The sequence below is a fragment of the Homalodisca vitripennis genome, chromosome 2 (assembly GCF_021130785.1).
Source record: "Homalodisca vitripennis isolate AUS2020 chromosome 2, UT_GWSS_2.1, whole genome shotgun sequence".
In the NCBI taxonomy this organism is placed as follows: domain Eukaryota; kingdom Metazoa; phylum Arthropoda; class Insecta; order Hemiptera; family Cicadellidae; genus Homalodisca; species Homalodisca vitripennis.
The window spans coordinates 195,703,035-195,767,575 of record NC_060208.1 but is presented as its reverse complement, the minus strand read 5'-3'; the positions used below and the strand labels follow the sequence as shown (position 1 = coordinate 195,767,575).

The 64,541-nt window shown below is 33.1% G+C and overlaps 1 protein-coding gene across 1 annotated transcript; it reads left to right on the top strand.

The window, feature by feature from the left end:
• The first annotated feature begins 3,877 nt into the window (after window positions 1-3,877).
• On the top strand, window positions 3,878-45,426 carry LOC124355233 (arrestin domain-containing protein 2-like). Its single transcript, XM_046806272.1, has 7 exons — window positions 3,878-4,147; window positions 10,573-10,686; window positions 14,889-15,112; window positions 22,390-22,572; window positions 23,986-24,162; window positions 29,490-29,646; window positions 39,270-45,426. The coding sequence occupies exons 1-7, from the start codon at window positions 4,030-4,032 to the stop codon at window positions 39,374-39,376; spliced, it is 1,080 nt and encodes a 359-aa protein (XP_046662228.1). The 5' UTR covers window positions 3,878-4,029; the 3' UTR covers window positions 39,377-45,426.
• The last annotated feature ends 19,115 nt before the right edge of the window (window positions 45,427-64,541 follow it).

The following is a 64,541-nucleotide window of genomic DNA, read 5'->3' as shown; positions in this document are numbered from 1 at the left end:
GTAGCCTTCGTTATTCATAACTCTCTGACCGTCAAAATCAAATCAAATCGTTTAATTGAAGTTGACAATATACATTGCATAGCAAACGTCAATTTTCATGTATAATTTTTTTCATTCATCCCACACCAAGGGCACATTTAAACTTACAACATTCAAAAATTCACTCCCCATTCATTCCATGCCAATTACGCCCACTTTCGGCACTGGAGTCAGTTTCCTCATCGCGTGGTCTCCCAGTTGAATGCCAGAAACTCATCAACACTTTAGATTTTGTTAAGCCAGGAGACGTGTAAACAAGTTTTAAATAGTGACAACCAGTTCAAAAGAACCTGAACAAAAATGATTTTTAGGGATTATGCGTGGTTTGAATGATGTGGCTAAAACGAGGCAAACGAAGCTCTTGAAGAAATAGAAATAATTCTGAATATTTAGTATTATACAAAAATATTGTTTTTTTTTAGTTTTGCCTAAGAAAAGGGAATTAGAAGGATAGTCTTGTGTGAATACTGAAATACAAAAGACCAAAGCGCATAAAACACCTGTGTAACAGGTTTCCCAATGGTACGCTTGTAGAGGCCAGCAAACCGAAATACGATTCCATACACGTCGTAGGCAACACTTAAATGATGCAGGAAAGGAATGGCTTGTCAAAATTGTTGTGGAAGCAATGACAGGAAAAAATACGCAGTCACATCATCCACATCCTATACATGCGCAGCCTCCACCACCAGGCACCGAGTCTCCATCGGGAAACTCCAGGTCAGCGCTTCTAGGCCGAAGCCTCTAGGAGAATTTTCTGCTAAACATCTTAGTGTTTTGAATTTAAATATACAGTTGATTAAAAAGTTACATTTAAAGTTAGTTATTAAATTTATTTATAAATTGTAGTGTTTTAACACAATGAGTATTGTCTGTGTGTACAAGAAATTATTTAATTTAATGTTCCTTGTGGGTTTAGTTTAGCTTATGTTTATTGTATGAACATAGTACTTACTATAGCAGGTAGCGATTGAACTTGCAAGTATAAATTCGGACAAATTATATGCCGATCTTAAATTTGAAGTTACAGCAGTAGCTCTCCTAAATATTAAGGCAATTATCGTCATTCTTTATAGAACACCAGTTTCTGTTACAAATATATTGTTAATATTATCAGAGTCTTTCCTCAGTTTTCTCAACAAAAAGTACAATAGTTTTGAATATATAATGTTTGCAGGTTTTAATGTGAATATTAATGTAAATTCAATACAAACTGAGACCTTTTTAAATTTATTTAGATTCTTAAATACTTAATGGCTGGATGAAGAATCCACAAGTGAGGGGGGTGCATATCTAGACAATATAATAACTACTATTTCTTCTAGAGATCAAATAGAGTGTCAAATTGTTAAACCTCACTTGCCGGGCTATGCTGGAGTCTTTGCTAAGTTTGATGGATTATCTTTCTCAGATAACTGCCTAAAGTACAAAACTAGAACTATAAGAGATCTGACACCAGGAGCAATATTTAAGTTTAAAGAATATTTACGTCAATATAGCTTATCACAAGTGTATAACATACTGATGCAGTACTAGCTTTTGACAATTTTATGGTATTAATGTAAAATTCTCTCAATGAGTGCTGTAAATTAAAAGTAATTAAGATAAACCGTTGTAAATCCACTGAACCCGCTTAAAGAATTAATCAGAACTTCCGATGCTTTTGACTCAGGTAAAAGAACTACTCACGTGGCGATTGGATTTCATTAAATAAGTTTAATTTCGAATTTTTACTCACTAATACAATCGGTCATTAAATTCATGCTATAAAATAATACAAGTAATACTTTAGAAACAAACTAAATTTAGAAGATGATTTTAACCAATGCTACATTAATTACAGAGGTAGAGAGGACGCGGACCGAGATGTTAACTACATATAATTTTGAACGCGACTGCCGATCACCGGCTCAGCAGGTCAAGCCGCGGTCATCGCCTCAGCGGCCGTGGCCAATCAAAAAGGACTAGGCCTGTGTGAGAGGCTAGCTAGCCCTCTAGCCCTAGAGTCAGCAATTTGTATCAGCAGTGCACGAGGCTAGCTGCACAATTCCAGCTCCATAACTTTGTTCTATTTCTAGTGCAATAATATTCGATTCCAGTTTCTGGGCTCAAACCTTAAATTACTTAGTTGGTGACGGGTCAAATTACTATTATTATTTAGAAAATGGATTTCTTTTAAAATGGAAAAATTAGGTGACCAATAAATATATACTATATTAATTCTGAAATCATAGTTAACATATATTTTGTCTGTCGGTAACGATTTACCAACGGGGCGTTACACCGTGTTGAAACGCCAAATATTAAATGGTATACAGCAGAATTACGCCCCTGTTAATTCTGCTCTTGCAACGACCACAATCAAGAAAACTGTATTAAACTAGTTATCAATTTTAAATTAATCTTGAAGAATTCTTTGATTACTTTTTAATAAAATACTGTATAAAAAAAATGATTTCGTTTTGTAGATTTAGAGAAACCATTACAGTAACTGTAAAAGTTATCTTTGTCATAGTTGCAAAACTTTTCAAATATTTATTAATTTCGTATGAACTGACGGCTTTTATGACTCTTTTGTAAATCTTATGTTTTATTGTACATTTTAAAAATGATTGTTATATGATGCAATAAAATTTGGATGTAAAAATAAGTTGTCCCTAGAAACAAAGATGCCTTTTGTAATCCAGTTATTTTCATTAGTATTCCGTCTTTCTTTAATAATTTTTAAATAGGCAAAACGAATTGAAATGAAATTTCAAATAGTTATTTAACGCGGAAAACATTTTTAGCTGGACAGTTAAAACTATCCAACAAATTCCTGGGTTCAAATCTCTTTTACTGTTAAAGGAATGCACTTTCAGCCTGAGACTATGACTTCCTGCATATAATGATCAGACACCGCAAAATTCAATACCGAGATGTTGAGAGGTTTGTGACCATGTTATTGATGGAGGTGCTTGAGTGAGCAGTCTCTCATTAGTGAGTTTATGGATCAATTTACTTTGATGGAATTGAGAACGTTGCGTAATCGCTGAGTTTGGGGATTAGTGTTCAATAAATTAATGTTAAAGTCGCCGATGACAATGCATTTTTTGTGATTACGAAATCTAGAAGATTCAATTTTTTAAGGAGTTCATATAGTCTATCGGTGACCCGTATAAACCTATAATTGCAATCCATTGTATAATTCCTAACTTTTTTGTTTTAATTGGTTTTCATTTTAACTATAAGCCTTCAGCTTGAAAATCGAAATCTTTACTGTCAGGAATTTAGAAAAAAACAAAAAATCATTAAGGATTTTACAAATATAACAACAACTCCCAAAGTTTTCATTGATAAGATTGTTCTCAAGTAGAATTTGGAATCTGAAACGGATACATAGTATCCTCTGAGAAACGTGTTCATAGATAACGAGCATGTACAGCTACACGACAACACATATAGGGTTAACTCATCCATTCACTGTCCAACTCGTTTCGACGACAGACTGGTCTAGGTTTGCTTGCAGTAAGGAAGCAGAAATGTCCACTCAGCAATTTCCTACACACTGTCGAATCTGGTCGTCCGTAAGGTTTTTGTAAGTCTCATGACATGATATGTGCACTGATTGCGCGGCTTTTCGGCCTAGTTCTTAAACCAGAAGTTCGGCCGCTTCCATACACTATTAAACCTCAGTCCCCAGTTTAATACTCATAATGATAGTCATAATTTATTAAGGATGAAAAGGTAAACCCAGTATGATAGTCAGGGGGGAGGGTGGTAAAATTAATTTATACGCTATGACTCACAGTCATGTAAGTAATAAAAGAAGAAGTAAAAGCAGTTCCCAGGACCCAGTTCCCGCCCGCACATTAATAAAATTTGTAAGGTTGTTCAGATTGTTGTTATTTTAGGGGTTTGAAGTTAAACAGTATTTCATTGCATTAGCTATAATTTTAATGAAATATTCATTATTTTGCACAAGTAATTTTGTAAACAATAGTATTTATAATGGCAAAACAGTTAAGATTGAACTTTATGTTTACAAGTTTTGGTAAATTGTTCATTTCTGGAAAAAATGCAAGAGGAGTATTAAAAGTGTATGCATTAAATGGTGTAAAAATCAACAGTAAGTTAAGTAGTTCACACTTTATTACTTTATAGCCTATGCCTGAAAACGTGCTGAATTAGGAAAAAATATGGTTATGTTTGGGCCTAATCTATTTCTGAACATAAAAATTTTTGGCAAATAAATTGAATATATTGTATGAAGATAGTACCTAAACAATCATTGTAGGTCTAACTGTAATAAAAAGTGTCAAATTATTTACTTTAGCCACTTTACACTATTTGCCAAAATTTCAATTTAGGCCTAAATAAGAAAATAAATGTGTAGGATACTAGTACAGTAAATTAGATATAAAAGGTAGGAAAGTTTAAATAATGACAGAAATTACAACGAAAACGCCCCTAGCCATCAGTAATATTTTTGAACTTTTATGTTAGAAATTTTAGGTTATATCCCGAATGGTCCAACAATCTAGGGTATCGAGGTTTCTGGGTGGGGTGATAACAAGCTAAATTGAGCTAAGATCACTTGAGTGCCTTTTCCGCCCTTCAAAACGTTCCTTAATAATAATTCGACGCTGGAATAGTTGTCTACCCAGAGGCTAACCAGCCAACACAAGAATTAAAGTAATAACATTTCAAACATAATTAAAATAACAAATTAATGATATAATAAAGAAATGAAATTAATAGCAATATATAAAATGTATTGTGTAAAGGAGGATACTGCTCTCGGCTACAATGGCCACCACATCTATTACACAATGAAAATCCTTTCAAAACTCTTATGTCCCACAAAAAATTGACCTATTTGTGAATTTTTAATTGCATTGCTGTTGAAAAACTTAAGTGAATCCCCATTACACTTCTAGATGACGGGTTCAATTAGAAAATCACTCTAAGGTAATTCCATTGTTTTCAGCGAACCACGAAAAATAAACCACTGGTAAAGATGCTAACACAAAATGGCTAATGACGATGCGAAAACACAAAGCACATTTTTATTTTGGAATGTAGGCCTACTTAATGCAGAAAGTCTTTCCAATAACGAAATAGTTAATATTAACTAATCAATAATGAGATGTGCAACGTATGTGGGTACATTTATACATTTTATCAAGTTTGAAAATTTTTGATTACTTTTTCCAAATTTTGAATCTTCCCTAAATTATATATATATATATATATATATATATATATATATATATCCCTTGCCATTGAGGATCTTATGTAGTAGCACATCAGCAGAAAAATGGCGGTTCACAAAAGGGCAAAGCCATTTCCTTATCCAAAGTCCTTATCTTGAGACAGGTCTTCAAAGAAACTTGCTTGGATACTTTGGGATTATACCGACCACACCAGTATGAAGAACAGAAAAATATAAATTTATAGAAACAAACATGATAGAACGAAAAAAAAACAACTCTTTAATTACAAAATTACATCAATCAACAAGCATTTCCAGGTATTGTGATCAGTATTTTTGTCGCTGTTATCTTATCTTTCTCGAGAATCCCGATTACGGCAGGCCGCGCGGCATCACATGATTATTTAAGTTTTGTGCACAGTACATAATTGCCTTTCCATTACAATTCAATTTATATTTCTGATCAGCCCCTCTAGAATTTGATATTTTACTGATAGGTACTATCTCGAGAGATGTTTTTCTTTCGTTGACATCAGCGCGGGCTTCAGCAGCACCCCTGGTGCGCGCTGATGGCCGGAGGCACTTGCATTTTGGGTGGCGGAGTGTGATCAAGAATAAAAACAAGTTTTGTGTGTTTTTTTTCAATAAATAGTTTTGTTTTTTTTTTGGTAATGTTTGTTTTTGTTGAATTTTTGTGTTTGGAGAAATGTAGGAGACTGCAATCACGTTATCTACTAGACCGTTCGACTTTGACCTCTGTCTGAGGATGGGGAGGGGTTTGTGATAAGACAATTCCTGTTTTATATTGACGAAATATCGTTCTATACGCTAATCTAGTAATCACTAGAAGCAAAATTTCAAATAACGATTCATGTCTGGGTGTGGTCGGTATAATCCCAAAGTACCCTTGCTTGTAGGGAAACCCCTTCCTGACACCTACCTCACGCGGACAAATATTTGAATAGCCTCCAGTTCCTCAATAAGGAATTTCTTATGAGGATTTCACACTGGTGAGCCACATTCAAGTATTTGGCACAGTACAAAACACTTTAATGTCTCTTGAGAAGCAGAGAACGAAACTAAGCATTCTCTTTGCTCTACCGCAAATCTTTAGGGATTCAGGGCTTAATGAGGGTGTCAATATGGCGCCTAGTTCCATTAATTCCTGAACGCGAGCTATGGGTTCACTAAGTAATATATATCCAAATATTACTGGAGAGTGGCAACGGTGATAGGTTATCACTTGACACTTGTTAGTATTGAGGTTCATTCTATTGACCTGACACCAGCGATCAAGTTTATACAGATCCTCCTGAATTCATAGACAGTTGTCTTCTATAGATATGATAGAGAAAATCTTCACGTTGTCAGTGAAAAGATATGAATTCCCCTGTGCCTCTGGGAGATCATTTATTCAAAATTATTCCAAAATTCAAAATTACTAGGGCACTTACTTCCCAAAACATTTGCCACCTGAATAGATGTTTAAAAACTGAGTCTTGGACGTTTTTGAGCGGGTGTGGAAATGTCGACGACATGTATCAGTCATTTAGTGATACCTTCAGTCACTATCTGGATGTTGCATGCCCGCTCAGGAAAACAAAAAACAGTAAAAAGCTGCAAGGTTCATGGATAACTAAAGGAATTCTTGTATCTCGAGAAAGGCTCTAATTCTTCTATAAAACGGCTAGGAAAATAATTAATAACTTTTCTCGAGATGGAAGTTCCAACAAGTGTTCCAAATCTATTGCAATCCAAATTAATAATGAAATTGTTGAAGATAAATTAAAAGTGGCAAATGAGTTTAATAAATACTTTTCAACCGTTGCTTTTACAAATTTGTCATTTAAGAATCCTCAGTCTCACGGAGGAGAGACTGGGGTACCTGTTGCGCCCATGGCTTTGGCTCCTGTGTGTAAGGAGGAGGTAGCTCGTGTCATACAGAGACTAAAATCAAAAAAGACCAGTGACGCCAATGGGATGTCAGTGTGGCTACTCAAACGCTGCTTCAAGCATATTTTGAGTCCTCTAACAAAATTGATCAATTTTTCATGGAAGATTGGAAGTTTTCCATCTCTTTTAAAGACGGCCAAGATCACCCCAATTTTCAAAAAGGACGATCCTTGTCTCACAAGCAATTATCGTCCAATCCCAATTCTTCCAGTTTTCAGCTAAATTTTTGAAAAACTTTTCTACGAAAGGCTTGAAAGCTTTCTGGAAAAATTCGAAATTCTGAATGCAGAGCAATTTATATTTAGAAAAAACAGATCCACAATTGACGCTGTGAACAATCTGTTGGACAATGTTGTCGATGGTCTGGATAGGCGAGAACATGTGCTTAGCATATTTCTCGATCTGTCCAAAGCCTTTGACTCCGTGCACCACGAGACACTATTGCACCAGTTGGAGAAATGTGGCATTCGGGTTCTCTCGCATTTATTGGTCGGTTCTTACCTTAAGGATCGACATCAGTGCGTGGAGGTTTCGAACGTCATTTCAAACAAAATTAAAATAGCCCACGGTGTTTCTCAGGGTTCTATCCTCGGGCCTCTCTTGTTTTTGATTTATGTCGGCGGATTGAATTCAGTTATCCAGCATGGAAAACTGGTTCAATATGCTGATGACACGACTCTTTGTTTTAAAAGTAAATCAATACAAGAATTGGAAAGATCACCTCTTTTATGGAACTGAACACATGGATTCAGTATTTCACTGAAATGAATCTAAAAACAAATCAGTCAAAAAAAATTGTAGAATTGTAGTAAATTTCGGCCTACGTCAGCATGATCGAGTCGTGCGTCCGGCTGTATTTATGGACGACAACCTTCTCGAAGAAAATAATTCCACAAAGTTTTTGGGAATAATTCTGGACGAAGGACTGACCTGGAGCGATCATGTTACCTCAGTTATTTATGCTCTGCGCAATCTAGCAAAATTTTGTTCCTCAGGTGTTTTAAGAATGGCCTACTATGGCCTAATCCATCCTCATTTTGCGTATGGAATAAGACTTTGGGGAAGTTGTGCAAAAAACAAAATGGAGCGCATCTTTAGACTCCAGAAAAAAGCTGTCAGAATCATTGAAAATTTGAATTACAGAGAGTCGTGTAGGGAATCTTTCGGGGAGTTGAGATTGCTGACTTTGCCCTGTCTCTATATTTTTGAGGTGATCATGTACTACAGATCAAGGTGCACCTTGATTCGTGGCAGTGACGTTCATCAATATGAAACTAGAGGCAGGGACAACTTTCGAGCTCATCAACGCAGATTGACATTACCACAACATCTACCGCAAGAAGTTGGTGTCAGATTAATCAACAGGCTCCCTGAAGAAATTGAAATTTCCAATAATCAAAATCAATTTAAAACGCGTCTCAAACTCCTATTGGTATCCAAGGCTTTCTACTCTGTTGATGAATTCATGATAAGCCGCTGGGATATTTGAGAGTGCTGGATCTGAGGTTAATGCGATTGTGTCTTGAATGATCGTATGAATTGTGAGTATGAGGTTGCGTGAATGTGTAGATAATATTGTGTAAATTGACAAACTATTGACGATTGCGATACGATGTAAAAATTGTTAAAAGAATGCAATAAAGAGATTATTATTATTTATGAAAAGTGAGACAAGATATGATCCAAGCAACAGTCTCTGAGGAACTTCCGAGCAAGAAACAAATTCAGAGGAAATAGCTGACACAGATTAGACATATAGTCGCTGGTCTGAGAGGTAACTCGTCAACCACTTAAATTCGATGTTTCCAAAACCTTGGACAAGCATTTTTTTTTTTAAGAAGAGTGTGATCCACTGTGTTAAATGCCTTAGAGAAATCTAGATAAATTGTATCCAACTGACGATCAAAGACAAAATCTTCTTGAATCTGATTGAAAAAGTGCTAAGTTTTATATGGTAGACATTCTGCCAGTGAAACCATGCTGCTGAGAGCAGATTATGCTTGGTTGAGCTTGATGCAGCCAAAGAAGAGGTCTTTGACAACTTTGGACATAACTGACAAAATGATATGTCTTTAATTAACAATTAATAGGTCCTGTTTTATGAACGGGAACAATGTATGCCGACTTGAAACAATGACCAGTGATGTATTAAACAGATCACAAATTGGTCCAGCTAATAAACTTGCACAATAGCCTAATGTTTAGCTGTAGTTGTAACACTAGTAGCTCAGTAAATCCATCTTTGTTTCTAAATATTCAAGTAAATTGTTGAAGAGCTTTATATTAAGTAATAGCATTTCTGCCATAGGCCTAACAATGCACTGGCTCAAAAATGATGGAACAAATCGAGCCTCTCCGGATGGTTACTTGTAGCAGTGTTTTCAGCAGAACTGACCATATTAGGGAGGTTCCCTGATCCTCACTCAAAATAACATGCAAGTTAGAATTTGCTACTTGAGTAATTTTTGTTCCGAAATTGATATGGAAACTGCAGTAGTCTTTATAGAGACAACCTGAGCGTAATTTTGTTTCAGTGTATCATTCACCTTCTGAGAACCCAATTATGTTTCTTGAAAATTTTGATAGATGTTAACTTTTCTTTCTTGTTGGTCTAATTATATTTCTATTATTGGAGGAGATTTCAATAAAAATTTTGACCTCACCCTGAACAACAACCTTTCAAAACAATTTCAAAATATTCTGCGTCTAACACAATTTTCACTTTCTTAATTGCCTTCCCACCCGTGGCAACAATTGTTTGGATAATGTTATGATGCCCCAAAAATACAGAGGTAAGTTGTAAAATTTTAAATTTTCTCTATTCTGATCATAACGGTTTGCTGATAAACTTACTTTTTAAATTTTGAAAGAGGCAATACTGAAGACCTATCTACTATGTACTATTTCAAAATTAATTGGTACTAACTAATATTTCTGAAATCAGCATAATATATGGAACAATATGTATATTTAAGATTGGTTGCTGTGTACACTTAAAATTATTTATTATAAGATTGAATTTAGAAGTTCTTTTTCCTACTTACAAAAGTTAATGATACAAAATTGTAAATAAAACCTTATGACATTTTGATGTTCACATTTTTTGACAACTTGTGAAGAAAATGATGTATAACGTGTTATATTTTGAGAATTAGTTCCGATTCAAATAGTTACTACAAAACTACAGTCACAGTATACCTAACATTATGCACTACTATAGGCAATTACTTATACCAATTCTAGGGTTATAATTTCTCAAATATTTTAAACCTCCCTGTGTTTTAAAATGACTAATATTATAATGTTTGTTCCCTACAATGAAACATCTCAGCACAGTCATCTGTTAAACATAGACTTTAAAACCTACCATGTATTGTGTTTTGCAGGGATTAAAATCGGAATTGTTGGAAAAATTAACATTGAAGCTGATGAGAATGGAAACCCTACTACGTTTGAGCATCCATTTTACTCAAGTGAAGAACAAATTTTTAATTCTTCAGGTAAGCTATTGAAGTAAAAATGATATAGTTTGTCTTAATGTATCAGTCATTGGCCGTTATACACAAAATTGATGGTTACTTTGGTATTATCTGGAGCCACTATTTTGTAATAGCATTGCTTACTGGGAACCTAAAAAAAAACAAAATTTTAGAACATTATTCATTTGACTTACTGTGAAAATTACATGTCATCCTGACTATCAGTTCTTGTTTTGTGCCTCCTAAAAGGAAGCAATATCAGCGAGGAGGCCACTCTGTTCATATGTACTTTTTGATATTAAGCTATGTAAGTGGGTAAAAAAATTGTATGTATTATAAGTATACGTATGGAAAAAGTACCAATTGGAAATGCTCCCTGGCCATCAGTGCGGGTATCGGTGGTGCCTGCATGTCTTGCGGAAAAAGAGAAACATCCTTCTAGATAAGATAGTACCCAATTTCAAGTTCAGATCACTTAAGCGCTCGTAAAAGTTATATTTAACGTTTGTACTACTACAGTGGAACCTGGCTAATTCGAACTTCTATAATTCGAAATCTTCTTTAATTCGAATATTTATATTGGTCCCTAGCATTTTCTATATAAGTAATGCAAAAATATCGTGGTTAATTCGAAGTTTATTTTGGATAATTCGAACTTTTTATTCGAACCCACAAAAAGACGCTGCACTCTTTCTAATCGCAAGGCCATTGGACACAGATCTAGCCACCCTCCCGCCCGGCCGGCCGGCTCGGCCCTATCCTTCCGCGCCTATTGTTTTGTAGATGTGACTTCGGTTGTCCAGCCTATGGACCAGGGGATCATAACAAATCTAAAACAGTTTTTACAGACGTTTATTGGTTGAGTACATACTGAACTAAAGATAGCAACGCCCTAAAAATCAAGTTAGACATTCTTCAAGCCTCTCGCATGTGCAAGAAAGCTTGGGACAAAGTAACGCCCGAAACGATCAAACATTGCTTTAAAAAAGCTGGTTTTGTGTAAAAAAGGAGGACGGCGGCGAAAGAGCCAACGACATTATAGCGGAAGCGGTACCTTCAGTTGACGGCTGGGAGGACGTCATTACTGACCCTGCCATCTCGTTTGAAGATTTTGTCAACGTGGATGAAGATGTTGCAGTATGTGGTGAGATAACAGACGCGGAGATCATCGCTTAAGTGCTCAACAATAAACAAGATGGCGACATGGCATCGGGTGACGAAGACGGCAAGTCATCAGTTGGGGCGGAATAAGTTCCGAGTGCGGCCGAAGCAGCACATCACATCATGGAACTTAGACGTATTTTTGAAAGTAAAAATGACGTAAGTGAGTCTATTTTCAATTCATTGAATATGGCAGAATCTTTTGTCACTTCCGAATGACAACTTTAGAAAACAAGTGAAGATTTCCCGACTTATTTCGAAAGAATTAAATAATATTGTACTGTATAATGTTCCTTATCACCATTCAACTTATTTTCTTTTATCAAAAACAAATAATGCAATTTTGTATTTTTTAGATAATTCATGATTCAATTTTGCATTGTTTTACCATACTTTGCTTTGGTAGGAATGCACAGGAAAACATACATTTACAACTATTCATGTTATTTTCAATAAAGGTTTTCATCAAAGATGTGAAGTGCCATTATTTAATTCTTAACTTTTTTAATTCGAATTTTTGGATAATTCGAATTTTTTTATTGGTCCCTTGAGATTCGAATTATCCAAGTTCCACTGTAGTAACAAATTTTTGATAACCTAAACTTTTACCTACTTATGTAACAAGAATTAGATATGGACAGAGTGGCCTACTTCTCACCGGCATCTCTTCCTTTTAGGAGGCACAGAACAAGAACCGATTGTCATAATGATATATAAGTAAAATAAAGTCTGTTATTTCTAATAATATAGTTTTTTGGCCCCGGTGAGAAAAACTGTTCCAAAAATAGTGGCCTCTGAATAATATTAAAGTAGCAATAGGTGTACTATGTTACCGATTAAAAAAAATGTAATGTAAAATAAGTTAATCTAATATGAAATTGACATTATATCAGTCCAGCTGTATTTTATATTCATTTTGCTAGTCTTAACTTGCCTTTTGACACAGATTTAGCAAAATACAGAACCTCTAAAGAAAGGTTTAATAAGTTATATACAGTACGTAGAACGCTATTAGGTAGTTTATTTTATATTGGGAAATATTTCGATCTGGAAAATCAGCAGATGAATAAGATTGGATATTTTACGAGTAATAAGGAATACAAGATTAATTTTTATTTGAACTTATCTTTTCTTTTTGAGACCGCTGGGTCGCTTGACGTAAGCTGATTCCAGCGTTCCTTAGTTTCGAGCTTGAGTCAAACTAGCAGCATTTTAAGTTTGGGGACAGTCATCCTAAACCAAGTGCTCATTTGTTTGCGTTTAGTTTTTATTTAATTTATCGTTCTTTTTGAGGTTGCTGGGTCAACATGACGTATGTTGGCTCCAGCGTTCCTTAGTTTCGAGCTTGAGTCAAACTAGCAGCATTTTAAGTTTGGGGACAGTCATCCTAAACCAAATGCTGATGCTTTCCCTGTATGTCCTTTTGTTTCCGAGTTGGCAATGATGAATGCCTGTTGATCCCTTATTTGCTTCAGCATTTGTTTCTTACATTAACTCGGGTCTGAGCTGAACTTGATAACCACCTCTCCCCTCTGAACCTTGTATTTAACCCCATTCGACTGTTCTATCCAGTGTCTTAGGTTTATATAGTATTATAAAACTATCCCTACCCAAATAAACTATTATAGCATAAACCAGTAAACTTGACTGTATACAATAGTTTCAAAGCAAGAGCCATTTTGGTTTTTTTAAATGGTTTTTATTATTTTCAGTGAAAAAATTTTTAATCAATTATTTGTGTTAAAAAATATACTGAACAGTAAAACATTAATTGGCCTAAATATTGTGATTTAAACTACAAATGCAATAGTATTAAGCCTATTTGCTGTAAGTACTAAACTTTTGAGTTTTATTATTATAGTTAAAATAGACAACTTTAATCATAAAATGTAATAGTTCTAATAATTATGTATCAATAATACTTTGTATAAGTATAATAATTGTTACAAATTTAAATTACTATCAACACTTAAAAAACACATTAAAATGGAGCAGTTTAAGTTTCATCCATCAGTACCATATACTTCTATAAAGTCAAGTGATAAACCCGCTGTTTCAACACCAAGGACTACTATCAGGTCACTCAGCAATATTAGTGTGAATATTACCTAACCTACATAAAATTGGTGTGTGTAATTCACCTAGATAAAATATGAGAAATTTTGTGTTTGTATCATGAAGGAGGATGTGAGTATAGCAGCTGCCTACATGTAGGAGGTTTTAGACACTTGCTGATGCTCTGGCATAAAAACGTAATGATAAACGAGTTTTTATTTGTAGGGGAAGTAAGAAAATGAGGGTTAACCATGAAATCCACTTGAACATTTATATAAGATGTTAGTGTAATGATGGATTCGTGCGATGTACTGGACCTCAAACCCTACTTAAAAAGTTACATGTACATACATACACTGTGTGTGTAATAACTCTAGCACTTCAAGTGAGATACTTTCTTTTACTGTTTTCCAACTAGATTTTAGGGTCTAGTTCAAAACCTAAAAGTTATTTTGATCTAATAGCTTCAAATAATTGGAAAATGAATATATGGTTTAAACCAATATATGGATTTTGAGGTACTGCTTCAGTTCCTTGAAATCTGAAGGACCACAATCCAAGAGCCATGAAGAAGACCCTTCAGAGTTGGCTACAAGACAAGGCTTTCTACACGCTGGACGAGTTCTTCTCATGGAATGATGAACCTGACTGACTAAAGAATTTTGTTAACGACACTGTAACATATCTTAATGATATTTTTAATAAAGAATATTGTTTATTGTCTTGTCTAAATCAAACATGATTTTGGATATATACTTTAAAATTGTACGAATCACCTCAGATATGCACACACACACACATACACATTTTGTTTTTAATAAATACAGAACAGTGGAGGCAGATTAAGTAGAATATAAGTAAATAAAAGAAAAGCAAAACAAATTTATTATTTTTCTTACATTTTGATTACATGAAAAATTCTTAACATGGTAAGACATTTAAATGGTATGCATAAGGTTTTTACATAATGATTCAGTTTGGAACTGACAGAAAATGTCCTTTTTCAGATCTTTTGGCAAGTGAATCTGACGATGAACAAATAATTGAATTTGCGGTTCCTCTTGCTTCGAATCTGCCAACATCTGTTTCTCTCAAAGAAGGCAGCATCACTTACTACCTATATGCAACCATGGAAGAGCAGTTTCAAGATGGTGTTGTTCAAAATGTAAACATTGAATCAAATATTTCTGTTGTTAGCCTGGTGGACTGCAATACAATTCCCAAGGCTGGGGTAGGTACAGGTTGAAGTAATGTTATAAATTTAAAAGTTTGTGAAAATGTTTGTATGTTTCATACTTAATCACACACAACCTTGTTGACAAATTTAGACATAATTTTGGCATGTTCATTACTAATATATAAGAACATTCTTTAGACAATAAATTTTAGGTAGTGCAATTTAGGTGAAGAGGTATTCTCATTGTTTCATCAGATGCATAATTGAACGCAGTTAGATGTGTTAGACACAATATCTAAGCATGGTTGGGCAACCGACAGGGTGGCCATCCGACTGGGAATTTAACGCACCGGGAAAAAAATTGTTCCATCTCCAAGAACTTATAGAATCCAGAAATAATTTGAATGCTCCTTGAATCAGTACCTGATTAATCTTTCAACATAGTATTTTATGCGTCGAGGTCTTTGAAACTGTGACTGAAGATTGATATATGTTCGTGAGATTTTTTTGGCGACGGTTGATCCAATGTTGTCCCCATTAGAGTAGTGGAGTTCATCCTAGTTAGTTCTACCCCTGTGTTGCGGAAAGTTCCCCTCCTCCCCCAACACGTAACAATGCATTAGACAATTGCAGTTGGCCGACCTATTGTCTCGGGCCTCGGCCATTATACCAGCGGTAAAGCGGCACATCGGTTGTGCCCATGATATAAGCAATGTTTTTGTGTTTAATTTTATACACTCTTGGTCTCCGAACAAAGTTGTTCGACTCGTATTTGTAAATTTAAAAAACCATTATACCATATTCTTATACCATTAAAAAAAGCATGTGTCAGATAGATTGTCTAAGCCTATAAAATGTACAGTGTTCGCCCTATAAACAGAAAAAGAGTTCTGTTTGGATAATATTATCATCTGTTTGACGGTTTGATAAGAGACGCAAACCGGTTTTCTTAGTACACCAGAATGTCAGTTGGATTTATATCAGACCTGATGACACCATTTTGAAAAGAAAATAGTGGGCTTGCTGCAAGTAAAGACGAGAAGGGAGCATTTGGGTCCAATATGATGCATAACAATGACAAAATGAGCTAAGGGCTAAGCAGCAGTGGAAAAATTTAATATCAGGAAATGGCAGCGGATCTGCGGTAATGTGTTGTACCACCCTACCCATGTCTTTTCGTGGCTGTGTCAAGCATTCTTTATATGTTTGATACAAACATTAAAGTTTAAGTCAATGCTTACTGCCCTTCGCTTACCGCTCGTACCATTGCTGAGGCATCGGTTTATTCTATGAATAGTTGTACATTCGATCTCGCATTATAATCAATTGGGAAATCAGAATGGAAGTTTGCTCTTTATGTGATGGGTCCGTTTGCAGAACTCTAAAAAAGTATTGTGTCATGGCCCTTGCTTTACGTGATACCATAAAAATGCTTAGGAATTTTAGATATTCATTAAGATGAATTAACCACCTAGGAAGAAGTAATTTCCTCTTGGGAAAGGCCACCATGTCAAAAGGCGTCAGAGAGTACCTCAATATATAATTATACGAATTTTACTCCAAAAGCTGCAAATTGGCCTGATACTGATATAAAACTCTCACAGATAATAGATACACCTCAGAATCAGGAAGTTAGCCCTAACAATGATAATGAAGATTTAGAAAAAAGCCATACAATGGCACCTGAAAAAGGTTCTTCACTTTTAGGGAAGGTGTTACAACTCCAAAAGGATAATGCAATCCTTCAGCAACATTTAACTAGCTTAACAGCAGTCAATAAAGAGCTTTTTTTGTTCTCTTAGGATAAGAAGCTTATAAATTGCACTTAGTCCTGTAAAAACCTTTGCACTGCTTCCGGAGTGACAGGATATTCAGGCTGGGTAAGGTTAGGGAGTAGGGGGCGCATCCTATCGAGATACATGAGGAAGAATTAGGGCACTACATCTCAAATTCATGTCTCCCCGGAAGAAGGGGAGGCCAGCTCTGAACTAGCCTCTCCAATCAAAGTAGGCAGGGGGTGGAATATCCTTGTGTAGGCTAGCAAGAACCTCTGATACTTAGGGAACTAACCCCACAAACTCCAAAATTATCTCCTGCTGTAGACTAGACCTACTGAATTGCCCATGAATCTCTCTACATTTGGGGTTAGTGATGTGCCGCTCTTGCACATCCATAAGGTTGCCCAGATATAAGTGGCACATCGGTTTTTACTGTGCCCAGTGGTGGGTTGAACTGGACAATGAAGAGCATAGAAATGAAGTAATTTCATTAAAAGAGAGAGATGTACAACTAGTAGAGAAAATTAATTAGTCAAATCATAAGCTAAACATAGAGGTAGCTTTATGAACAAATTTCAAATTTACAAAAACCCTTCGAAGAACATGATGAAAAACAAGAACAGACTCTTACTGAAAAACAAGAAGGAATTCACCAACTTAAGTGTACAATTAATAAGTTAAATGACAAAATAAAATACCGGCTTACAAACAATTACACCAGATGACCAAATCTGTTGGCGTCTTACAACTGCCTGCAGGAAAGAATGCTTTCTGTCAAAACACAGATAACAGCAATTCTTCTCCAACCTCACGAAAATCTCGAGGATTTCTTTAACAACCACATATATTTGAACACTGTAGGGAATTATGGAACAAGAGTAAAAATTACAAGTAAGGAAATCTACACTCTCAGTGGAAATGGAAATACTGGACCTCATTAAGCCGGCAGTCTTACACTATGCAACCAGGAACTCTTTTTTGGAAATGGATCAGAGGAACAAGGTCAAAAAGAAAGTACAAGGAAGCGGAATCTTCATAAACTCATCTTTTAAAGAATACAAATTTTCCACCAGAATGTCGACTGTCTTGCAAATAAGATTGATCGACTTAATCACCATCTGATCCAGTCATATCTTGACATAGTAGTCATAACTGAGCATGATCTTAACCCTTTGATAATACAAAACAGAACTTCAAAATCTCTCTCCCCCCCCCAAAGTTGGTGCGTTTACATTGGCAAGAAGTTGCGCAGGTTTTGTGTCGACCTTAACCCTTTGAAAAACAGAACTTCAAAATCTCTCTCCCCCTCCCCCCCCCAAAGTTGGTGCGTTTACATTGGCAAGAAGTTGCGCAGGTTTTGTGTCTGACAGTAAAGATCTCTAATCTAAATGGGCGCAAGTTCTAGATAGGAGTTGTTCCTCAGATTATTTATTTTAGGCTCAGTTTGTAGTAAATTACTATGTTCAAGGTTTACAAATAAGTACAATTTTGTTTACAATTGAGTTTGAGTGCTTCGTTTAGAGCTTTTTTTTAAAGCTGGTATGATTTTACTTGTGTTCAAATTGTAATTCTTAAAATTAATATACTTACTTTACAGTATCCAATTTGGTTTGTGCCATAAAACATTCATGAAATGTATTTTTGACCATTTATCTACTTAAGTAATGTAAGCTGACTAGTACAATATCATTTTATTTTTTTACTATTTTAAACATAAATTAATAAAACATCATGAATTTATAACTTATAAAACAATGAAGGAAACTGACAAATATTATAAGAAAGAAAAAACAGAGTGGCCACCTGACCGAGAATAAGCCGGGAATTTAACGGACCGGGGGAAAAACCGGGAATAAGCCGAGAATTTTTCTGAGAACTGGGAAAATTACAAAATCAATTATTCCGTCTCCAAGAACATAAAATAGACATAATTTGACATCTCCTTGAATCAAGAATTTTTATTAATCTCGAAACATCGGATTATACGCGACATGGATCGTGAAATTATGAATGAAGATCAACATACAGGTAGGTTCCCGAGCATCATCTGATGGTTGCCTACACAAGTGTAGTGGAGTTTTTCTTGATTAGTCCTACTCCTATGCCAATTTTCAAGAAGGACGACCGACTTCAATCACTAACTACCGGCCTGTCTCAATTTTGCCAGTGGTGAGCAAAATTTTTGAAAAGCTCTTTCTTATAAGAATGCTCAGGTTTTTCGACAAATGCAATCAGCTCTCAAGTGAACAATTTGGATTCAGGAAGGGCAAATCGACAACAGATGCAGTTGTAAGTCTTGTCGATATGATTGTAGAGGGAATTGAATGTCGTAACCACTCAGTGAGTGTGTTCTTAGACCTGACCAAAGCATTCGACTGCGTTGACCACTGTATACTGCTATACAAACTTGAGTATCACGGTATTCGAGGCGTGCCTCCTAATTGGCTTAGCTCGTTTATAACTCACAGATCCCAAGTTGTCCAGATATCCAGTAAGTCGTCCAAACAAATAGAAATAATTTACGGAGTCCCTCAGGGATCCATCCTCAGTCCTGTGCTTTTCCTGCTTTACGTCAACGATCTAAAATCATCGCTTCTGCATGGAAAATTAGTGCAGTTTGCCGAAGATACGACTCTCTTTTTCAATGTAATATCAAGTGAAATTTTGGAACAACAGGCTTTTTTTGATATAAAAAACTGTGTCCAATACTTTTACAGCCTTAATCTTACAACAAACTCTTCAAAAACCAATGTTTTTTATTTTGCCTTGCGCACTACAGGCAATTAGTGTGGGCCTGCTATTTTGTTAGATGACGTCACACTGGAAGAAGTCAGCTCTTCAAAATTCCTAGGAATGCACCTTGATTGAGGGCTGACTTGGAATGAGCATATTGACTATGTTTGCCCCAAAGTCTGCTCTGGAATTTTTGTCCTGAGATCTTTAGTCAAATACTGCTTGAGTCAGATACTGATTACGGCGTATTATGAACTGATTTACCCCCATCTGGCTTACGGTGTGGCCCTTTGGGGAGCTTGCGCAAACACAGAGTTCCAAAGAGTATTCAGACTTCAAAAAAAACAATTTGAATAATCGCCAAAATCAAATTTAGAGATTCGTGCAGGGAAGCTTTCAGGAAATTGCAGCTGTTGACTCTGCCGTGCCTCTACATTTTGGAAACAACCTTGTTTTGTATGAGTAAATGTGCCTTAACTAGAGGCCAAGACACACATGTATGAGACACGTGGGAGAGCTAACTACCGAACTGGGAGACACAGAATGGTGGTTTATGAACGCCTGCCCTCGCAGTCGGGTGTTCATTTCCTCAACAGACTGCCCAATTCAATTAAAGATGCTGCAACGCCTAAGGCGTTAAAGACTCGCCTTAAACACCTCTTGGTGTTACAAGCACTCTATAATGCAGGTGAGTTTTTGGCATTCGACTGGGAGACCGCCCAATTAGAAGATTGACTCCGCTATACTAAGTGGGTAGCATTGGCGATGGCTGAAAGAGGCGTAACTGTAAAAATGTATGTGTGAGTGTGTATTGTTGTATGAATGTTAGAAATTAAAAAAAACCATGATGTTTGCCATACAATGTAAATATTTGTCGTCGCAATAAAAAAAATTTGATTTGATTTACTGGCGTCTATGTACTTATTCTACAGATCGCGAACTACTAACCGCACTTCGATAACTTCCGTAGCAGATAACTTTCTGATGCATTCTTCATGTATTAGCCGTCAGTGGGATATATATTGAGAGCCACGATACTTTCGCAGAACTCTAACCAGGGCTACCGCCAACGATGAGAATCTGGAAAAGCGTGCATGGATATGCGTAAGTTTTTATAGTGTCCCTGGTAGTAGGGATGGATCGTTTCCGATATTGATTTCGGGGATCTTTTCACTCGATTCCGATACCAACAGAAGTGCTTAAATATGCTTGTAAAACTACAATTCACATATATACTGCTCATATGGGGAAGCTGAATCTCGAATCCAAAAAATTCTATTCCCGGATGACTTGTAATCGTCAGTACGCAAATTACTGATTTCTAAAACATTTTTGTACTTTTTGTGTGAAAAAATATAAATAGATAACCCAAGTAACAAACTACTATAGTTTAACAAATAATATTTGAGCCATAATTAGTATTTATTACATTTATTTTGGCGCATCGTTGAGAGTGTACTCAGTCTATTCGTGGACAAAAACGATCGGCAGTAATCAAATTACCAATTGGTGAAACGTGTTTTTTTTAGTTCTCTAAGCATAAAAACTATTGAGAAATATAAATAGTAATAAAAGTACCGTGATTTATTCATAATATTTAAATTGATGTTCATATTTCTATGTCTACATTTGTCAATCCCATCGTGTATCCTGGTTCTATGCGCTGATGTTAGCTATTCAGCGGAAAACAGGCGATTGCTAATTTTTATTTTAAGTATATATTGTTGTACATAAATAGATCCTCTATAAATGTAAATATATCCATACATTTTTACATATATGGAATATATTCAGGAAGCTCATCTTATAATCTACTATTTCTCTAATTTAAAAGGAGAATTTCTGCAAATTAATTTGAAGTATCGTGGTATTCTTAGGCTTGCTTCTCTCCCCCAAAAATGATTAAAAATGAAATAAATTAAGTAAAGTTCAGATGAAAGAATTTGATGAAGTATCAGATGGACCGATCTTTTTCCATGTGAAATAAATGTCTTACCGTAAGTTTGTACACCGCAGACCTCTGACTCGCAGTGCTGGGCTGCAGTCTGCCCCACTGTTGGTATTTATTTGTTATCTTAGTTTATTCTGTATTGGATATATATATATATATATATATATATATATATATATATATATATATATATATATATATACCAATCATCACAGATAGAAAATTTATTAAGTATACACGATGTTTCGTTGACACATCAAAAGACACAGAGATAAAAACTGAGGAGCTTAAAATAGATGATAGCGATAAATCATCACTGAATTTCTTGCAAATACAGCTGGTGACATAAACCGTCACCATTGATCTCGTTGTATGGGTTAAATACAGTGTTACAGTTGTTTATTTGGTTTGAAAAGTGACTAAAGGGGGTTCAGGTGACAGCTGATAGCTTATCAGGCTGGGCTATCCAATTAGTTGGAAATGTCTGAGCTTGCATAGGCTGCTTATGTAAACTTATACATTCTTTGAAATTACCTCACAGATAATATTAAATAAAACTCACATACAAATTCCTGTGTAGTGATGAGCAAAATCCTTGCTAAAAGTTACAAAATTTAAATAAGTTTTAAAAGAACAAAAAAACAGCACTCATTTTTTTTGACGTTGTCCATCACTGTGATGATAGCTCAAGACAGACAAGAAAACAAGAAAAAAGAATGCTCTCATTTTGTTTTGTGTTGACTTTTTAATATGAGCGGTTACACCAGTGTATAATCAGAAGCTTCCGCTTAATCAATCTGGTTAAAAGTGTCTTAATAAAATAGTTTTCAATATAAAAATTAGATGAATTTGATTAACATTGCTTGCAGAAAGAAAAGATTGCCAATACATTGCCAGTAACTGGGTGCAGTTGTCTACAACGCCAGGAACCCAATGACTGTCTCCAGATATCTCCTAGGGCTTACGTTCCGGGAGACTGCATTAAGATCAATGCCGTCATCTTCAACGCTCAGAATTGTCCTTTATGTTTCGTACAAGTGGCTCTTGTTCAGGTACTAGTCTTTTGACTTAGTGTAACAAAAGTATTTAAAAATGGATTTATTACTAATATAGAGAGAGCTAGTAATAATTCATGTGCTCAGCATATATACGAATATTGAGTTGTAATTTTTATTGTTGCCTTACTAAATGTTTAGTAACTATCAGTGGTTGGTAGAGTTCTGGGCTAAGTTTAGCTTTGTCAAAGCTAAATTAAATTGTACTCGAAATAAAATGTACCAATATGTTTATAAGAATAAAATATATTATAAAGATGATAAACAAATAAACTGTGGTTTAGAATAAAAAAATGTTTTTTAATAACATAATGCAACATGAGTCAATTTCCATACTTTGTTATTGTGATGTAAGTCTAGATTAAGTTTTACCCCAGATGAACACAATGGATATAATAAACGATTAGCCACATGTTCTACATATTCATGATTTGCCGGCCATTGGTGGTGGGTCGGAAGTCACCTTTGAGCCGTGGTCCCCAGGTTAAGTGTAATAGAGCTTCTTAGCCCTACCTTCACCTGTTAAAATAAGACATCTTTATTTTACTTTTACTTTTATTCTGCAGTATTAAAGATAACACACTTTTTAAAATAAAGCCATAAATATACTTTACAAATACAATGAACAAACAATAAATTAGTTTTAGTTTTTTAGCTGTATAGATCAGCAAACAAATACATTAGACCAAATCCTTTAACACCAAGAACGTCAATACAAGTCGTGCTAAGATATGGTTCTCGTGATTCAGTGAAGAAACATTTAGAGATCTTAACAATTTAAACATTTTATGGGCAGTATATTTTTTGCACAGTGGTGTTTTGTCTCCATTAACCTTTAATAAGAGCCCAAAAAATCAAATACATCAGTATAATACTAGAGTTACAAATGAAATAAAAACCACTCATCACAGAATAAATTTGTATGCAAAGAAGTCCACTTGCATTAGCATGAAGTTTCTTATATATGTACGAAACCAGATATATTTTCAAAAAAAAATTCTCAACATTTACATTGCCGGGATGGACCTGGTCTTCCACATTTTATCAATATATCTTGTTCTGAGGTCTTTCCTTGCAGTCTACTCAAGACAATACCTGAGTTATCGGAGTAGTTATAAGCACATTGATTGTCATTTATTTTGTACACTATTTTTTATCTTTATTCAGGTTAACTTGGTAAAAATATTTTATGCATGTACTCCACAACTTTAAGTCTGCATGTGTCAAGATGTGGATGACTACTCCCCTTCACCCGAATATGATACTCAATGGTCTCAGAGACAAAGCATGGCAGTGTGATGCCACAAGTCCAGGTGTGGCATGACAAGATGCTGCAGATTCTCTACTTAACTGTGCTTAATATGTTACTAGAGCAAACTATTAGATATATTGTGATTATTTTATCCACAGAAAGTGAAGATAAAGTGTGAGGACCGCACGGTGAAAGTACAACATGTGGTCTCAGAGACAAAGCATGGCAGTGTGATGCCACAACAAGTCCAGGTGTGGCACGACGAGATGCTGAGGATTCCCCCTCTGCCCCCAACTACTTATAACAAACATCTCCATGTCTCTTATAAGTTGAAGGTAATCACAATTTAACGGTGGCATCTACTGTGGCAAAAATCTTTATTTATAAATTTAAAATTTCTATACTGTGTATGGTTGTTACATACAAGCGTGGAAACAAATAAAAATTTGGTAATTTTTTTAACTCCCGTGATGAGTGTGGGGGGGTTGGTTTTCCATATTTTTCAAGGGGTTTTCTAGATCCCGTACCGATAAAAATTTATTTATGATAATTAATTTCTGTTTTTTTCTGTGTTCCTAAAGGTATAATCTGTGATCTGTAGGATGGGTTTCATTGTATCATAGTAAATAATAGTCTTGTATATCTTTAAATGTAAAAGCTTGATTTTCTGTGAAAAAATTATAAATTAATTTTTTAAATATGTTCTGTTTATTTTTTCTTTAAATCCATCCTACAGATCACAGAGGGGAACCAAATAAACAAAAAAAAAAAAGAATCATAACTCTATCTGTTGTAGAAGCTGAGCTGTGTAATTTCTAAGGTAAAAAAATACAACTTTCGGAAATAGAAAAAAACCAAAACAGTGTACTTTAGCAGTGTACCCATCGTTTCTCACTAGCTAACTTAGCCATTGATTTAGCTTTAGTTTTTAATGATTTACTACTTAGTCTTTTCACCTCTCTTTGCTTTACTGGACCCATAGTTCATAACCTAACTAGCTACAAACCAGTAAAAATTATGATAACATAACCTAGACTATGTTGTGTTGTGTTGAAGTCATAGAAACAATAACATAAATCTATGAACTGTTCACTATAAGTCTATTATTGATGATTTCATTTAGCTTTTAGCACAAATAACAACAGCCACTAAACACAATGAATATAACTATGTGATGTAAACAAAGCACTTACACTACAGTCACATGTCACAACAAAGAACAAACTGCAGAGAGAATCAGCTGTGATCAGTTTAGTTTGTAAACAGTTGTCTTGTCCCACTTTTCCAAATACAAAGCCAATAACTATAACAAGCTGGCACAATGGTTTATAGTACTAAATATAATTACAATTACAGTATAGTTTTGATACAATAAAAACATAAATCGTAAAGAAATGCTGACAAAATGTTGTCTACTGCTACTTTCACGTATAAAACAGAAAAATCAATCCTAAACTATGAACTTAAAATATATTATTTTCAAAGTTTAACCCTTTCAGTGCCAGGGTCTTTATTTTTTGCCATGCATAGAGTGCCAGGGTATTTTTTCATATGTGTATGTTAGAAGTGCCGGGCCTAATTATCATATTTTGTAGCGTTTTAGTCAAATAATGATATTTTAGTTATTTCTTGACCAAATCACTCCAAATTTGGTTTATATTGTTGACGATAATATACTGTTTCATAAAATATAATATTAGGCTAGATAAAAAACTAAAAATAATAACTTTTGAAAAAACTCACCTTTAGAAATTTTTTTTTTTTCGAATTTTCCAACTTTGGTCTGAAAAACTCCTCACAAAAAAAATCTCAGAACAGTTGTAAATCACTTTATATCAAAGTCTATCTATTTGTGAACAATTAAAAAAAACACACACTCAATTTGATTCGTAAACATAGAAATTATAATTATTTTTTTAAAAGTCTCCGTTTCATAAGTTTTTTTGGTTTTCACAATCACTGAGCCACTATGTAAACAATTTTTTTTCTGTAGCAACCAAAAATATTTTTTTCAGCTGGTTGTGATATTTATTGTTACTTTAGAGAAGAATAATATCTAATATATATATTTTCAGGTCTATGTACAGTATATACAAAAGTTTCAAAACTGCAAGCTTTAGCAGGAGTGCAACGGGTAGCACAAAGGGTGCACCCCCTTTTTACATTTTTTACAAATAAAAGTACTTTTTTTCCTTTTGCCACCAACTTGCGTACTGGCTTTAATGCATATACAACAGTTTTTTTTCTTTTTTTTGAGGTAGTTTTTCAAAAAAAGACTCTGGGGTCAGTGTGCTTGCGTCACCACCACCACCACCTTGGGCCGTTCTTGGAGTTTCAGGAGGTGTGAAATTTCTCCCTTCCTTCTGTAGAAGCCAATCTTTCGATAACTCTTCAACTAATTTTACAGTAAATAAAATTCTGGTCAATGGTTTATCGGTATTCAACTTGTATAAAATATATGCATTTAAAATAATACGGTTGAAAATACTGAAGGTAACTTTTTTCCAGTACTTTATTGACTTACGGTCATCCATATAGGAACATAACATTTGGTCATTGCCATCTACACCTCCCATGAATGCATTGTAGTTCCTGATTATGTTTGGTTTATTGCTAATAACTAATGTTGTGCCGCGCCTCTTGGTTTTTTGAGTTTGTCCTGCTTTGTCATCTGTAGACAATAGAATCACTTGTTTTTTTTGCGACTGCTTTTCTCTAAACCCAACCATCAGCATATGATCTTTCCTCTTATATTTAGTTTTTCCTACTTCAAATTTTAGCAGTAAATCTTTTGGTATTCCTTTTCGGTTGGAACGAACAGTTCCTGTTAGGGCTGTACATTTTGTATATAAATACTTTGCAAGTTTGAGTGAGGTGAAAAAATTGTCTATAAATATGTGATAGCCCTTGTTCAATAAATTTCCCATTTCCAACAATTTCACCACAACATAATAACCTAAACCTTTCTCCATAATAGTGTCTTTGTCACTTCCTTTCGATCCTCTGTAAACAAAAAAATTGTAGCAATAGTGTGTCATTGCGTCACAAAGCATCCAAAGTTTAATACCCCATCTGTGGTGTTTTTTCGGCATGTATTGTCTAAGTTGTGTGTGAGCCTTAGAAGCAATGATGCTTTCATCAATAGAAATATTTTTATCAGGGGTAAAATAATGTTTGAATAAACGGTTTACATGGTCAACTAAGGGGTCGAATCTAGCACAAGGATTGTAATTTGGTTGGCCAGGTTTAGCGAGATTAGTTGTGTCAACCATATGGAAAAACTGTAAAATTGCCTGAAATCTGTTTCGTTTGAACATCCTTGAAAAATATGGTATGTATTGCGAAGAGCTTGTCCACCAGTAACTATAAATTGTTGGTTGTTTCTTTAGGCCCATATTTATCAAAACAGCAATGAAAGCCTGAATTTCCAATAAGCTAACGGGTTTCCAGTTTTTGGCACGACTGTGGGGTTTTAGGGACTGTTGATGGTAGGCTAAAAAATTTTTTGCATATTGATTTGTGTATTTTACAAAAATATCTAACAATCCTACAGTGAAAAATAATTGCCAGTATGTCATGGGAGAAGAGTTTCTTGGGGGTGCATGTTTGATCCCAGGAACCTCTCCGAAGGCAAATGGCTTTTGGAATCCTTGGTCATTTATTTCATCGACATCTACCCACCCAGAACCATCCTCTGAGTCACTTTCAGAACTGGATTGATCAGTTGGTACATTCCTAGGTCTTTTCCTAGGTCTTCCCCTAGGCCTAGATTGTGGTGGAGTAGGACTAGGCCTAGGATCAGCCTCATCATCGCTAGATGACGACACAGGGGGTCGGGTAAAGCGGCTAAGTGTTAGTCTAGGATTACCTAATACGGTGTGGGAAGGGCCGGGTTGATCAAATGAATCTTCAGGGACATAGTCCGGGTCAACATCAGTGTCATCAGCAAAAATATCACTGCTGTTATCGTCACTCTCAATGTTTTCAACATCAGACACGAAATCATCACTTATATAATCCTCTTCAAGAAGTTGCCTAACTGTCCCTTCACTTACTGGCGATTTCGGTGTTTCTCTGTTCATTTTCAAATGAAAAAATAAACAATTACAAACAAATTAACTAATGAAAACACGTCTAAGTAAAATAAACGCAAACTGACAACAAACATAACCATGAAAACCAACTGAGGTATTAGACGCACCAGTGCTGTCAGCTGTCTGCTTCTCTTCACAGCACAGACGTTCAGATGTAATTACCGATATAACATTCGATATATCGAATAAAATCTATATGTCCTCATTGTAAAACAGATGTTCCGCTTTACAACAAGGAAAAGTATAACCTGATTGGTTGATACACAAGGCAAGAAAAAAACCTAAAACGAGACGTCCGTATATACGGACGTTGGCACTTTATGCACAAACGGCCGGCGTCCGTATATACGGACGTTGGCACTCTATGCACAAATTGCTGATGTCCGTATATACGGACGTTGGCACTTAAAGGGTTAAATAATCGTAGGACCTTATATTTTATATTTTTATGTTCAGAACTGAATATAGAACCAAAATATACAAAAAAGCAAATAAAAAAAAAAATTAATTTTTTACCGATTTGGCGGTGAACTTCCCCCTTAAGTTATATATTTTCTTGTGCAAGACTATAACCTAGCAACTTAATTCAAAGTAATAAAATTTATGTATTTTCATGTTGACAATAAGGCTTAAAACTGATTAAACTATTTTATTTATACTTTACCCTCATATTTACAATAGATTAATAACTAAATCAAAATTTTATTACAACGAAAATAACAATAAAAGTACAAAGAACCTGAGTAACAGTGGCTTGACTAGTTTGTTTATATTCGCTGACAATTCACTCAGCTAGAACTTTTGTCAGTAAACCAGTAAATGTACTGTGAAAAAACGTATACAATGTTGTTTAAAATTGTTCAAACTTTTCCCGAGAGGTATCAGTACAATGCAGAGCCAGTATTTTGAACCCACCGAACAAATCTCATACGCCAGTGAAATGAGACATAGTACAACAGCTATGCAGTGCCTGTAATTCATACGCTAGCAGAACTACTAGCGGAAGAAGTCAGGTAGGAAAACTGACTGAGGAGAGGTGTCATCGTGTTTGTGACTTTGGCTGAAGATAGAATCTATATTCTTTCCCTGTTATTAGTGATATTGTTCCTAATTATGTAGATTTATTTTTTTTGGGATTCCTATGTGATTTGTAGTTGACAGTTAATTTTAACGCTAGAGAGGCAAGGGCTAATAGACTTTCCTTAATCATACTTCCAGTTTCATATAGTACTTAACTTGTTTTACAAATTTATTTACTCTGTTATTTCATTCCCATTCTCAATCATTGTTACTCATAACACCAATTTAAAAATATTGTCAAACACTCAGGTAAATCTTTTATCAAGTGAGATGCACCATCATTGAATTCAGTGTTGCTCATATAGAAGTTAAGCTTCATGCAAAATTTCTAATTTATATTTCAGTTCAGGTTTTTGAGATATCGTGTTGACAGGGTGACAGACAGAAATCGAATGTTAGGTTTCGCTAAATGCTCAGCCAATAATTACTTGCATAATAATTTTACACTATTCATAATATTTCATTGACTGGTATTTTTCTCTGGGCAGCTAATTCCAGTGAAGCAAAATACAGATGTGGTGAATGCTACAGCCATCCTCGAAGTTCCAGTTGTAATCGGAAACTTGCCATTGGAAGCGTCTCTGACATACCTTAACCCTCTGAATCATGATCATGTTATGCTGCCCATTCCATCACCTTATAGAGGTAAGCTTAATGTTTTATGGTTTCTGCAACAGTTTTAACATGTTATATTGCATTACCTTTTACTGTAAACTTCCTTTTTAAGATTCCCTGATATCTGTATCTATTTAAAAAAATATGTAAATAGTTGAAATACAGGGTTCACTTCTGGCTGGTACACCGGGCACAGCAAAAACCGATGTGTCACTTAAATCTGGACAACCCTATGAGATATTGAGGAGCAAGAATAGATCAATAGGTCTAGTTTACTGTAGGGGATGACTTCTGGAGTTGGTGTGGTACTCTAAGTGTTAAATGTGATAAAGATACAAGTGCTGTTTTAAATGCTAGAATTGCACATAGAAGTAAAGAAGCTTGCAATTCTAGTAGTATTTTAAGCTTGTGTAATAATTTAAATGAAAATAATGATTTGAATCAACAAACCAAATGTTATAGGCTAACTCCTCTACAGCCAATGTTGACTCAGGCGGAGTAGCTGTGTTCCATCAACACATAAGGGGCCTTGAATCAACAAACCAAATGTTATAGGCTAACTCCTCTACAACCAATGTTGACTCAGGCGGAGTAGCTGTGTTCCATCAACACATAAGTGGCCTTGAATCAACAAACCAAATGTTATAGGCTAACTCCTCTACAAAAAATGTTGACTCAGGCGGAGTAGCTGTGTTCCATCAACACATAGGGGCCTTGAATCAACAAACCAAATGTTATAGGCTAACTCCTCTACAAAAAATGTTGACTCAGGCGGAGTAGCTGTGTTCCATCAACACATAAGGGGCCTTGAATCAACAAACCAAATGTTATAGGCTAACTCCTCTACAACCAATGTTGACTCAGGCGGAGTAGCTGTGTTCCATCAACACATAAGGGGCCTTGAATTAGTTGAGTCTCTAGAGATCACATTGGATGAGTTGAAACTTGATATAGTAGTACTTACAGAGGTTACAGGCTTCACATGGTGGAGGAATAATTCATTATTTTAACAAAACCATATTTGAAGTTTAATGAAACTATTATAAAGGGGAAAGAAACCCCCAAAAATAAGCCAGAATATTCCTGTAGACCTGATAAAAATCTTAAAGAATTTTGATAGACAAGAAATATACCAATATTGCACTAGAAAAAGTACCTGTTAGATTTAATACTATACCAATATTGCACTAGAAAAAGTACCTGTTACATTTAATACTAGCTAGGTTAGAAAAAAACCAAGAGCAGCCATATTTATGTGAAAATTAAAATTTTCAACAAACTCCCAGAGAAAGACTGGCCTGTACTACAAACGAATTTCGGGTAATAAATAAATCATGTTTATTGTCATTTAACAAAACGCATTGACAAAGTCACATATACCTAAGTGGCATAGTCAAACATTTCTCTAATACATCAATCAATCAAAATTCTTTACTCACATGGACATTGAGTACAGTAATGGCGTCGTTATTAAAGATTTGTACATTTCATATCTTAAAATTGTATATACAATAATAGCTTAGTTGAAATCAATCAAGAAGATATAAATAGGTAACAGTTAGAGTTAAAAAGAGATGACGAAGCTAAGTTTATATGGTACAGAAATGTTACCATAAATAGTCAGGCATTGAAAAACATTAAATAATGAAATAATGAGTTTATTCCTCAACAAAAATAATTTACATTCTAGGAATATACACTGCCACTTCATCCAGCAGTGTGGCAGCACAATAATAGAAAAATAATGTTTATTAGCGAGAGTCCAAACTCTTCTTTATAGACTGCTCACTCCCTGCCGTCTGCTAATCACTTTACTTAATCTTATCAATACAAATTGCCTTATTTGACTAATGTACTTTCGATTGATTAGATATTAAAACTTTGTCTTGTTACTATATTAAGGAAACGAACATTAAACATTTAACAGTAACAAATATAAAAATAAATATAACACACATATACAAATAAATAATATAATAATGAGGTAATAAATAAATACACATACTATCTACAGTATAACAAAATAAATATAACGACGAGAAACCAATAAATAAGCTAACAAACATTAAATAATTGTACAAGAGTATTGTTTAAGAAACTAATATTACTATTTTCAAATAACCATTTTTTCAACTTCATACTAAACAATTTTACTGTGCTACAGTCTTTAAATTCAGAAGGCAGTTGATTATAGTATTTCGGCCCAACATATTTAAAAAAATGTCTAACAACAATTTCTTTACTTTAGGCGTTCGAAAAAAGTTTTGTACTAAGTTTCTCGTTCTATATATTAAATGTATTGTGCCTGTATTACCACTTCTTAAATAGAAGAGCCTTAACAACTTAAACACAAAAAGATGTTGTAAAGGTAATATTCTTTTTTTCTTCTTTTTTTTTTCGATAGGAAAATGCATTATGCACCGTCAGGGACAGATGTTTGCCCTGGTGTGTGGGACTCTCACCCACTAAAAACCTACCGGTCCAGGCATTGGAAACCCTCTCGGGAACGCATCTCTGCAACTACTTCAAGAGGGTGCCATCGTTCGCACAATGGGCATTACTTCATTCTAAAATCCACCGACATGAGCTATTCTGAAGTGCTTTATTTAGCTGCTCTCTTCTTTTTTGCCTTAGCACCCTCTTGCAGAACGCAGCGACAGCGCTCCATGGTTCGGTACTGGACAATATCTCTTCTATAAGGGTCTCCAGCGAAGCACGCCCGATAGCTGCCTCCAGCTCCCTTTTCTCCGTTTCCCACCTTCTACATTTGAAGAAGGTGTGCAGGGCATCGTCCGAATCTGAATCCCCGTACCGGCATTCCGGACTCAGGATCTTCCCCATTCTGTTAAGGTAGAAGCCGAAACAACCGTGCCCAGTGAGAAGCTGGGTAAGGTAGAAGTCTACCTCTCCATGCTCTCTTTCGGTCCATCCCCTCAGATCACTTATGAGCCTAAAAGACCAACGTCCTCGACTCTCCGTCTTTCATCGAGTTTGACACTCATCCATTGTGTGCGAACGGGCAGCAGCATGGCTGACAGTGCCATTCCCATCGTAGACACGCTTCCGCTCAAGAGCAAGAAGATCGATGGGAATTACCCCCGCAATCACAAGGATGGCCGGTATATTCTTAGCTGACAGTATAGGGGAAAAGAACTTTCACGCTTCCGTTTTTGTAAAATTATTCTTAAAAAATGGTTCTGAATAACACTTATTTTTGTTATTTTATATTTAAAAGTTCCTCCCCAGCATTGTATCGCATACTGCAGTCTAAAGTCAACTAGTGCAAAATATAGTGTTCTCAACAGCTTTTCACCACAAATATTAAAAAAAAAAAAAAATGTTTGTAATGATGGTTTTAATATTTTAAATAAACAATTAATATGATTTTCCCAAGTTAGTTTTGTATCTAAAAATACCCCAAAATATTTGAAGCTGTCTACTTTCCCTATACTTAGACAGTTACAATAATTAGTTTCAGCACAGTTTAGGATGTGGTACTTCAACTCAGATTGGAAATAAAAACTTCTAAAATCAAAATTTTTTTCTTTGGTTTTGTTAACATTTATTTCCATTTTATTACTATCGCACCAGATTCTTAAAATTGCCAGGTCTTCTGCTATTTGTCTCCAGAGCGGTAAAATATTTTTTTCAGAATAAAACAGAGCAATATCGTCCGTGAATGCGCTAGGAACGCCATTAAAATTAGACCCTAAAAGGTCATTGGTAAAAATCAAAAACAGTAGCCGACAGGACAGAGCCTTGCGCCACACCTGATTTCACAGAAAGGTGTGAACTAAAACTATTTTTAATTTGTACTTGTTGTTTAAAAACTATTAAACCAATTTAGGGCTATTCCTCTTACTCCCAGTGTATCTAGTTTCAGTAATAGTATTTTGTGATTAACCAAGTCAAATGCTTTTTTGAAATCTATAAACAAACCGGTGGACTTGTTTCCTTCATTAAGGTTTGTGTAAATGCAGTCCGTAACCTCAACAAGAGCATCCTCGGTAGACTTCCCTTTCCTAAAACCGTATTGTCTACTGCTAAAATAATTTTTATTATAAAGATAATTTATGAGCCGATTTTTCACAAGTTTTTTGATTATTTTGGAGAAAACTGACAACAAGCTGATAGGTCTTAGATTATCTAATTTTTTACTAAAGCTTTTTTTGAAAATTTGAAAAACTCCTTCCGAAAAACTTAGATTTATAATGTAAGACAATACCGGAGAAATAATTTCTGCAATGTTTTTTATTAAAAAGGAATTAAAACTGTCAATACCAGAGGGTTTCTTATTTTTAATATGATGTATTACCTATATTTAAAATTTCGTTGGGGGTTGTTGGCATAATATAAAAAGAATCACAACTTTGCTCTAAATTTAAAGCAGGGACTGCACTGTCGTGAAGGTCAACACAGGAATGTACCGAGACAAAGTATTTGTTTACTTCTTCTGCAACTGTTTGTGGGTCTGAAACAGTTAGCCCGTTATCTAATTCTATTTCACTAACACCTACTTTCACATGGTCACCACTTAACTGGTTTATGACCTGTCACTGCCTTGTAATATCGCCATTACAGTTTTCAATTTGTTTAGCGTAATATCGATTTTTAGCGTTATCTATTTCATTAGCTAATTCAATACAAAACTTCTGAAAATAGTTTTTAAACAAACGATCGTAAGGCCTTTTATTGGAAATTTTATAAAGTTTTCTTCTCTTAAATTTATTTAATAGTTTATTATTAATCCAAGGACTTATAGACCTTGCTTTGTCTAACTGAGTTTTTACACTAGCCCTAACTTACAACTACCAACAGTTTCGCTTAAAATACCATGAAACATATTAAAACAAGTGTTTACATCTACCAAACTATAACAACAATTCCAGTCTGTATTTTGCAATTTGCGATTTAACAATACATTATCTATAACAAAGCGCTCTTTAGAGATCTCAGGTGTTTTTAATTTACAATACTGATCCATTTTCAAACCTAGTAAGCAGTGGTCTGTTAAACCTGTGTCCAGAATTGCACTTTGAAATATGTTCAATAGTCTATGCCTTATAAAAATGTGGTTGATGCAAGTTTTAGATATTTCTGTTGTGACAAAATAATGTTGTAACACAGCATTGTAGGCTAAGCAAAACCCTAGAGAGTTTCCTCTAGAACAATTTATTTTTATAAAACACTTTTACTACTTTTCAACACAATTCCCTTAAACATTTATGCACTTGTTCCAAAAGACCACAAGCTTTTTTATACCAGTTGCAAAGAACTCTTTATCTTGGTGTTTGAGCCAATTTCCCATAAACTTTTTGACGTCCTCTTTATCCTGGAACCTCTTTCAACGCAATGCCTCCTTCAGCAGATCAAGCAAGTGGAAACACTTGGTGCTAAATTGGGACTTTAAGGGGATGAGGCAGTACTTCCCAGCACATTTTGTTTCTCGGGTTAGTTGAGCAGTATGAGGATGTGTATTGTCTTGTTGGACAATCACACCTCTCCTCTGAGATCCATGACATTTCTCTTTCATGGCTGGCCTTATTTTGTTCAAAAGCATATCCAAGTAGTATTGGCTGTTAATAATTGTACACTGCTCTTCAAGATAATCACAAAAAACCAGACCTTCAGCATCCTAAAACCCATCAACATGATTTTTCCTGCTGATGCAAGGGTTTGAATTTTTTCGTGACAGCACTGGTGTGCTTCCACTCCGTGCTTTGTCTTTTTGATTCTGACTCATAATCTTGAACCCTTTTAATCACATATTAAAATATTGTTGAGGAAGTGCTCACCTTCTCTTTCTTAACATTCCTGTAGCTCTGTGCACATTCTCAACCTTGGTTCCTTGTGTAGCTGAATCAACTCCTTTGGAACCCTCTTGCACATGTTTTGCGGTACTTCAATTTGTTTTAAAATTTTTTGTAATGAATCTGAAGTAAATTTGTTCAATTTAGATTACCTGGATTATAAATTGAATTACAAATTCAGGCATAATAAAGAGGATGGAGGGTTGATGTTTTTTTTACAATTAAAAAATAACAATACACACAACTAAATTTTGATGCAAACTCTTATGAATCCTTAACACTGCAATTAGAATTTTAAAGAATGCAATCTGCAGATAAATTTTTTAACCACGCTGTTTACAGAGCACCAACTTCCAGTACAGGTATATCTATCATACAACACTAAATGAACTTGAAATAGTATTAACCAAATTACAATCATATAGCAAATTAATATAAAAAGGTGATACCAACATATACATAAATGATAATATGTATGGCACGCTGCAGTTTGAGACCATTTTGTCAACCTTAGGACTACAGAGAAGCATATTCTGTAACAATTGAGAAGAAGTGAGAGCGGGTAATTTAATAGCAACATGTCTGGACCACATATATATGATAAGCAACACAACCTAATTCAAATTGGAATCATCTTATCAAAAATGTCCGATCATTATCCAGTCACATTGAAATTAAAGTGGGAAATATGTGAAGAGAGAGTTGAAAAGTATATTTACAAGTACAGTGAAGCCCTAGTTAAATCAAAATTAAACAAAGTAAACTGGAGTGAGCTGATACAATTTTGAACATAAATCATATCTTTGAAGTATTGACCAACAAATTTAACTCAGTTTATAACGATTGCTTAATTAAAAAGGAGGTCAACCTAAAAAGCATTAGACCTAAAAGAATGAAAACCTGGATGAATAATAACTTAATTAAAATTACACAAGAGAGAGATGGCTATTTAAGTTGTGGAAAGGTGACACAACCTAATCCAAGAAATAGGAATATATAGATATTTTAGAAATAAAGTTAATAACACTATGACTACTACTATAACCAACAATTCAAAAATGTTAAATGGGATACAACAAAATTATGGTCCAATGTGAATCTCGCTTTAAAATTATTTTAATTAGCTTAAGGAAAACCCATTCTTTTGATAATCAAATGACTTTTTCCCTCTGTTAAATTATTAGGAATATTTATTGATGATAATTTAACATGGATTACCCACATTGAATACATTTTCAAAAGATTGTCTGTAATAATATTTTTACTTAGATGCATAATGAACTGTGTACCTGAGAACTATGTAAAATCTGCACACCATGTCTTTTTTCAATCTTTATCAGGTATGGTCTAGTCATATGAGGCAATAGCCCTAAAATTAATGACATCCTCATCCTACAAAAGAAGGCCGTCAGGGTAATAACAGGAGCACAGCCATTGGATCATAGTAAACCACTTTTATTTAACTACAGTTACAAACTTTTATTAATTTATATATTTTTGATTCAACATCATACATCCTGAACAATATTCCATCTCTCTTTTTTAGCAGTAATATACCGGGTGTCCCACGAAGAGCTTTAATCGTTTGATTTTATATTACTTCTCCATTTATGCACCGGAATTGTACTGTCTGAAATGTCATAAGATAGCACCCAATTACAATTGACAGCTTCCCAAACAGTAATTCCTTTTGATTTGAGTAGAGTCTGTCGAAAAATGTGACGATTACCGGTATTGTAATAATTACAAGTGTACGCCTATATACAGCACCATTGTGGTAGAAATGGACTTGGCTGAAAAAACAATTTGAAAACAAAATTTCACTCTCCTGTTCAGATTATCTTCAAGAAGATAATGGACTAGGTGACTTTTGAAAAATTTAATTTTGTTTTTCTTAATCATTCTCTGTACTGAAGACTTTGGAACACCAGTTTCAAGTTCAACTTTCCTTAGTGATTTTGGTTTACCTGGAGAGCAGAGCATTGGTGTGCATACTAGTACTTCTCTTTCCTCATTTGATCCTCTAGAGTACTTTTTTACGACACTTCCAGTTTCGAACAAAAGATTTTTCCACTTAGTTATTGTTGGATTGCTAGGTGGTTCAACTCCTGGGTAGGCAACCTGAAATTGCCTAATTGCTTCTGTAATGTTGCCAAAAGCAATAGCTCACGCACAACACTTTTGTTCAACATTAAAAGCCATTTCTCGAACTTCAATATCAGGAAAACAAATGTAGGAGGTTAGGTTATGTTTTTATAGCACAAGCAATATTCTTGAATCAAACAGCTGTTTTCAACAATGAGCGTTATTAAACAGCTGTTCTTTAAAACTGCAATGCAGTATTCAAATCAGCTAATTCAAGAAATAAATTTTTATAGGAAGCAAAATGGTAACATTTTTAATATGTCACCATTTTGTTCCTACAATTGTTAGGGAGCTTTAGTTTTCACAGAATATTTTTAAAACCTACTTTGTTAATTGTGTAGAGTTTGAAAATGTTCGTAAATGGGCAAGTAATATAAAATCAAACGTTTTAATCTCTTTGTGGGACACTCTGTACATTGCTATAATAATAGAAATATAAATAATATTGCACTAGAGCATTGTAGGCTTAGCAAAACACATCACAGTCATGTGTTAACTTCTCAAAACATATACAACAAATTAAAAAATGTAATTCACAAGTTTCTAACAAAACTTTTTACAGCTAAACTGTTGTTAAAAAATCTATTTTCTGACATTTCAGAGTTTTTCAGTTTTCAAAATATAAATTTCTCTATAAACACTGTTGTTTGGTCTTGTAATTGATATTTATTATTTTTAACTTCTCTTTTACTAAACAGTACTTTTTACATTTGATATTGTGTTTTAACATTTTAATATTACAAAATATTGTATTGTAAAACATTGTTTTGACTCTATATTTCTGATGAAAAGTGGGTAATTTTAACTTATAGACACATTTTAAAATTAATGCACTAATTTAACATTTAAATTGTATTCATTTATTGTTATCTTGTTATTTTTTTTGTTATTTAGTTTTTAGTATGCTATATGCTAAAAATATAAGACTATTTAAATTTTCTGTTAGCTGTATAATATTTATTTTTTTATGTACAATTTTTACACAACTGTTAAAAAAAGCCCATTCAAAATTTTAATATATGTTTTTAGCCCAAACTAGGCTTAGTACTAGTTTTCAGTAAACATTGAACTGTGAATATAACAATACCTTTAGTAGCATTTTTGATGTTGTCGCTGCATGTAATTGACTTAAGACAATAAAGAGATTTGATTTGGTTTGTATCTACTCAAGTCTTCTACATCGAAATGGTATATATTTAAAATAGATCCAATGTTTCTGAAGTCAATCTTGTGGGTCTTAGTAGGACCGTTTGGTTTGGTTTTGGTAACTGATTTAGCTGGGAGATCAACAGCATTGACAATCCAAGCTACCACTTGGTGGAGGATTAGCCTCTGACATGAGATTAACGTTGCCCAGGGTACGTCTGGAAACTGAACTCATAATGTTAATATTTATCATGTCTTTATTTGGCTTTTAGTTCCGTAATCTCCGAGGAGGATCCTTCGTGTATACTAAAATAACTTACATCTTAACAATTTGACAATTTTCTTTTAAATTAATCAATTGATTTTTGTATGAAACAGTTATTTAAAAGAATACACAGACAACTAGGGCATATAACCATTTTCTTTTTTTAAGAACATTATGAACAAACAGTTAGCAGTGGTTTTTAGTTCAGTAGTCTTAGTATTCAATTACTGTTATATATTCAGATAGCATTACTACCTGGTAATGATTATTTATTTTTTGTTCAACAGATTATGCTAGGGGTGAAAACTCCATTCAACGTATAGGATCAAAGTTTGTGCCAACGTACATAACTTACACAACTGAGCGTGCCATGGAGAATGTTGAGCTTCAGTAACTGCTTCTATTCTTGTCTTACTATATTTATTTATAAAATGCTACAAATTTAGTACTTTAACACAGGATTATGAATCTGCACAACTTTTTTATACAAGGTATATTAAGAATTTAATCTGTTATTTTACAAGGTATTGAGTGGCAATGTTACAAATGCTATTTTTGTAATTACCTCTTGACTGTACCGAGAGATATAGCGGAAATGTAGGAGTCAGTTTAAGTTGGTAACTGGTGAAATAACAATAAAATGTTGACTGATTAGCATACAGTTGATTAGATATTAGTCAAATTCTTGTCAAAGCTTTATTATTAAATAGGTATATGTTTCTTTGTTTATGTTGTGTTTTGTGTGTTGTGTTTATTTGATGTTCTATTGTTATGATGATATTATAAGATTAGTTACCTCATTTTCTTATACATTTTAGATTTAATTAAGAATTCAGAATGTTTAAGCTACACCAAATATTTCCTTTTATTAGTCATAATATTAATAAGATTGTACAAATACGTATTTTATAATAGCTGTATTAAAATATCACAATAGTTAACCTTCCAAGTTATTAAAATATTAAGATTTAAAATAACTTATCTTTGAAACTAATAATTGGAAATTCTGAATTCTTGGGCTTTTTTGTATAACCTTGCTTTCAGTGTGTCAAATATAATTTAATTTGTTATTAAAAGGAACTAATTTATTTGGATTAAACTGAAATTAGTCAAATTATTAAACTAAATAAGTGGTGTGGGCTTATTTAGGCTCAGTAAGTGATAATTTGCCTAATTAATTGTTGAAATAATGTAATTGATTCTTGATCTTCAAATATATGTTTTATTTCACTTAACTATAACCAAAGCTTTGTATTACAAATAACTACAAACTTCCACTATTTCGTACCTCATCTGGCTTTAAACTAATGCAAAAACGGATTGTTTTTGTTAACTGGACTCAATGGAGAATAATCATAGAAAGATAAATTAAACATTGGTGAAAAAACATTAGATGAATAGTTTAAACAATATAAGTAACACTGAGAAACTGAACTAAATTATAGTTCTTATGGTAATTTATGCAAAATAACAAACACATATATGTTAATTGAACAATCTAATTTTGTATACTTATAGCTAGAGTATTATTGTTAACTTTTAATCCAGTTTTAGTTTTTTTTTAGACTATTGTTATTTATAAATTTTGGTAAATTCCATTTTATATATTTACTAGACGAAAATGACAAACTGTGTGTTCAACTAACCAAAACTTGTATAATGTAATTTGTAAACTTGTCATAAGGTTCCTTAACTGTTAAACATGTAGGTCTTTTTATCATGACAATAAATTTGAAATGTTTGACACGTTTCATTTATATAAGATTATTTAGTAGATAATGAAATAATCACATGTATTTCAATCAGAAATATTCCATTTTTATCTTTATTTGGTTAATATTCTCGACTGATATTTTCAAGAACCAAATATTACATAATAAAACGCTTAATCTCTTTTCTGAATGCTCCCATGATTTTCTTTATGTCTTCAGTCAGTTCCAGTTTTAAACATAATGTATAGCATAACGGCTTGTCTAGCAGAATCCTGGGCGGTCATCCAACCAAGAAAACCGGAAATTTAATGTATTGGTAAAAAACCTGAAATAAACCTGTGTGAAACAAATCACATTGTTTGCTGTAGGAAATATACAAGGCGTGTTTTTATAAAAAATAACTACTATTTTTATAAAAAAAGGAAAAAAACTATATGTAAAAATGTATTTTTATACAAAAACCCACACTTTTATCTTATTTTGTACACAATTGAAACCAATGTAAAGGCACTTGTCTAAACTAATGCAACTAACTAACTTGTTGTTATAACTTTTGTCTGCTGTTGTCATAGACGTTTGCTACTTGATTTAACATCCACCGAAACAAGGTCTTTAGACACTATTGTGTTGCTGAACTGAAGGACCTTACATCGTAGTCCTTAGGCACTAGGTTGGTCTGTATCAAATTGTGTCTAGCGAAATGTGATCAGCCCTTAAATTTGTTTTGCTGTTTGTGAATAGGCGAGGTCATGAAGCAAAATGATGTTTAAAAATGTAGTGACAATATAGTCTGGAAGAAATCATGAGCGTCTGTTTGTTTCCACTACTTTGTTTATTTTCTGAACCAAATTATTTCCTCGTCATGAAAATTCTTTCGGATATCTTTGAAAACTCTTACCCCATTGACAGTGAATTTCAACTACTTGCATACCTTTAGTACAAACAAAGCACATAGTAGATCGTATTTTGTTGTCAGCGAGAGTTTCCTACTGTCGGTAGGATTTTAAATAAGGGTGCAGCCTTATACAGAACGCATAACATATAGCTTCATCAAAACTGTATTCAAGCTACGATTCACCTCTGGTTAATCTCCCAACGGTGGGTACATGTATGCAGTAATGTTTCTGACCCAACCCTCGCCTTTCACTGCTTCCTCATTGCTATTTATTTGCTTTTCAGCCATGGGTTATTATTAAGTGTCTAAATAGTTGCCTTGGTGACATCATTCTATTCTACGTTTTCATCTGAAGCCAAGTAAAAAATATTTAAGAGTCGATCATTGATTATGTTTTATTTTTTCAAACCATATTTATAGTATACCGCATCAACCTAGCTGAATACGAGGTCTCATGTTACACCCGGTATACACATGTGGACAGACTGAGAGGTTATTCTGTGTTTAGAACTTACATTGCGTGGTTTTAGGCTTATTTGATAAGTATAATTATATTTTATTGATATTATTTTAACATATAATTAAAGTTATAACAAGAACTATCAAAAAGTCAACTAACATAAACAAAGATAAAATGTGGATAAAATATGTAGATGTGTATTTACATTAAAAAAATGTAATTCTACTATAGTTTATTTTTAATTTAATGTTATAATTAAAACTTCTAAAATATTTCTAGTCAGGAGGAATATTTTGAAATTTGAGTTTGTAAGAAATAAGAATAAATTTAATGTGCTGACAATATTGTGCTCGAAATGTTACTTACAATATAACAGAGTCAATATTTGGTTCAAAACTATGGAATCTGAAATTTTCTACTGAAAAAAGTGTTCAATAACCATCCCAAGTTAATATGCAAGAAAATGGAAACCTGTTGCTCATGATGTTTAATACAACTTCTGGGAAAGTCAATTTTATAGACTTGAGTTATTGACTTCAACATCTACAGTAATAGCTTGCTGAACAATAACTCATTCTTGGTTGTAAACCAGGATTGGTTTTATAGGTCAATATTTACATTCAATGGGTTTATGGGTGATTATTTGTAGTTTCATCTGAATTTTCATGAATCTCTGAAATGTAATGACATAATACATAGAAGATCTCAAGTTAAATAGATATTTAGGTATGAATCTTTTAGTATTATTTTATTCTTCGAAGTTATTTGCCTATCTATTAAGTAAGTATTATAAATATAAGTTGTCTTACAAATGTCTTACAAAAGTAGTTTATCTGTTAACTCTTTATGAATTAATTACGTTTATGCTATTAATTAAAAATATTGAGCATCATATTTTATTTTTAGTTGAAAATCTACATAATTTTGATAATGACAAAGGCTGTCCACAAAGTTACTTATGTTTTTATATTGAAAAAACAACATCATAAGGAACCAAATTTTATTATTTACCTTTGATATCTACTCTCTTAAGATGTTTAGTCTTCAAACACATTGATGTTACTTATAAGCAGAGTCACGTAGTGCGGAAACTTAAAATCTCATCTTGAAATTTGCAATTTTGGAATATAGTGCCTATTTGGAACATAATGAACCACTTTCTAATTTTTTCTTCACTACTTATGTTCACAAAAATGCAATTACAGCCCGTACTTTTCAGTCAGCTGAATTTTGATTCATAGCAAATGATTACATTACTTCAAGCATAAACAAGAGAACGAATCTTGTTATACCATGATGGCAGCTGTAGACCCTTCAAGTTGCTTTATGGATGTATCTTTTAACACTAATTTATTTCAGTTTATCCCATAAAAACTAGATTTTCAATTTGCTCTGTCTGGTTAGACTAGTGATATTTTTGTGTGTTGTATGTTAGGAAACAAGTTTTTTTTTATCTTATTCAATTGATTGTTAAGACACACTGAAAATTCACACTTTCTTTTTTATTTTTACTATGAACAACTATGTACGTTCCTCAGTTAATGTTACAGTGGTTGTTAAAAACTCAAGTGAAATCATCACGGTGCTTGTAAGATATAACTACAATAGTTAGATATAGTTGTGTTCGCCCATGGTGCTTATAGTTATAAACTTCTATGTGATAGCATTGTGATCAAATATATATATGTATATATATGCTGTGACTGCGCTTATCAGTCTAAGACACCTTGTGGTTTTCAATTTTGTATTGACATTTTCATTTAATTAATTAGTTCATTTTATTTTATTTAAAATAAGCACATTTTATACATTGTTGCCATTGCTTCTTCTTTGCACAAATACAGCTCATATTTATTTAATTTTGAAATACAATGATTATGTTCACTCTGACAAATGCCTGATCACAGAAAGCACTAAACTATGCATGGTTTAGTGATCTTTTTTGAAAATCTGAAATTACTCTACTTAAGGATAATTGCAGCCATCCTTGCTAACTGTACAAAAGTATTTTAAAATTAAAGTTTTAATTTGGAATATCAAGAGATAATCTCAAACGGTATTCTGATTTAAAACTCATAAAGTCCATTTAGTAATAGGTAAAATTACTTAAAATATAGTGTTGTTTCAGTATGGCTACATACTCCTTACTGTTCAACCTTATTAAATTTGTTTAGTTAGTGTTTCATTTTATTCTAACAAGCAGCATTGTTTAAGTACATAATAACGTTAATAGATTGATCACATGAAATATACGAGGTATGTTCAAAAAGTTACGGAAATTTTAGTTTTTGAAAAAATATTAATTTATTCTTTGTGGAAATAAAAAAAGTCACACAGAGCAGCAGCTGGAAAATATGGAGGCTGGGCATTGTTACAGTATTATTTCGCCCAAAACATTCATGAATATGCAATGATGTGTGAGCAGGTGTGCATTGTCATTGTTTAAAATTCAACAGTTTTAGAACAAATTTTTACTGCCACACGTTTCATACTCAAATTATTTGAAAAAATGACATGGCATAAGCCAGTTGATATACCAACACCTTAAGCAACTTTTCAGACCGTTATACGGTGATAATTCAAAACCATTTTTTCATGTTTTTATGGGTTGTTGATGTGCTGGAGCGTCTGGAGCATTAGTCAACTTCAATGTCTTTTGACGGCTATGTTTATAACACTTGTTAACTCTAGTTTTACTCATAGCAGACTTAACATATGTCTCTATTAACATTTCCTACACTTTATTTCAAATTTTGTACAAATTCTTTGATCAATTTTGTTTAACAAATGGAAACCGCTAAGTTCATAAATGACTTCTAACCTTACCAGTTGCCACTGAAAAGATAAACAAGAAATACATCTGGAAATTTTATTATACTTCAGGAGTATAAGTTCAAAATAAACAACTAAGCTAAGTATATAATAAAAAAAGCTTGACAATCGGACTCTCCAAACCTGTGAAACGTACAAATTCCCGTTACTTTTTGACACACCTCGTAAATTGTACATTATGTTAAGAATAATTCCTTATAAGGATTAGGACAAGCTTAACAGAATATTATGTTCCATATATCAACATTAGAAATTCTCTTTTGTTCTATGTGCAATAGTTGGAAATATCCTGTTGGTCTGTGTTTTATGTAGTAGTATTATATTGAGTTTTTATACCTCTTTTAATTTAAGGTACATGTTTGTTTTTCTATTTGGTTGCCACATTGATGGATAAGCAACAGAATTTTGTGAAAAGGTATGATTTGATTGTACTATTAGATTTTTATTATCAAGAGTGATTTTCAGTCTGTTCTACTGTGTTCATTTTTACTGTTGATATTGTGCCCTGTGTATTGTGACGATTAAAGTCATTTATATTTCTGTAACATTTTATTTCCTGGTACCTGCCTTATGTTTGAATCCGAGCATATGCTCAGTGATAGTTGATTGAAGATGGATTCAGTCTGTTTTCAATGATCTAAGGTGCTGAATTCAGCAGAGAGGTTGAACATATCTTGCGATGTTCAGGGTGTGGAACCCTGGGCCATTAGTATAGAACTTGGTGTATATTTTAGTATATGTTACAAAATGCTTAAAACATGGCACAAAATGTCCCAAATTCTATTACCTTTCAAACCATCCATTGTCAATAACAAACTTAAAACAAAGGACATTATTGGTTTCAGCTGAGTTGCAAGTTACATTACGTAAAATTACATCATATCACATTATGTTTGTTTTTATTAAAAAAAATAAATAAGTAATTTCTTTGTGTTGTATGTCTGAAGTTACTTTGACAGAGAATATAATAATACTACTATGGTGTGAATGGATTTATAAAGATATAATATATATTTTTTTCAAAACTAACAGGTCAATATGCTACTGTTCAGGTTCAAACATTGTTACTTCCCCTAAAAATTCGCAATCTGTTTGATGGAACGGTTGGCTGGCTCTACATATGGAATTCGTGGATGGAAATCGTGCACATTATTTTTTACAAGTTGTTACAGTGCTTGCACCAACTGTTGGATGTTTAATTGTTTAACTTGTTTTATTTTCTGTAGGTAGAAGAACAATATATTTTCTGTTTTTGATAGTTATTTATGCTTCTAAAGTTCAATTTGCAGGCTTTTCCTTTGTAATCTTGAAAAACATACAATATGCCTCATAAATTTGTGTGCATAAAGCACAGTTTTTTGGGTTTTGCAGAAATGTTGAGAGAATCCAAAACTCAGCTTGAATGCCTTACATTACATGCAGGTTTAGTAACAATCCGGGAGATGACATGACAAACCACCACTGTACATTGCTCATTCTGTAGAAACCCTATGTTTATCAGTTGAGCATCATTAGTTGAGCTTTATTTCCCTTCTTATTAAAGGAAGTTATTACAGCAAAACAATTACCTAGGTTGGTCTGGAAATTGACCTTTTTCTAGAGAAAAATTAATTAATTTGCATAATATATGGGCAATTTAAAGTTATAATTTATAATAGAATTTTCTTATAGTTAATAGACTTAATCTTATAAATTTCACATTTTATATTGTAAATTTCAAATTTCACATTTTACATTGCAAATTTGAAATTTCACATTTTACATTGCAAATTTCACATTTTACATTTAAAATTTAAAATTTCACATTTTACATTGCGAAATTCAAATTTCACATTTTACATTGCAAATTTAAAGTTTCACATTTTACATTGCAAACTTAAAGTTTCACATTTTACATTAAAAATTTCACATTTTACATTGCAAATTTCACATTTTTAATTGAAAATTTTAAATTTCACATTTTGTATTGTAAATTTCAAATTTCACATTTTACATTGCAAATTTCACATTTTACATTTAAAATTTCACATTTTACATTGCGAAATTCAAATTTCACATTTTAAATCATTAATTTCAAATTTTACACTTTACATTCAAAATTTCAAATTTTACATCTTTTACATTGAAAATTTCACATTTTAAATAGCAAATTTCAAATTTTACATTTTTCATCATAAATTTTCATTGATAAATTTGTTTTTATTTATTTTATTTTATTTACTATGGGAGGTCCTGTTAATAATACAATGAATAAAAAAATTAAAACATGTATTTTGTATTTATAAATATTAAGCTTTGTTACAAAAGTTTATCAAATACAAATGCTATGTATAAATACCACGATATCATTGAAGATAGTTTATATTTGTGTCAGATTTTCCACCAACACCATTGCGTTGCTGCGTACAACTATAAAAGAATTCATAAACGAGAAAATCACGTGTTTATTTTTAGGATTATTACATGCCGCTTTACCTCTGTAGGGACTAACTAAAATCAAAAATCAAAATCAAAATCACTTTATTGTCGTATAAATCTCATGATCATTGACAAAGTCATAAATACAGCACATTCTGGTAGCCAAGTCCAACATAGATAGTTAAAAGTTAAAAGTTTCAACACAGTTACATCAACAATATCAGCAAAAGGACCTCCAACGCAATTAATCCAAGACTGACTATGTGAGAAGAGTCTTCTGTGGCTGAACGAATGCCTGTAGTCTGTGTCTGGATATGGTGGGGACAGTAACATACGCTTTGATCAATGTGGCCAGTCTTTGCACTAGGCTAATCTTCAGTGACTACTTTATAACCACTCTGCGAATATTCAAAAGCTGGCGAGCTAAGAGTCTTGTAGTGTCCTACGATCATTTTTACCCTAGAGAGTGATGTAAAATCTAATATCCGCTGTGAAGGATGTTTTGTGTCAACTACTGACCGTCACTTGGATTTTAGACATTTTGATTAAAAATATATCCTGTTTACTTAAGTATTTCACCACCTTCCTGGGTACCAAGCGCTTCATGATAATTCGCTATCAAAGTAAAGCGAGTATTGAAGAACCCGCCACCGCAATACTACGAGGCATAATTTTGGGTATCAAATATCTTTGTTATGATTAAAAAAATAATAATATTATACCTCTTGGAACAGAACATTGACGAAAGAAAAACTGCATTAAAATTAAATATACAAAATATATTTCTATTTATTTTTAGTATGAATAAAATTAACACTTTCATATTTATATGGAATAAAGTTAGGGTTCATCCAACTACTACCTTAGGCTTACACTATAACCTTGATTAGCTTTAACCAATTACCTAGTCAATTAAATAAAGGTTTTGGTGTTTTTTTCAAGAATTACCAATGAAATTATGATACAATGACTCCAATATATCTCATACTTTACTTCTTACCGGCGGTTTTTAATAAATTAAAGTTTTAAGATATGACAAATTTTTTTAAAATTACAGCATGAAATGTCTAAAAGGACGAAGGAATGAGTATGGTATAAATTAAATATAGAAGCATACAAAACAACACACAAGGTGTATTTACGACTTGTATAACACTGTGACTGACAGTATTGTAGAGAAGTTATAGCATGACCGGTGACTTCGAGATGCGCCGTAGGCAAAGACAGAACTAAAGTGGTGGGGGGTGGAGCGGCTCAGTCTGTTGCCGTATTTAGCGTTGTGAACTTCGGTCACCAGTCTTCTATACGTGCCGCCCAAAAAACATTCGCTTGTGCCAATTCACGAGTTGTAATACAATTTGTGAATTAATTGCGTTGTGTTCATTACGTTTTAAGTAAATAGTTTGTGATGGATCGTAATGTAAAAAGTAAAATTGGAGGTAGAAAGGTTATACACAGCCAAACAAGAGAAGTGATTGCAAATGTTTACCATTTTATGAAACGGGAAGCAGAAACCAACACACTTATAAATTTGAAGAAAGTACAACAGCGTGTCGTAGAGGCAACTGGAATTTCTGAAAGTACGCTGAGACGAATTTTGAAGGAGGAAAAAAAATAAGTCCAATTGGCAATTCTTTTAGTACGCCCAACAAAGTAAGAAAACGCAAACATACTAAATGTGATCTGGACAATTTTGATTTGGGTGTAGTTCGAAGAACAATAAATAATTTACATTGACAACGGGGTTTTGTTATGTCAACTAATGCGTGTGGATCGTTGGCGTTATTGTTATTTTAAGTATACATCATTAAATTAACTTGATACAAGTTGGTAGATAAAACTGAGTTTTTTCTTATTCTACTGTGTATATTGACAAATTAGTTTAACCAGTTTTATATTAATTTTTAATTTAGCAGCTAGGCTATGTCAGTTGAAAATTTTGTAGTGTATAATTGTATCTACTATCGTAAATCCTGAAGCTTACACGGTTAGTATATGATAAATTGAATTTTAATGGCTAACAAAGCGTAATAATTACAATTCTGAACTGTTGTCGTCGTTGGAGATCAAGAATAATATAAATTTCTACCCCTTCCCAATTTATGAGAACCCTTTCTTACCACCAGGTATCTCTACTGCGAACTCATTAAGAAGGGTGAGCTATGAACACAATTTCGGCAGAACATAGTCATTGTTAAGATCACGTACATCCGGTCCCAATATTTCCAAGATTTCCTGTATTGAATTCCCCATCATAAAAGTCCGTCGCCGTAACTACAAAAGAGTCTAGAAATGTTCAAATATTCTCAAGGTCTCCTATACTAAATTGCTCATCATAAAAGACCACCGTGGTAAGAACATAAACACTACAATATTCGGCTCCCGCCACCACTATGAGCCGGGAGCCGAAAACTCTCAGTAGGGGTAGTAGCACCGTATTCACTCCCCTACTCTAGATTGTGCACCCACGCGCTCACCTCCTCCACTCCTCACGCGCATCCCACCGGTCATGCTATAACTTCCCTACAATAATTAAGCCTCAATACAAAACCATTCAAGTAAAATTTCCCTAAACGTAAACCAAAATCTTGTATTTTCCAACCATTAAAAGCTCCGTGTTGTGAGAAGAGCTGTGTGTGAAAGCGCCGACACGTGTGTAACTGACGACTCGCACTGTGACTCGCTGAGCCAGAAAGTTAAATTAAAATTGCCTCGATCTCGTACAAAGCATCGTTACTCCGATACTTCACATCCTTTGTCTCCCTTAGTGTAAGGAAATGAACACCATCTTGTGAAACTTAGTTTGATTGTGGTTCTGAGACAATTTCAGTATAAGTCGTTAAATATTTTACAAAATATTATCAATGCAGGAGCTGTAATATGTGAAAATTAAGTTTTGCTTCAAAAAACTTTTAAATCGAGTAATTACTTCTCAGCAAGGTTTCCAAAAATATTTTAATTTTTTTTTAACGCTAGAAGTAATGAAAATGGTGGCGTGGCACTAACCACTTACACATGTTTTAATAGTTAAACTTGTAATTATGTAATGTAAACTAGAGATGCTTGGAATGATTAGAAATTTTTAATATTAAATTAATTCAAATTAAGGGGGTTCGGTACGGCCTTCGATTTGAATGCTAATTTATTAAATTTGGTGTACCTTTTTCTTAGGAACCTCTCGGCCTACATTCAAAATTTAAGACAGTGTTATATGGGCATTCCTTAACAGTTAGAAAGGAAAAATTAAATAATATTTTTTTTATTAAAAAGAAAACAAAAATATAAAAAGTTTTTACAAACAATTGTTATCTTTTTTGTAATATCTTGCGCTCAAAATGTGTGTACTAGTTTAAAGTATAAGTGCATTTTTTCATCCTAATCTGATGGGTAGGTCCAGAGAAAAAGTAAATAGGTAAAATTTCGGGAAATCGCAGATAAAGACCATGACTTATAAGTGAGTTCACTAACCTGTAACATAAGTTTAATGCTCCTTATTCTGCTCCATACCTGGTGTTATCAGGATCCTCTAACTCTTCCCACTGGTCTTCCAGCTTTCTTTTAGCACTTAACCGAGCTTGCCTAGCTTTTTTGCTACATACGAAACCATGCACTGGGCTTTTTGAAAGCGAGTAATATCCAGCTTTTTCATTGCTTCACTAAAGTTATGTCAAACTATCATTCCTCGGTGTTTTAAAACCATGAATCTTGCAATATTTCCTTTGTTGAAGGAATTTATGGCGTCATACACTCCTAGGTGTAGAGTATGTATGCCTACGAAGACGGTCTTGGGAAGCGAGTCCACGTTATTTGGTTCACAGACTCATGTGGATTCTGCAATCTACCATAGAGACATTTTCTAAGCAAGTCAGGTGAACTCAGTTCTGTAAAAATAGGTTTTATCTTATTCATAGTGACTGAAGGGAGATGGAAATATTTTGAGTGGTCGTTCAGTTAATTAGAAGCCATAGCCTTTTGGTTCCAACTATCGCTGCCTTTTGGACGAAGCCCGTGTTGAGGATCGGTGTACATGACATTAAGTGATGGTATTCTGCTTGCATACTATATGCTGAAAATCTCGCAAATTACTCCCAAATCTACGTATTGCTAGACAATAGTATGTTTGAATAGATAATATTATGGCTGCTTCAGTCACTCTATTCCGACCACTAATAGTTTATCCGTCAGTTTGTTTGGCTTTTCCTCTTTCATCTTCAAATTCCTTCCCCCATGTGCTTCTGCTTCCTGCCAATGCACTTAAATTCCTTCACTGTACACTCATTGCCATGAGTCTTACCTTCCACAACATTAGTGCTATAATAAATACCTAAGTTTCCTAGTTATCTAAAATGTTCAATGTTTAGCATATTTTCAAAATTAAACTAAAATACTTCCCTACTTTGGTTTTTAATATTTTTTGCAAAAAACCTTTCAGAAAATAATCTAGAATATAAAAATGTTAAAAGAACAAAATTAAAATTTTTTTTATAGTTTTCCGTACTCAATAAATCTAAATAACGTGTAATTATGTTTTAACGTGCAGATATCTTTTTTATAGATTTATTTTAAGAGTGTATAATGTAGGTTTTTTCGCAACTAACAAGTTTTTTTATAACAATATACTTTTCCCCAATTTCATTAAAGTGCTCTTTATAATAATTTTTAATAAATGGGATGGGTATTTCAGATTGCGTGCCCAAAAGTAATATTTATAAACAGTAACATATTATTGAATTCCATTTATATGTATAACAAATATATTTTGAATCTTAATAGGAATTTCTGTGTTTTTATAGTAACAATGTCTTCTTTCTTTTAACAAAGTCTACGTTTATAGGGAATCTGAACTTGCTCTTTTAGCAAACTCTATGGACAGGATACATCTGATCTAAATGATACATCAGGATCGATCTAAGAAAAATTATCATAAAGTGCCCTCGTGGGAACCCAAATAGTTAATTTTAACCTCAAATTAATTATTTTTCTTTTATTCATTTCTGTTTTTTTCCTGTTTCACTAGTTATTTAATTATTTTTGCTCAGTAATCTATGAATAAATCAATAACATTTGCTAGTTATACATAAGTTTCCTTTGCTTGAAGAAAGATATAATAGTAATCCTGTACTCTACAATACTATCAAATACGTATACGTATAAAGTATTTCAGAAAACAAATAAAAGTCATTTAAATAAAATCCCTTATCAATTCACTAGCAGTCGCTAAACATTAAAGACTGGTTTGTGTATAATCCACTGGTTTTATCGTTTCAATTTTTTCCCTACTATTCAGGAGCATTAAACACATATATACGTTACTTCCTGAAAGGTTATACTCTATATCATTAATGAAGGACATAAACATGGCTCAGTTGATTCTATTTCTAAATGATGCAGCCAGAACACCAAATCGGCCATTACTGTACCATTCTAAATGCACCATTCCTAACTAATGTGACTACATCCAAACTGAGCATTTTTTAAATACTTTGTTTAACGAAAATTGTATATTAATACTATATTTAGTATGTTTTAATACATCGGCAAATTAAATTAAAATAAGTATTTTGCTGCTCATAGTAAAGAAAGTTAGAGCTTAACAGAATTTAATCAAGCAAAGTAATTAGATGAGATGATATCGTTTTGACGTTTGAAAATGTAAATAAATACAATACGTTTTTTTAATATCAATAACTTTTATTGATAATAGACACTAGAAGAAAAATCTTTCAGTTTTTTTAATTTGTACCAAAATAGCGATGAGACTTTCTATTTTATGTTTATCGATCTTGAATTCTAGTTAAATATTCCATTTATATAGCTTTTTAGTAGAAAAGCTGTATTTCTCTTGTTTCTCATACTACATGTACTGAAGTCTTCTGTGTATATAAAATCACTCACTTACTCATACAGATATAACTTCAGCAAGTTATGGTAATAAATTTGAAATGATAATACGCAAACATCTACCAACATTCACGAGGATTTCAAAATAAATTATTTTTCTTCAGGAATCTTTTAATTAAATTTTACACACATTTACAAATAGGAAGTATTAAAATAACGTGTAGTATGTGCGAAGGATTTTGAAATTCACCAAAATGTAATATTCATATTTAAGCGAAACTCCATATTTTTATGAAAACTTAATAATCTCCACCCTTGTTTGCATATAAGGACGATTTAAATGCAAAAATGCAGAATTAAATGTAATAAACAAAAGTCAGCCAATTGGGCCTATAAATATTACTTTCAGCTGAGCAATTGTTTTCATGAAAGTAAAGCTTTTATCTGATTCCTTAAACATAATGTCTAGAATGTTTAGGCCATTCAGTTATAGCATAATGTTGCTCTCTGAAAAAAATGAATTTGATCTTGAAATGCAATGCCTCTATCAAAACAAATACCAACAACGCTTAAAATATTATGGTCACATACCATCAATATTACAAACTTAGAAATAGAAGAATAATAATAATGTCGTACTTCGAATAATTTAAAATTGTGTGGTTACTGTAATGAAATTAAGAAAACCTTTTTACAAACTAAGGCTGTAATCAACAAAATTCAACTAGATAACCTTAAATATTCAATGTATAAACTCAATCAGAATGTATAACAATTACTTAATATCTTCTTTAAATTAACATGTGATCTAGTTATGTTTACATGGAGTAAATTATATAACATTCTCCCCCACTGAATTTAAGAGGTAGTCATTGAAACGTTCAGGGATCCTTCTTACTCTTGATCCTCTTCGAGGAGAAACTATTTTATTTTCTTGATTGAACTGTTTCAGATTCAACTTCAGTGTCTTTTGAAAAATCTTTCTTATTTCCTTGTGATGCATCTTCATGTTCATCCTCCACCTCCTGTACTTCCGACCAATTGGATAAGTCTGTCACCATTAGACTTTTATCACCTCGGGGAGCTAAGTGTTTTAGTGAAACAGTAGATTCTCTTCCATTGGGGTAACGAATTTAGAGCGTATTGTGGATTTGCTTCTATCAGAATGGATGTAATTTGGTATCCCATAAACAGAGAACAAGTTTTTCCAAACATTCTATCACAGTACTCGAAGTCATCTCTTTGCAGGGGTAAGAGAAGGGGAAGCGAGAGTACTCGTCAATAATATTTAACATATATCGATTTCTACTTGACGATGGTAGTGGTCCTTTAAAATCAATATTGAGTCTTTCAAAAGGTGAAGTGGCCTTTATCAATGTGTTGGTTTGTTTGTGGAATCTAGGTTCGACCTTTGAACAAATAGGACAAGATAAAGTCATTGATTTGATCTCATTAACTGATACAATTGCCCATTAGCTTCAAAAGCGGTAAAGTTGTTTTTTTCATGCTCTGGAATTGGTATCTGATGATAAGCACTAGACAAATCCAATGAACTGAAAGTATCAAATTTAGCAATTTTTAACACAAGTGATTCGATATCGGGCAAAGGATAAGCATCCAATAATGTAAATTTATTTACTGTCTGAGAATAATCTATTACAAGTCGTTTCTTGTGGTTTTCATTTTGGTAATGAGCACTTGAGCTCGCCATGGAGAAACACTTTCCTCGATAACACCATCTTTCAGAAGAGACTGTATTTCACATTGTATAAATTTTTCATCTTCCCCAAAAAACCGCCTTGTCTTAGTCACAACAGGTCGACAATCTTTAGTCATGTGCTGAAATAATGATGGTGGTTCCACATTAGCACAGGCAACGTTACAAACAGAGAAAGATGATCTTGGTCCCCCAAAGTCTACAGTAACATTTGTATGTAGTTTCATGATATCATGTCCTATCAGTACATCAGTACATAACCTTTCAATTACAAGCATTTTGATTTGTTTTGTAAGCATTGTCTTGTACATACAGATCTACCCTAACATACCCCTTTAATTGGTGAAACGAGTGACGTAGATGCCATCGACACCTGTTTGACTTCTGGAAATGTTTTAAGGTTGTTAGCCTTTACAAAACTACTATCAATAAAACTATCAGAACTTCCAGTATCAACTAACAACTTAGCAGAAATTCCGTTTACATTTCCGGATACAATTGCTTTAGATAATACTTTGGGTGTTACTGCTGAAGTTATTATGGGACATGTTGTTAAAGAGGCTGAATTTATCTTACCATTTTTAAGATTCTTAGATAAACAAACTCTGAGAAAAATGACCAGTTTTCGAGCAACCTTTACAAATAGCATCTTTTTGCAGGGCAGTCATCTCTTGAAATATGTCTTGCTCTTCCACAAAAAATAACATTTCTGTCGGAGTCTGTGTGCTGATACAGCAGCAGCAGTAGAATTGTTTTTCCTGAGTTTTTAGTTTGTCTGAAGGAATCTTTAAATTACTACTCGTATCAACGTAGTGACAATATGATTGAGGGTACACCTGAAGTCATGGAATAAGCGTCCCGCATGTTTCTGAGCTGACTCTAAGGAACGAGCTATTTCTTCAACTTTTTTCCAAGGTTAAAACGTTATGTTCCAGAATACGTTGTCTGATTCGAGAAGAATTTAAACCACTAATAAAGGCATCTCTGATAGACTCATCACTATAGGTTTTAGCATCGACATTTACGAAATCACACTCCTTACTAAGAGATTTAAGCGTTTGCAAATAGTGATTTATTGATTCTCCTTCTTGTTGTTTATGATTAGCAAGCAAGTGTCTAGCAAAAAGTTACATTTTTCTTAGGTATGAATAATGTTTTCTAAAGTTTGTATAGCATTGTTGTAATCTTTACACTCACTGATAAATTCATAGTTTTCATAGGTTAGAAAGTTCACTAGTACTCCAAGTTTCTTATCTTCTTTAACTTCAGCATTTTCTATGAATGTATTGAACGTTTGAAACCAATGTTTCCCATTGTTTAGAAGCATTTGTTGTTTCAGGGCTGCATGCAAATTTCTCAGGTTTCAGTAGTTTTTTCCATTACAGAGTATTGAAGTTAGTATAGCAAAAAATGTTGATTAAATTGTAATGAAACTAAGAAAACCTTTTTACAACTAAGGCTTTAATCAACAAAATTCAACTAGATAACCTTAAATATTCAATGTATAAAACTCAATCAGAATGTATAACAATTACTTAATATCTTCTTTTAAATTAACATGTGATCTAGTTATGTTTACATGGAGTAAATTATATAACAGTTACGTTAGGTAATTGTAAGGTATTGTAAATTTCACAAACGAATTAAATATTATTTAATAATGCGTATATGATACGTGTAAGAATATGTGCAATGTAATCAGCATACAATATTTGTTTACGATTTCAAATTTAAGCCTCTAGGATTTAGTAATCATAAGTTGTTAATCTCTCAAAGAGGTCTCTTTATATTAAGTATGTACTGTGTAAATCTCACTGTAATTAATTACAGTAATAACATTTCCTTAAATAAACCTACTTCTTCGCATTGAGGTGGCAGGACTATTTATATTGTTTCAAATTAAACCAACTGGGCACAAAACTGATATAAATATAAATTTTACTCAAGTAGTAAAACACTCGTATTGTAGTGTACACTTCAACATTTTAGTTGCATTGTTGAGCATATACGATATATTATATGATATATATATATCATATATATGATATGTGTATGTGCATATATATATATATATATATATATATATATATATATATATCATATACACATATATATATGCTCAGTCTTCTTTATATATATATTGATAATTTATTGTTTTTATACAGGGGTTGAGTTTAATACGGTTTCTAAGTTTGATACTCGGTCTTCTAAATAGGCGGTATTTGTACGGAAAGTGTTGTACTTTGAAGTATTGTGAAGTTATCCCTAATTTTACTCTAATCCAGTCAAAAGTGTCAATATTTGCTGCCAGAGCAATATTCATTGTCTCACCCAAATTGAAAAAATAAAATAAAATCTTTATTCATTAGACATTACTGAGAACAATCTGTATAGTAACCTGCCAATTAAGTAATTTTCTAATTAGTTTCGCGGAAGTCTTAGCGGCTGCAGGAAGCTATAGTTCACTTTACCTTGACGGTCGCTTCAGATTTAATTACTAACTCCTAACACATGTGATATGAAATGAATTCTGCTCACAACTTTATAATGTGCAAACTACTATTTGGTATGACGTGATGAAATATTCGAAGCTTATTATTCATTGATTTCTTTAACTTTTTCAAATCTATCTTTATTTTGTATTAAATGAAATTATTAGATTGTGTTCCTCTTATAAAATAAGTAAGCAAATAATGCAAGATATTTAAAAGTATAAATCCTTTTCCAAATATAATAAAGTGCTAAAGGATTAGGTAAGTAGGATTTAATAGGCTCGAACTATTTAGTTTCCTGCACTAGGGCAATGAAGGCATCACATTTTTATTGTTTACTGTATATACGAGCTTTTCATGTTTTACTACATGGGATATTAAACGTTATCAGTACACAATTAGCGATATTTTTGACGTGTAGAAACTCATCTTATCCAATTATTATAAATTCGTTTGAAGATAAGATATGAGATAAGGGATGAAATCCCTTTGTTGTGCATGTATGAATGTGAAGAGTGTATGTACTTTTATTCATGTTGGAATGAATGCGTTAAGTTTTAAGGATGTAAAGTTAGGCTTGGCACTTAGTTTAAGATACTTTTAGATTTCAATTATTGTGGTAATGGCAAATGTATTTTGTTACCTAAGTATATTATTATGGTTTTTATTATCCTGTATTTGTACAAAGAACTATGTAATGTATGTATTTATTTGGAAATAAATTATTATTATTATTATTAATCATTGTGAACTGCCCAGTAGAAATGAAGAGCCACAATGATAGTAATGTCCAGAAGAGAGTGGCGGCGCGGCGCCGGGCTGACCTGCACGCGGAGGATCACATTGTAGAGGTAACGAGTTTTTGATGAAGGGCTGCTGGTCATTAAAGGCCATTTCACACTGGCATCCATGGACATCCACGGACGGGAATGGAAAAAAAAATTGCTTAACATGTATTTTAATTGGACCATTCAAACTGGCGTACATGGACATCCACGTATGTCCTAGGACGTCTTGGACGCGTCCACATAGATCGCTCCCGGAGCGATCAGCTTGGAACATCCGAGTGGACGCGCATGCGCAGTCGACCCACAAGGCAAGGCGTTCTCGACTACTAATCGCTTTCGGGCAGTTTGTATCCTTTTTCGAGATGTCTTCATCAATAATTATTGACAAAACTTCTTTGAACTCGTCCTTATTTAATCTAAAATAGGTCTTGAACCTGTCGTCACCCAACTTGAGATCGCGTATTATGGTGGTATTCACCAAACTTTTCTCGTTTTTTGTTTATTGGGTGAACCCATTTAGATCTATTTGTATGACTGTACAACAGTACTGTTTCTTCGTCACTACTGCTACTTTCACAATCAAGCCACGGTACATCTTCACAAAACCCATCACAACACCACGGCACGTCAGAAGACATCATCTCTTTGTCGAAGACTGACGCTTGTAAGAGTAGACGGGGGAAATGACACATGTACTACAAATATGTCCACATGCAGTGTGAAATGGCACGTCCACGGCGTCCATGGACATCCATGGACGCTGTGGATTGCAGTGTGAAAAGGCCTTAAGGGAGGTAATAATTCTCTTTGTTAGATTATTTCTACTATTATACGCAATACGGGTAGTTGAACGGGTATAAAACTATTTGTGTTTGCAATTATGTAAATGCGCTTTTATGAGAGGTTGGAATTTGACAATATTAATAGCTGAGGATTACTTTATCCTATAAAGAAAGGGGTTGAAAAATTTAATTTCTGCTTGTCTCTCTGTCTGTCAGCATGATATCTCGATATAAAATTAAATTGCAAGTTTGAAACTTTGCGTGTTCCACATCTATATGAGAAGCACTGAGTTCGATGATGGTGTATATAACTTTTTGGAATGCAGCATAGCATTTTCGACTAATTGTACTATAACCTTAAGAGATTCTAACACATGTAGCCTAGCCGCTTTAAAATATGCAAAATTATCTTTGTTTGACCCGCTTTATAGACTTTTATTATTTAAATGTTGCTATTAACACAAAGTTTAATGAACAAAAATGTAGGGTGAGACTTATGTGAGAAGTGCACATGATAATTTAATTCTACATAGACAGAATAAGTTCTATGTTGATACTGACCAACGGTTGAATTTGGCAAGTTGTTATCGAAAAATATTACTCGGTTAGCTGATACAATCTTGTGATTGCCAGAGAGATAGACAATGCACTGTCTGTACGGTTGTATATCTATCTATTTTTCCGAAGGACATCTCGAGAATGAAATTGAGCCTGGTAATGACACGTGAAATTGAGTACTCTTATTTTGAACTTATTACCAGATTAAACATTGAAAAAACTATAAATTAACAAAACTACATGAAATGAGATCTTGCAGGATATGTTTTACACTTAAACCTGTATCTTAAGCATAATTAACGAAGTCTTAACACAGTAATAATGTGCAAAACATTTGCTGTATTACACATGCTAAACCCTTGATGATCCAGCACGTATAGTTCAGGAGGGGAATAAGATAGTTTACCAACATGGATTTTTCATTTTAGTGTTTCCAGGGATACTTTCTAAAGCAGATAAGATCTAATACTTCTTACCTACTAGTAAGAAATGTAATCAGTATCCCATCTTAGTCAGTCCTGCATCATTACTTTGCTGAATGGTAATGATTAGTTCAGTCTTCTACAGTAAAGCCAAAATAGAATGGGTCCAGAGTAGAATGTGATCTTAGTCCAGTCGTATTACCTGATTGAAAAAATAAATGTTTTCTTACAGCAAACTAATGGCACAATTTAGTCAAATACATCATAAACAAATAAAAAAAAAACCATTCCGAACCAAAATCGTCTATTAGGGGGTATAGGAGGGGTAGTTTTTAGGGGTGAAAATGGTTTTTTTGCAATTTGTGAGTAAACAATGCATCCTATTGAAAACAGTCAAATGTTAAAGTTGTTGGAAATAAAAAAATCTACAAAATTATGTAGTAATCATTTTTGCCCTAACCTCAAAAATTTCCCCAAAAAATTCAAAAAACAGATTTTTTTGTTTTTAATTTTTTTCTTTTACAAAAATGGTTTGATTGAGCTGAAGGTTTGATCAAATATAGGTTTGTGCTATTCTAAAAATAATGTATTTTTTTCATTAAGAAATATTCAGCCGTTATAATAAAATTTTCACTTTAAAAAAATATTTTGATAATTTTCAATCACCATTTTGAAACATTTTTTTAATCAAAAAAGGTTCTATGACGGCTCATTATTTTCGTTTTTTGTCTATTTTGAAGAAATGAAATAAAAAAAATATGTAGTTTAATTGAAAAAAACTGCAGTAAAATTGAAAATAAAACAAAATGTTTACATTTTTCATTATACATTGTATTATTTACGTGGAAAAATTGTTATTATTTATTTAAATTATAATTTTTTTTTGTACCAGTGCTATTTGTAAGCATTAAGTAAAATAATAATGAATCATGCATATTTAACAATTACGTGGAAATTTTTAAATAAATAAAAAAACAGAATTCGAGTCTTAGTAAATTTTTTTTTAATTTGTATTTTTCATCATATATTTTTTATTTCTTTACAAAATTTTTTACAATTCTTATTGAAATTGAATCAAGAAAACCATTATTTCTTTCCAAAAGTTTTTTTTTAAAATATTTATGTATTTTTTTCAGTGAACTTAAAAATATAAATATCTTTTTTTCATATTGTACGTCATTTGATCGTGATTCATACAATATTCTACTCAATTTTCTCCCTGCTTTTTTTTTTAAATGTAATGATTGTATCTCCTTTCATTGAAGGAAAAACACAAGATTCATTATCAAAACTATCACTCAATTATTTTCTAATGTATTTAATGTTGGGATATCACCATCAAAATCTTCTTTAATTTCGTTAAGGGAAAATTGGCACTCGGATGATTTTTTTTAAGTAATACACGCAGTAACTTATGAAATCTTTAGAATCTACACTCGATGTATGTCTACAAGATGTTGAGCTTGTCCCATCATAAAAAGATGACATGCACCTATTATGATAATAAAGCTTGAACTTCATCTGATTCTTTGAGAAAATTCAGTCTAAAACTAACAGACTTTTATTAAATGATTCTGAAACATCTCTTCCCTTTGAAGTTGATAAAATTTTTCTTTAGTCTCAACCTTCTGCATGCCGCGAAATGCTTATTTTGGTTAAAAAGGTTCTTCACAAAAAAACACAATGATGCTCAAAATCTAAATCACATGCTTCTTTCATAATCTTCTTCCCAATAGATATTTTTTCTTGTTTGTTCTTTGGAAGCTGTAACAATTGATCGAGGTCTATTGTATGCCGGTCGACAACCATCATGAATGTGTGCTTCAGTCAATTTCTGAAATGTTTTGTACCGCTGATCATTGCTTTGTTTACTTGACGAAATAAGAGTATCTATCCCACGACTTTTTTATTTTCACCAAATCTCCATTGCGGCTTTTACAAATGATACAAGAAGGTACCTTTTCCACCATTTTACATGAATCTATAAAATGCAGAAAGCACGATAAAAAATTAGTATACTGAAAATACGTAAAAATTACTAGATAAATAGCATGCGTAAAATTGTATGTACAGAGACAAAGTTTTATGATCTGTATTATTTTTAATTTTTTTGAATAATTTGTATAAAATTTTGTTTCGCAACATTTTAAAGTTTTACTTACGGTTTGTATTTATATGGACAAAAAATCTTGTAAATTGCTAATCACGAGGCTTATTTCACGACACTACTCCAATATAACTTGACTGACGACAAAGCAGCTGCTTATTGAATGCTTAGAAACATACTGAAACCCGTATAATAGAAGAATAGGATTGACCCCGCCCTTTTTGCTTCAAGGACACTATTATATACCTGTACTACGCGTATATATACCTGTAATCCAACTTTCACATTCAACAATGTTTCTAAACTTTTCAAAATATTCGAAAATTCTTTCAACATTAAAAAAAATTATAATTTAAATAAATAAGAACCAATTTTTCCACGTAACTAATACAATGTATAATAAAAAATGTCAATATTTTGTTTATTTTCAATTTTTCTGCAGTTTTTTCAATTACACTACATATTTTTTTTTTCATTTCTTCAAAATAGACAAAAAAACTAAAATAATGAAACCGTCAGAGAATCTTTTTTGATTAAAAAAAATGTTTCAAAATGGTGATTGAAAATTACCAAAATATTTTTTTAAAGTGAAATTTTATTTTATAACGGCTGAATAATGAAAAAAATACAGTATTTTTTAGAATAGCACAAACTATATTTGATCAAACTTTCAGCTCAATCAAACCATTTTCGTAAAAGAAAAAAAAAAAAATTAAAAACAAAAAAATCTGTTTTTTTAATTTTTTTGGGAAATTTTTGAGGTTAGGGCAAAAAATGATTACTACATAATTTGTAGATTTTTTTTATTTCCAACAACTTTTACATTTGACTGTTTTCAATAGGATGCATTGTTTACTCACAAATTGCAAAAAACCATTTTCACCCCTAAAAACCACCCCTCCTAAACCCCCTAATAGACAATTTTGGTTCGGAATGGTTTTTTTTTATTTATTTATGATGTATTTGACTAAATTGTGCCATTAGTTTGCTGTAAAGAAACATTTATTTATTTTACCATTTTTAACTGCTATTTCTCCTGGACTATCTCTTGCCAACGTTGAAAATTTTTCATTCCTAGATTTGATACTCTCAGAATATACAATCCTTGGTATAGCTAGGTTGAAAGCTCATTTTGTAATTTATCACAGACTCTCAGATGTAGATGATCCTTAAAAGAATTATTTAAACCGTTCATATGTTTAACAAAACGAGTTCTATTATATTTTACCCTGAGAGAGAAAGCTTAATCAAATATTAAAATTTAAGAGCTGAAATTCAGAAGATGGTTTTTGTCTATATAAGGTAAAGAAGCAGTCATAACAAAGTTTAATAATACTTTACTCTGTATGAGAAAATTAAAAATAATTGTGAAGTTGTTGCTTGAAGTTTATCTAACGTCACGGTATAAAGGTCATAATATTAGATCGCTTTATCTCAGATCGGCCACTATCAATATAATATAATCAAATATTTAACATTAAATGTGCCTACAACTAATTCAAAATAAAGTTGCTTAATCCTTTATTGAGGAATTTCAAACATTTCATGAGATTAAGTATGATTATGTAAAAAGAGCGAGTTAGAATAAAAGTGTGCAAAACGGTGGAACCAGTGTGTTAAGCGAATGAAGCATATAAATCATGAAGTCGGAATAAACAAAGTTGTTGTCTCTGCTCTCGAAGTTTCTTTTTAATTGCTCACAGCGAGTTTGTAATTACTACTACCTTTGTTTTGTTTAATGAGAACTAATCTTGATTATAATCCATTAAGGAGGTACCCCCGGCTTCGTGTATGGGCGCTTCTGGTTCGAGTAACTTATATTTCCAACGACATATACATATTACTAAAGCGATATACCAATAAAAAGTGCGTTATCCTTATAAATTTAGCCTCAATGCCACGATAAGGACAATATATCAAAATGTGTATATTTATAAGCTACTAGCTGACCCGGTGAACTTCGTTTCACTTACCTCTTAACATAAACCATATTAATTTAAACCCGAATAATGTATTGCAGAACCGGTAACTTTATGAAGGCATCATCATCATAGTATAGGCCATGCTATGGCATCTTAGAACTGTTCAAAATTCAATGAATACAGCGCCTTCTACACAGCAGCTGTTGAACAAGGCCACAATAATTAATAAAAAAGAAAAACATAAAGGTGTCTTTAAAAAAGGTGTTTTTAAATTTCTGTCAGATCAAGTGTCAGATCGCTTTGTTTTTATAATTGGCTGAATTCGTTTGTAACGTGATACCGTAGTCACTTTCCTTTAAATTGATTGATTGATTTGTTTTTATAGAAGAAGAACTTTTACAATGCATTGTCCCTTTTGCAAAAAGTGGATAGAACGGCAGAATGAAAACAACTACCTGTCCCAGTTGCACTAAAAATTATTAAGATGCGACGAATGTTTGACAATAACCGCTGATACTTTCAACTTTTGTATCAAGTGCGGTCACAATTTGAACCGCATAATAAGAATTAACAGGGCCAAGGAACAAAAAATCAAGTGAAACAACAATTGTTA

Excerpts from the sequence above, each read along its gene's own strand:
- LOC124355233 (XM_046806272.1), top strand. The coding sequence starts at position 4,030 with ATGGCAAAACAGTTAAGATTGAACTTTATGTTTACAAGTTTTGGTAAA. Across the intron at positions 4,148-10,572 it reads AAATGGTGTAAAAATCAACA|GGATTAAAATCGGAATTGTT; the intron begins GTAAGTTAAGTA and ends TGTGTTTTGCAG. Across the intron at positions 10,687-14,888 it reads ACAAATTTTTAATTCTTCAG|ATCTTTTGGCAAGTGAATCT; the intron begins GTAAGCTATTGA and ends GTCCTTTTTCAG.